The sequence below is a fragment of the Apium graveolens genome, chromosome 10 (assembly GCF_009905375.1).
Source record: "Apium graveolens cultivar Ventura chromosome 10, ASM990537v1, whole genome shotgun sequence".
Taxonomy (NCBI): Eukaryota; Viridiplantae; Streptophyta; class Magnoliopsida; order Apiales; family Apiaceae; genus Apium; species Apium graveolens.
In genome coordinates this window covers 155,679,557-155,751,645 of record NC_133656.1, presented here as the reverse complement: position 1 = coordinate 155,751,645, position 72,089 = coordinate 155,679,557, and the positions used below count along the sequence as shown (strand labels likewise).

The 72,089-nt window shown below is 36.5% G+C and overlaps 2 protein-coding genes and 1 non-coding gene across 4 annotated transcripts; 1 reads left to right on the top strand and 2 right to left on the bottom strand.

Annotated features, from left to right (window-relative positions):
* The first annotated feature begins 43,809 nt into the window (after nucleotides 1-43,809).
* Nucleotides 43,810-46,872, top strand: LOC141693397 (uncharacterized). The gene is made up of 6 exons (XM_074498491.1): nucleotides 43,810-44,193; nucleotides 44,666-44,836; nucleotides 45,046-45,171; nucleotides 45,339-45,539; nucleotides 45,931-46,095; nucleotides 46,265-46,872. Exons 1-6 carry the CDS (start codon nucleotides 44,032-44,034, stop codon nucleotides 46,640-46,642), a joined length of 1,203 nt encoding a protein of 400 aa, XP_074354592.1. The 5' UTR covers nucleotides 43,810-44,031; the 3' UTR covers nucleotides 46,643-46,872.
* Nucleotides 46,873-47,394: 522 nt separating this feature from the next.
* On the bottom strand, nucleotides 47,395-53,190 carry LOC141693007 (uncharacterized). Of its 2 annotated transcripts, none has more exons than XM_074497988.1 (9): nucleotides 53,063-53,190; nucleotides 51,637-52,546; nucleotides 50,557-50,633; nucleotides 50,299-50,464; nucleotides 49,260-49,348; nucleotides 48,949-49,113; nucleotides 48,739-48,816; nucleotides 47,906-48,009; nucleotides 47,395-47,772 (listed from the first exon to the last, which is right to left on the bottom strand). In XM_074497988.1, the coding sequence occupies exons 2-9, from the start codon at nucleotides 52,289-52,291 to the stop codon at nucleotides 47,667-47,669; spliced, it is 1,440 nt and encodes a 479-aa protein (XP_074354089.1). In that variant the 5' UTR covers nucleotides 52,292-52,546; nucleotides 53,063-53,190; the 3' UTR covers nucleotides 47,395-47,666. The 2 variants fall into 2 exon arrangements, with proteins under 2 accessions (XP_074354089.1, XP_074354090.1); XM_074497989.1 differs by having other exon boundaries at nucleotides 53,114-53,181.
* An 8,531-nt stretch (nucleotides 53,191-61,721) lies between these two features.
* Nucleotides 61,722-61,828, bottom strand: LOC141694612 (small nucleolar RNA R71). The gene has a single exon (XR_012563901.1). It is a non-coding gene; the product is annotated as a small nucleolar RNA R71 (small nucleolar RNA).
* Nucleotides 61,829-72,089: the final 10,261 nt, after the last annotated feature.

The window sequence follows — 72,089 nt, the reverse complement described above, 5'->3', positions numbered from 1 at the left end:
CAGAGTTACTCTTCTGATTTAAATCATAAGAGTTCTTCCTTACTTGTTTTGGCTTCCTATATTCTGTGGCAAAGTGTCCCAACTCATTGCAGTTATAGCATCTAATGGTGCTCCGATCAACCATCCCTGTTTTGTATCCACCACTGCTGGTGTTAGAGGATGAAGATCCACCTGTCTGGAATCTGTTGTAGTTGGACTTGTACTTGAACTTGGGATTTCTCTTGAATCTGACATTGAAGAATCTCTTGACAATTTGGGCCATTGACTCATCTTCCAATTGCTCCAGCTCTTCCAAGGAATAAAAATCATCACTGGATTGATTTGTAGTAGGAGGATCATATTCTGCTACTAACACATTTTCCTCAGCCTTGGAAAACTGTACCTTCTTTCTAACAATTGAGATTGTTGTTGTTGTTGACCTTCAGCTACAAGAGCAGTAGATGTGCTGACCATTCTATCTTTCCCGTAGACTTCCTTTTGCTGAATCTGCTCCAACTCATAGGTTTTTAACACACCATAGAGTCTATCCAAAGAAATCTCACTCAGATCTCTAGCTTCTCTAATGGCAGTGATTCTATGTTCAAGATGAGTTGGCAGTGTTAAAATGAACTTTTTGTTGACCTCCCTGATTGAATAATATTTTCCATTTATGTTCAGGTTGTTGATCAACGCATTGTACCTCTCAAACACTTCAGTAATTCCTTCTCCTGGATTGGATTTAAAATGTTCATACTCAGAGGTTAGGATCTCCAACATGTTCTCCCTAACTTCCTCTGTGCCTTCATTAATCACCTCAATAGTTTCCCACATGTGTTTGGAATTTTTACAGTTCATCACATGTCTGTTCATCAAGGGAATCAATTAATATTAATTGAAGGTTGGCATCCAAGGAGGCTTCTTCTTTTTCAACAGGAGAAAAATGCTCAGGCTCTTTTGGATAGGTTCTAGCTTTGGTAATCACAACATCATCTACTATCACCTCTGGTTCAATAACCATTGGAGTTGTTGGACCCTTCTTTAACAAGTTCAGATATTTGGGATTTGCAACTTGTAAAAACAAGAGCATCTTCTTCTTCCACATGATATAATTTTCTTTATCAAATAGTGGAATTTTAACGGTTCCAACTTTTTGTGAAGTCATTATGAATTTTTGAATAAATAAAAATTCAAGGAGTTGAAAAATCACAAAAGTCTAGGATCTTGATTTTTTCATTAATCAGAAGGCTCTGATACCAATTGTTAGGTCCCAATGTGTTTATAGAAGGGGGTTGAATACAAACTATACCGAATAATCAAATTAAGTGCGGAATAAAAATATGAAACAAAATTCAAGTTAAATAAAAATATTATTAAACTTGAAAGGTGTTACAACAACGGTATCGATTACAAGGGATTAATCTCAAATTAATTGTCACAAATCTAGAATAAATTCGACATGAACTTTTTCTATTTTTACAATAAAAAGATTCAAATGCTAAACGCAATTTGAGATTAAGTTCTAGGGATTTTGATCCGCTAGATAGTTACACAAGAACAAGAGAATGATTTCTAGTTGTTTGGATTTAACTTGGAAACTAGAAATTGTGATCTTGAATTTAGCAGATGAAAATGAAATATTGTGGGGCTGCTTTTCTTTCTGTTCTTGAGTTGTTTTCTGGATAATGAAGAATGACTTGTGCTGCTCCTTTCTTTATAATTCAATTAACAGACCTACTTGAATTGGCAAGACAATCCATTAAGCTAGCAAGACAATCCATTGAGCTAGCAAGACTTTCGGTGAGACAATTGAATGAACTAGCAAGACTATCAGAATGAACTGGCAAGACAATCCTCCTCCCAGTGTAACTTTCGGTGAGACTATTGAAAATGGCCTGGCATGACAATTGGTATGACAATCCAGATTGTCATGCTAGTTCATTTTCAATTGTCTTGCTGATTTAAAACATATTTTAATCCAATTAAAATTCTGAAAATCCTTAATATTATTTCAGAATTAATTAATCAATTAATTCAATTAATCAATAAATTAATCTTTGCAGATATAATTTATTTTCTTAATTAAATTATATGACTTAATTAATTAATAGAGAATTAATACTAATCTTGAGCAGCAACCATTCTTCTGAAAATCTTCTGAAAATCACTGAGAATTATGAATCAATTCCACCACTTCAATGTTGACACTCAATGTACTGTCTGGTTCATGAGTGACTAACTTCCATGATGTTTCTTCATGTCTTGACTTTGATACTTGATTTTCTTCAGATTAAATCCTTGTAATTCTCTGATACTCTGACGAGATCTCTGTCAATCCACAATCTTGATTTGTATCACTGAGGCTTGATCAATTTCTTGAGCTTCTTCCATTGAATTAATTCCTCAAGTCTGTAGATGAGCATTGTTTCTGAATCCTTTGACAGATGTTATTTTGTGAGATCTCTTTGACGATAGATCCACTATTTACTTATTACATTCTTATTTGAGTTGAGTTAAATCCTCGAATAGACAAATAGGCTATGACAAATACCTTTCAATCTCCCCCTATTTGTTTGTTAGACAATAACAACAAATACCTAGAGGATAACTCAATTAACAAATAAGAAAAAGATATAAACAGAAATGCAAAGTAAATAGCAGAAAAGTTCCGGATAATATTTAACATTTTCCAGATTCCAAATAGATGTTCCTCTAGACTGAACATATCTTCAAGTAGTTTCATCTTCTTTTATACAACCACATTTCCTGTTGAGAAGCACATATCTCTCTTGCCTCTCCCCCTATGAGAATCAACTAATTAAAGAAGATCACCTTCGTTTACCACATCTCCCGTACAATAGGATCCGCAGATAAAAACCAATGGTACTCCCCTTTTGGACAACAGCTTCTTCCCTTACTAGAAAATCACCTTGTGTTTACCACATCTCCCGTACAATAGGATCTATAGTTACAAACAACAATGGTGTGGTGTAGTGTACATATATAGGATCTTTTTCTTTCTCCCTGCTATTTCTCCCCCTTAGTTAAGGAATCCTCCAAACTATTACTTAAGCTTTTATCTCCCCCTTAGAGAAGGAATGTATGCCGTTGTCTGAAGGAGTTCTCATATTTCACTTGGTTGGAAAAGAAATAACAAGTGGTTTCATCTTCCTTCCTCACTATGAGTGTGTGATTCTGTTTAGTGTACCTCACATGTGTTTCACTCTTCTATCCACTTGTGTTTACACTCATTCTCACAAGTGTATCACTCCTCTCATAGCTCCAACATTCAGCTGTACCTGCAAGGAAAATCACCTTAGCCATCCTTAAGGAGGTCACAGGTGGTGCAATGGGAGTTCGCAAATCCCCATCCTTGTTAAACTCGTCAAATGAATCTGAGTCATAATCTACAAGTTGCTAGTTTCCCTTTTAGGGTTCCAGATTTGAATTCTGGGAAGGTAAACAATGATCCAATGCATTTAGCATAAAGATCAAAGTTCCCTTCTAATGTCTGTGAAGACATTTCCTTGTGACTCATCAGGTAATATCTGAATCATTGTCAATATGTTGCCGATCTGCGCCTATGTCAGATCCATTATCCGCAGATGTATCCAGGGGATTTAAGCCTGGGGAGGTAGACACTGACCACTGATATATGGCTTTTGAACAATCGAATCTGACCTTAAAATGGTCGAAACTCTTGTTTCCGTCAACTCATCCTTTGTGTGTGTAACCTTTCCTTGTGCACCAAGAATTGTTTATGTTTGAGGTGGTGACAATACATCGGATGCCCTGACCTACAGACAAATTTCAATAGACGCACCCTATTGAGAGAATGAATCTAGTAACTATTTTGAGCCTTTTCAGCCATTACATCTTTTTGAGAAGATGTATGGGGGCTAGCAGTTGTCTCGGTTTAAATACTACTCATCTATGTAGGAAACAGAGCTACTGGGTTGACTACAGAACCTTCCTTATGTGGTGCACTAAGGCACTATCTCCCTCACGCTCATTCATACTTCATTTAGTGGTAAGAGAGTGTCGGTTGGTTCTGTTTCTGTGTTTGTCTTTACAATCTGGGATAAAAGTTGCGGGTTTTCAACCTCATGATTGTCAATGAAAGAAAGTCATTTGTAACACCCCCAGATCCGGGGTCGGGGATCCGGGTCGTCACGGTCTTTCTTTCCACAATATCACTTCACTTAATTAATAATAATAACCTTATGCTGTGACCCCACACTAACACACACCACAACCCGTTATAGTCTCAGAGATGAAATTGAAATAAGTACAAGTCTTTGAATCCACAATTTAAAAGTTATTACAACCCAAAATGATTACTTGATAAATTTACAATTAATTGCCATTATCTGCCACAAGTTATAATTATACATAATTGATTCTCAAAAGTAGATGGTCTGATCTACAATAGATCTACCTCTGCAGCTATAGCAGCTACAACATCATCGGGAAGACGCGGGACGCTTCCCACGCGCTTGCGCTGGGTCTGCTGGAGTCTGGCCATCTTTCCTAACTGTTGTTGTGTGATGAAGAAATAAAGCAAGAGTGAGCCTTACAGCTCGCAAGATAATATATAGTGATAACAATAATATAAGTATCTAAATGGATACTTACTAGAATCTTTTATCATGCGTAAGATAATTACTTACTAGATATAAGTAAAAATAAGGGATGAAGTTACCAAATACTTCACTATACTTATATCATTTAAAAAGTTGCTTGAACTACCACTGTTCAAAGTATAATGAGCTTTCAACAGTTCATCAGATAGATGAGACTACAAGACAAGATTTGAATAGATTAAATCTTTGAAATATTATTAAAGGAAATGAAGTTATAATATACTTCATTAAGTTCTGATATATATATATATATCCACATATACATCTTCTTTATACAATTTCCTGAAAACCTCTGTCATGTAAAGTACGAACAGAATTGCAATATCCAATAAATTTGGAAAGGAAAAGAATTTGGCATAAACCAGATATCTTGCTTGTTAGGTCACACTTTCACTGTAGAGGGGGTGAATACAGTGTTTATTACAATCAAATCAAACTTCAAGAACTTATGTAACAGAAAACAAACTTTATTGAAATAATAAACTCTGTTACAATCTGGAACTGTTATCTCTCAGTGATGAACAAAATATCACGAGAGCTGCTAGGGTTACAGTAAATAATATTCTCGATAATGATAACACTTATAGTGTAAACCCTATGTCTGTGTTTATATACTACACAGTTACAAGATAATCGCTAATTGATATTGAATATAATTCTGCTTCCTAATATATATCAATCAGATATCTTCTATTCCAAGTATTCCATTCTTCACGGAATTCCTTCTTCATGCATATCTCTTCTTAAGTTTATCTTGATCTTCTTAACTTTAATCAGCTACCGTCCTCATCTGATCGTTCTTCAGCACTTAAGTTATGATATCTATCTCCTGATACTTATCTCCTGATATCCCTTAAGTCCTGACTTCCAGTATAAGTACTGATCAACAGTTAAGTACTGATTTGTCCTGTTCAAATAAGATCTGAAATCTAAACATAAAACATATGAGCCATGACATTATCAAATATATCTAACAATCTCCCCCAACTTGTAAATTAGCAAAATATACAAGTTTAACAAATATTTGATGATGTCAAAAACATTAAGTACAAATGCATAAGAAATAGACAAGATAACTACAACTTACAGTCCTTAAAGCTTTTACCAATTCAACTTCTGATAACAACTTTGGTCTGTATACACATCAGAATTTAAGTAGTTGTAGATCTTTGACTTGGCTTCATCATTTTCTGATCTCTCTGATGTCAGGAGTTGTTCTGAGATAATTCTTCAACAAACATTTCTCAGCATATCTGAGTTCATCAATCATTCTCCATTTGACATCTTTAAGCTCTGCAGTATCTTCACCAGTTTGAAATATTGCAGCTCTGAGATCATTAATCTTTGCTTTTCTCAACTCCCGATCTAGTCTTATGACATAAGCTTTGTTAGACTCTAGATTGAATTCAAGCCCCTTAATACCAAGATATGTTCTGATCTGTGCAGTATTAGGCTTCATATCAACAATATCACCATTGTGATTTCTGTACTTTGGAACATATCTGCTGTCAGACTTAACAGAATAAAGCCTTTTCTGTCTCTGAATCTGTTCTTTTAAGTAGTTTGCAGCAGTCTCTGTTATTCTGTTATCCACTTGAAGTAAGAAAAGTACATGCTCCAATTCTTCAAAATACTTCAAAGGAATGGCATTTTGTCTTATATGATAAACCCTACCATCTGTCATGAAATACAACATGATGTATTCTTTCAAGTAGGTATGGTAAACCATCTGTACAGATTCTAGTTGATTCAATCTCTCAGGAGTTGCTCCAATACCTGGTTCACTCAAGGAAGTTGGATCATCGGTAGTGTTGTGTACTCTTCTTTCATCAGCACTTCCCAATCCAGTTTTATCTCTAGCTTCCTTTCCAGTAACTACTCTTGCTTCAAAACCACTTGGAGTAGTCTTCAAAGATTGAGTCTGTTTTGCTTTAGTGAATCCTGGTAGGAGTGTTTTAGATTTATTTTCTGATATCAAGTTAACTTGAGCACTGTCAGAGGTTACTTGCTTCTTCTGAATATCAGAACTTACAATTTCTTGACTCTGAACAACTTGAGCCATGTCAGAGGTTATTTTAAGAACTTTTCTTGAAGTCAGAGCAAGATCATCTTTTCCATCAGTAATTTCTTCTTCCTCAGGAGGTACATAAGGCTTGATAGGTTCACCAACCTTTTCTTTACCCTTGGATCTTGGATCTATATGTGGTTGTGATCTAGCCAAAGTTTCTTCAGTATGTATCCTTTCTTTGATCACAATGCCTTTAGGTTTTGGAAGTAACTTTTTACCAGAAGCTTCAGATTTAGATGTGACTTTCTCTGATTTAAGTCTGGCTTCTTCTTCCTTTAAACTTTCCAAGTCCATCCCTGGATTTTCTTGAAGAAATAACTGTCTTGACATTTCCTCATCAAGATCTAGAAGTTCATCAGAACTTATCCTTTTACCAGCAACAGAACTTATTCTTTTCCCAGTATCAGAACTTGTTCTGTGACTAGCTTGTCTTGATGTAAACCTTCTACCTTGACTATGACCACTACCCATTCCAGAGTTTCCTTGGTCATCTTTTCCATCATCCTTTCCTTGCAGTGACTTGTTGGTTTTGCATTTGGACTTAATTACCTTCTCCCCCTTTTTGGCATCAGCAGGTAATAAAAGAGAGATAAGTAGTTCCACTGAGGTCTGGATTTCAGTAAGTTGCGATTGCTGAGAAGCTTGATTTGTCAGAATTTGATCAATCTGAGCTTGTTGCTTCTCTTGAGTTTTCTCAATATAAGCAACCCTGTCAATGGTAGGTTGGAAGAACTTTTTCTTATCAATTTTCCAAACTTGTTCCTGTTTGATAAAGTTCTCATGAATCTTGTGTAGCTCTGCATGAGTGTTGGAATGAAGACCTTGTAGATGTTTAGTACTCAATGCAGTGACTCTAAGCTGGGTTTTAAAATCATCAGAATGTAACATTTCATCAGCTTTAGTCAAGTGCTCAGCAAGATGTAAAGCATTTGGAACACATGAAACTGAGTTCCATTCCTTAGTCCACTCCTGACCTGCAGGAGTTTCACTCCAAGGTACTGGTGCATCCCTGATAACAAACTCCTTTACCAGTTCAGACTTAGGAAGAGTCAGTGGAGGAGTATGTCCTGAAGGACCTGCTTCATCAGCATCTACAGTTGTAGCAGCCTCACCAGTATCTTCAACATTTGCAGCATCAGAACTTAGAGAATCAGTATCTTCTGATAAGACAACTGTGTGAGTAGCAATGGAGGCTTCAACATCCTCTAATTGCTGATCTGATACTAAGTTCTGATCAACAGCCATATCCTGATGCTCACCTAAAATCTGATCATCAGTATCTTGATGCAGAGAAGGTGTTAGTGATAACTCAGGAGTTTGAACAGCATCAGTAACAGGTGTTGTGGAAGGATTATTTGCTGTTGGAGCTTCTAAGAAAAGTATTTCAGGCACAACCAGGTTCTGAATATCAATTTCAGCACTTGTGCCTGGATCAACAAGAGACATAGAAGGTGAATTAGCCTTGTCAGATACAGGTTCCTGAGATGGAGTTGATGGAGAAGAAGTGACTGGAGCAAATTCCTTGTCTTGTGAGATCAGAGATTCCTGATCCCCTTCCTTAGCTGCTTCCTCCTCATCATCTGAAACTGGCCTTTGTGCCCTCTGTTTCTTGTACTTCCTTGTTGATTTGGATTCCTTGGGAGTTTCAGGAACCGTCATACGTCTAAGCCTCTTGAGAAGCCTAGAACCCCCAATTGCAGAATCCGTCTGAGAAGTTGCCTTCTCAGCTTCATTTACTACAGGTTCTGAAGAAGGAATCTGATCCTCAGAATCTGATTCATCTCTCAAAGTAATTCTCCTCCTCTTTTGAGGTGTTTGAGGAACAGTCTTTGTTCTCTTTGGCTTAGAGGATGTAGGCTTCACAGTAGGTGCTGAAGAAGGTTGAGCAGTCCGATATGCTGACTCAGAATTGGGATGGCATCAAAATTTGAACACTTGTTGCCAAAAGCCTTGGTGATGCAATCGAAGAAGAAACTCCATTCTCTTCTGATATTAGCCCGTTTCAACTGTCCAAGTTTCGTCAGACTCTTTTCATATCCCAAATCAGTCATTAACCCCCGAAGTTCTGATTCCTCTGGTATAGAGAAGGTACAATCTTCTGGAAGATGTAATGCTCTTCGTACTGTACCAGGAGTGACTACATAGGATGAATCACCCACTTGGAAGATAATACTGGGAGTTCCTCGTTTACCACCATCATCAAAAACTCCAGTCCTCCAGAACCGCAAAACTTGTTGACTTGAAAATAATTCAGGCTGAGTTAAGGCGTACCCAACCTCACTATGTGCAAGAAGATCTTGCACAAAATGCAATTCAGATGGAGCTTCAGCATGATCAAGAATTGCAACATAGTTGTTTGGAACAAACTTTGCTCCATCAATGATTAAATTCTTTGGTGCCATGTGAAAAAATATTGAAATTCAAGTATGCCTGTTAGGTGTTTGAGATAATGTCTGTATGAAAAACCAACGTAAGAAAGAATGAGAATTAGAGTAAAAGTAAGAAGAGAGATAAAGTATAAAGAAAATAAAAGATTAAAGAAATCTTCTCTCTGTTGTTCTTATACTCTGAAAAAAAATGTTACCGTTGGACACCTGTCAGACATGCAGTAATAACGGATAGTTACTGGGCTCGAGAAAACAGGAATGATTACTTACCCAGTTGCCTTGTTTCAAGGAAAAACCGTTCCATTTATCAAGAGACACAGTTTTAATTCAAAATTTAAACCGTTATCACTGATTGAATTATTTTTCACTGCAACATTAATATTCTGAAAATGAATCATGTTAAAAATGACCGAGATAATTTTGATGAATAAGTGCTGACAAAGAATCAGAACTTAAATAAAGACAAAATTTAAATGGTCATCAGAATATCAAGCAGGATTTAACAACACAAGATAAAATAACTCAGAGACAAAATCTTGAAGTAAAAACAGTTTTCATTAATATATCAAGTCAATACATATATGAAATAGAAATTACATCAATACAAGATTTTCCCTAAGCTTCTAATCCTAACGTCAACAGCTTTAGTCCTAGCTAAGAAGCCTGACAAAGCTGAGGATGAAGAAGAACAGGAAGAAGACGAGATTAAGTCATCTTCCTCTTCCTATCTTCGACAAACAAGATAGCGAGTCGAATGATTCGCTCTTGCTGACGGATACGACGAAGGTGAAGGTCTCTTCGAACGGCCACCAGATCACGTTTGATAACCTCTGGAAATTGAATCCAGAGATTGTGAGGAATGTTGGTGATAGGGTAGGGAGTTGGAATTCCATTCAAAAAGACATGCACAGTCTCATCACCGTAATTGTAGAACCAGCCAAATTCAGCCATTTGTGATAGTAAATGAAAAACAAGACTGAATTTGTGATACAAGTGTGATGAGAAGACTAATGTGAAGTGGCTGTGTATATAGGCAAGAGAATGCCAGGAGACACGAAGATATTTAATGCTGACAGGTAGAATTAATTCTACCTCGTCTCCCTAGACTTTGAAAAAGAATAACAGTCATTGGAAAGAGGAATCATGGTCTAGACCATACAAGACACAAGAAACAGTGGACTGTTCAAGTACAAAACCATTAATCCTAATCATAGTGACTATTAATCTTCCACTTCAACATATGCGAGTACAAACTGAGACTGTTATTAAATTTCATTCAAAGATAAGCCAAGTAAAGGATTAGACTGAGAAATCAGAACTTAGACCTATACCAGAACTTAACAGTCATCAGAACATAATTTCTTAACTCGAAAAAGGAATGCTCATCTTAGTAAATACTCATACAAGTTCTTAGTTATGAACGTCAGAACTTAATCATCAGAACGTGTAACTAGAACTTATCCTCAGAATTTGTGCAAAAATGACACAATGACTATTTATCTAAAATAACATAGATCACCACAGAAATTTTCATCATTCAGATGGAGTGATTAGTGTGTGCATTAAGCTAAATAACAGACAAAGAGTAAAGTCTGATCTACTTCAGTACATCTCAGAAATAAGTCATAATTAAAATTTTGCTAAAGAGCTGTCATTATCCTGAAACCTACTGAAAAATGAGTTCATGCATGAGTCCACCTCAACTGTTTTTGTGCTAATTTTATGCATCTTTAAAATTCTCTTTTACAGTGGCTTCTCAGTGTAAGTGAGTCACGACTGCTTATCAGAATTTATGCTTTTATCAGAGTATTTCTTCAGTAATCATAGAGTGTGAAAAGTCACCAAGAAAATATTTTGCTTTTCTAATGCATATTTACTTAATACCAGCAATGCACTTGGGTCGTCCCATTCACATTTTTTTTTTTTTTACTCTAGATCTCAAAGGAGTACCTGATATTATTCTTTGATTCTTGTTCTTCTTCTTTTGATAAGTGAGGTTTATCAGCACTTAGTACATTCAGCAGTTTTACTAGTATCAGAACTTAACAGATGAGTAGCATTATTCTAATTTGTGACTTAGTAATAAGATATACAAAGTAAACTTAACTAAGCTCAGTTATCAGAATTTGCTAGTGTCATAAGATTTCCACTGAAATAATTACTTCTTCCATGGAATCATTTGTTTATTGAAGATTACTAGATCAGTATCTAGCACAGTTATCCTCATAGGATTGAATAGTTACTGAAACAGACATATCACTTATCAGAGTTTAGAAACATATATCAGACAACAGTCAGTACTTAAAGACATTTATCAATTAATGCACAGAATATACAAAGAGATTAATTCTGTAAATACTGATCATAAAGTCTGATAACATAGAACAAGTTTAAGCAGATTTAGAGAAAGAACCTGAAATCATTCCAAGTTCATTTACCAATTTTGAAAAGGTAGCTTCGCACAGTGGTTTTGTGAAGATATCTGCTACTTGTTTATCTGTGGGAACAAAATGCAATTCCACTGTACCTTCATCCACATGTTCCCTGATGAAATGGTACCTGATGCTGATGTGCTTTGTCATAGAGTGTTGAACTGGATTACCTGTCATAGCAATAACACTTTGATTATCACAGTAAATAGGGATTTTGAAATATGTTAACCCATAATCCAGTAACTGATTCTTCATCCAGAGAATCTGTGCACAGCAGCTTCCTGCAGCAATATACTCTGCTTCTGCAGTTGATGTGGAAATTGACTTTTGTTTCTTGCTATACCAAGAAACCAACCTGCCTCCAAGAAATTGGCAGCTTCCACTTGTGCTTTTCCTGTCAATTTTGCAACCTGCAAAATCTGCATCTGAGTAACCTATTAATTTAAAATCTGATTCTCTAGGATACCATAATCCTAGATCAGCTGTTCCTTTAAGATACTTAAAGATTCTTTTTACAGCTGTTAAGTGAGGTTCTCTTGGATCTGCTTGAAATCTTGCACAAAGACAGGTAGCAAACATGATATCTGGTCTACTAGTAGTTAGATAGAGAAGTGAGCCAATCATACCTCTGTAATCAGTAATATCTACTGAATTACCAGTATCCTTATCCAGTTTTGTTGCAGTGGCCATGGGAGTGGATGCACTTGAACAGTCTTGCATTCCAAATTTCTTCAGCAAGTTTCTGGTGTACTTAGATTGACAAATAAAAGTTCCTTCTTCACTCTGTTTGACTTGAAGGCCCAGAAAATAACTGAGTTCTCCCATCATACTCATCTGATATCTTGACTGCATTAGTTTGGCAAACTTTGTGCAAAGTTTGTCATTTGGAGACCCAAAAATAATATCATCAACATAAATCTGAATCAAAAGTAAGTCCTTGCCATGATTGAGATAGAACAGTGTTTTGTCAATAGTTCCTCTTTTGAATCCACTTTCCAGAAGAAACTGAGCTAATGTCTCATACCATGCTCTAGGAGCTTGCTTAAGTCCATAAAGTGCTTTATCAAGCCTGTAGACATAATCTGGATGTTTGGAATCTACAAAGCCTGGAGGTTGTTCAACATATACTTCCTCTTCCAATTCTCCATTGAGAAAAGCACTTTTCACATCCATTTGAAAGACAGTAAACTTTTTGTGAGCAGCATAAGCCATGAATATCCTTATGGCTTCTAACCTAGCAACTGGAGCAAATGTTTCATCATAGTCAATTCCCTCCTGTTGAGAATATCCTTTTGCAACCAGCCTTGCCTTGTTCCTTACAATTATGCCATCACTGTCAGTTTTGTTTCTGAATACCCACTTTGTACCAACAACCGATCTATTCTTGGGTCTTGGCACTAAGGTCCAGACTTTGTTTCTTTCAAATTCATTCAACTCTTCCTGCATTGCTTGCACCCAATCAGCATCTTGAAGAGCTTCTTCCACTTTCTTTGGCTCAGACTGAGAGAGAAAAGAATTGTAAAGACATTCATTCGAAGTACCTGTTCTAGTTCTGACACCTGCCTCAGGATTTCCAATTATCAAATCAGATGTATGTGATTTTGTCCACTTCCTTGCAGATGGAAGATTTTCTCTAGAACTGGATGCTCCCCCATGATTCATGCTGTCTTCGGTTTCATTTTCTGATGCTCCCCCTGAAACTATGCTCTCTGAGTTGGATCCTTCAGTATTTAGATTTTCAGTACTGTCAGTACTTGGCTTATCAGAACTTGACGAATCAGAATTTGAAGAGCCAGATGTATGTTCTGATGCTTCTTGAGATGTGATAATATCTTGAGTATGCTCCCCCTGCATTGGTGCATCTTCCTTTGACGTAGTCACCACAGTTTCAATAACATCAGAGTTTAATCCATCAGAATTTACAGTATCAGGACTTAGACTGTCAGGACTTGAGGTATCAGAATATGAATCTTCATTTTCAAATCTCAGCTGATCATGATCAATGCAATCTTCAAGTCCAGTGATCTTCTTGTCATCAAAAGAGACATTGATAGATTCCATGACCACTTTTGTTCTCAAATTATAGACTCTGAAGGCTTTTGTAGAAAGTGGATATCCAACAAAGATTCCCTCATCAGCTTTTAGATCAAACTTGGATAGCTGTTCAGGATGAGTCTTGAGAACAAAACACTTACATCCAAATACATGAAAGTATTTGAGATTTGGCTTCTTGTTCTTCACCATCTCATATGATGTTTTTCCATGCTTGTTAATGAGTTTTGCATTTTGAGTAAAACAAGCAGTCTGCACAGCTTTAGCCCAGAAATAGGTTGGAAGCTTTGCTTCTTCAAGCATTGTTCGTGCAGCTTCAATGAGAGTTCTATTCTTCCTTTCAACAACTCCATTTTGCTGTGGAGTTCCAGGAGCAGAAAATTCCTGCTTTATTCCATGATTTTTGCAGAACTCTTCCATTATCAGATTCTTGAATTCAGTGCCATTATCACTCCTCAAAATTTTCACAGAATCTTTGATCAATTTATCCAGATGTTTGACATGATCAATCAGGATAGATGCAGTTTCACTTTTTGTGTGCAAGAAATACACCCATGTGTATCTGGTGAACTCATCTACTATGACCAACGCATATTTCTTCTTTGCAATAGACATGACATTCACTGGACCAAATAGATCAACATGAAGTAGATAATAAGGCTCAAGAATTGATGATTCAGTCTTGCTCTTGAACGAAGATTTTCTTTGTTTAGCCTTCTGACATGAGTCACAAGGACCATCAGGAACAAACACTGATTTTGGCAGTCCTCTCACAAGATCTTTCTTGATTAGTTCATTTATCTTGTTGAAGTTTAAATGAGAGAGTTTCTTGTGCCAATTCCAGCTTTCTTCAGTTGAGGCTCTACTCACTAAACAGATTGCAGAACCATCAGAACTTGTTGAAAGCTTAGCTTCATAAATGTTACCACGCCTGAATCCCTTCAGAACAATTTTTTCTTTAGATTTACTAACTATTTCACAATGTTCTGCAAAGAAATCAACATGATAACCTCTGTCACAGATTTGACTTATACTCAGTAAGTTGTGTTTAAGTCCTGAGACCAGAGCTACATTTTTAATGATGACATTCCCAAGATTGATATTGCCATATCCCAAAGTTTTTCCAATGTTGCCATCTCCATAAGAAACACTTGGGCCAGCTTTCTCCACAAAGTCTGATAGCAGGGCCTTATTTCCAGTCATATGTCCTGAACATCCACTGTCCAGAACTAAAATATTTTTCCTGTTGCCCTGCAATCAAAAAGACCACTAATTATTAGTTTTAAGGACCCAGACTTGCTTGGATCTTTTGGCCTTTTTAGGTTTGTTAACATTTGCAGCGGATTTAGCATCAGATTTTATGTTAACAGTTTTCTTATCAGAACTTATACTACCAGACTTTGAATCAGAACTTACACTAGAAGGAACAACAGAAACTTTCTTTAAAGAAGGTTTTATTTGATAATAATCATAGTACAAACTATGATATTCCTTACAAGTATAAATGGAATGCCATAAACTACCACAATGAAAACAAGGATTTTGTGGTTTGTATCTAACAGACTGACTCTTAACTCCTGATTTTGAAGATAAGGAGTTAATATTCTTATTTTTCCTGCAAAAAGAAGCCAGATGGTTAGAACTTCCACAATTATGACACGCTTTCCTAGGAGCATCAGGAACAGATTTATAGTTATTGCTTTTATTCACACCTTCCTTTCCATTCCTGTTTTTCCTAGGTGATTTTACCTTGTTTGCATTCTTAACATCTTTCAGCTTATGCTTAAGCTGCTTCTTTGTCATTAAGCCTATGTTAACTTCAGCTGTCTTTTCCTGTTTTAGTTTGTCAGAAGCTAATTCCTTTTTAACTTCTGATTTCTCATTTTCAGATTTTTCAGTTACAAACTTAACAGGTTTTAACTTCAGCTTTTGCTTATCAACAGGCTTAATTTCTACAGTTCCTTTTTCATTTTTATTTTCTCCATAACCTAAGCCCTCTTTCCAGTTTCCACTGCTTAGCAAATTTTGAGTTGTTTTGCCAGAGTTAGTCCAAGTTCTGATAATCTCTCTCTCCTTTTCTAACTCAGTTTTTAGAGATTCATTCATTTTTAGCACTTCATCCCTAACATAAAAAGCATCATCTCTATCCTGCTGAGTTTGATGGAACATGACTAACTCTTTTTCTAAGAAATCATTTCTTTTCCTAAAAGCAAGATTTTCAGAAGTTAATCTTTCACATGTTAAAGTTTGATCTCTATAACTAACAAACATGGTTTTAAGATATCTTCTCAACTCATTAATATCATCAGTATGAAAAGCATAAGTAGTCTGAGGTACCTTTGTTTCAGCAGCTTCAGAACTGCTCTCAGAACTTGATTTATCAGCATTTGCCATCAGTGCATAGTTCTCCTCACTTTCAGAGTCTGAGGTGTCTGTCCAGCTTTTCTGCTTTGTGACAAGAGCTTTGCCTTTGTCACTCTTGGTCTTCTTGCAATCAGGAGATATGTGGCCTTTCTCACCACAATTATAACATTTAACATTAGCGTAATCTCCTCTGTCAGACTTTCCTCCTCTTCCTTCAGATCTTCTGAAATTCTTCTTATCAGAACTTATGCCTTTCCTGGAAAACTTCTTTCCCTTCCTGAACTTCCTGTATGCAATCTTTGTGATTCCTTTTACCATAAGAGCACACAGCTTCATCATCTCCTCATCAGCATCAGTTTCAGGCAAGCTTTCAGAATCTGAGTCATCATCACTCTCAGAACTTGATGACTCAGTATCAGACTTCATGATAAGAGCTTTACCCTTGTCTTTCTTTGAGGAAGGTGGTTTAGGGGATTCCTCTTCAGCCTTGAGAGCAACTGTCCTTGACTTTCCTCCTTTCCTCTTGCTTCTTTGTTCCATCTCAAGTTCATGAGTCTTGAGCATTCCATAGATTTCATCAAGAGTTGTCTCATCAAGATTGTAGTTGTCTCTTATTGTTGTTGCCTTCAAATCCCAACATTCAGGAAGAGCTAACAGGAATTTAAGGTTTGTATCTTCAAGATCATACTCCTTATTAACCAACGACAAGTCATTCAAGAGTTTGACAAATCTATCATATACATCAGTCAATGACTCATTAGTCCTAGAGTCAAAGTGTTCATACTCTTGAGTGAGTATTGTCTTCCTGTTCTTCTTAACTGTTTCAGTTCCTTGACACCTTGTCTCCAGTGCATCCCATATCTCCTTAGCAGTCTTGCAGTTGATTACCCTGTTTGACATTACATTATCAATGGCACTATGCAATAAGTGTCGTACCTTGGCATCCTTAGCAATAGATGCTATATCTTCAGCAGTGTAATCACTCTTTTCCTTTGGTACGGTCATTGCTGCTTCACCTGCAACTACAACAGCGAGCTTGGTAGGTTTGTGAGGCCCTTCCTTGATTCTATCAAGGTATTCTGGATCTGTTGCTTCCAGAAACATGGTCATCCTTACCTTCCATATGGGATATTCAGATGGTCTCAATATGGGAACTCTGATAGTCTCATATCGACTCTGAGTTGATGTCTTTGATGATTCCTCAGTTTTGGTAGGCTTAGTTGGAGTTTCTGTGTCAGACATGATTGTGTTTGGATCTTTAACTGTATGTGTGTTAACAGAAGGCTCTGATACCACTTGTTAGGTCACACTTTCACTGTAGAGGGGGTGAATACAGTGTTTATTACAATCAAATCAAACTTCAAGAACTTATGTAACAGAAAAAAAACTTTATTGAAATAATAAACTCTGTTACAATCTGGAACTGTTATCTCTCAGTGATGAACAAAATATCACGAGAGCTGCTAGGGTTACAGTAAATAATATTCTCGATAATGATAACACTTATAGTGTAAACCCTATGTCTGTGTTTATATACTACACAGTTATAAGATAATCGCTAATTGATATTGAATATAATTCTGCTTCCTAATATATATCAATCAGATATCTTGTATTCCAAGTATTCTATTCTTCACGGAATTCCTTCTTCATGCATATCTCTTCTTATGTTTATCTTGATCTTCTTAACTTTAATCAGCTACCGTCCTCATCTGATCGTTCTTCAGCACTTAAGTTCTGATATCTATCTCCTGATACTTATCTCCTGATATCCCTTAAGTCCTGACTTCCAGTATAAGTACTGATCAACAGTTAAGTACTGATTTGTCCTGTTCAAATAAGATCTGAAATCTAAACATAAAACATATGAGCCATGACATTATCAAATATATCTAACATTGCTGATCAGGCAAAGATACCCATAAGTAACCTTTTCTACTAGTAGATGGACGAATTCCCCACTGGTCATCACCCTGGTCGTAATAGGACCTTATGCTGGACTGCCACTCAGCCACTTATGCATTTGATGGACTCCCACTGAACCACTTACACTATCATGGATGCCCACTGAGCCCATGTTGCTTATGCCGACTCAATAGATGGACTTACTTCCCGAACGTTGGGTAAGTAATCAATTCATTTACCAAAACTGCAACCGTGTTGCAAATATAAAATACACCACAGAGCCGGATCCCTCAGGTTTTGAGCGAGTATTTAAATCCCCTTAAAAAAGGAAGATCTTAAATATAAAAATGAGTTTTGGGATCCGCTCTAACTTTTAAAAATCATTTTGAAGACTCGAAAACACTTTAAAGAGTGTTTGGAGTAAAGCTGATTTAATGAAGTAAATCAGTCCCCAGAATATTTAGAAAATGTCTGAATATTATTATTTAAATAATATTCCCATAAAGAATAATCTTTATAAAAATAATTGAAGTAGAAGTATTAAAACTTATACTTGAAACGAGTATTAAATAACCAAAGATATACTTATATGAAAGTACTATCTTTATTTGAATAATCGAAAATAAGTTTGATTATTGACACCTTATTCTTTAATAAAATAAAGAATATATCTCAGCAAATAATCGGAGTCATAGATCCTCAAATGAATATTCAAATGATATTCATTAAATAATATAAACTGAGTCATAAGCCCTCGAATGAATATTCAAATAATATTCAATAAATAATATAAAAGAGTCATAAGCCCTCGAATGAATATTCAAAATAATATTCATTTAATATAAAGGAGTCATAAGCCTTCGAATAATATTCGAAATAATATTCAATAATAAAATAAAGTTAAAGTTATCGAATAAACCTTATTCGATTAATAGTTTTGAAAACTATGACCATATATATATATAAGTATATATATATATATTTATATCCATATATACAAAATCTACTCGGGATCCTCGACTCCCGGTTTTAGAAAATATTTTCACCTTTGGGTCCCTATACTAAGGGTATATGCAAATTACCGCTATCCTCTAGCATATGTATTATCAACTGAATCAACATGTATATATGGAAAGAATACGAAACAGGCATGCATATATATATACCATAGCAGCATGCTTCAATATATTGCAACATTTGCTAATTAACCAACATGCATCTATCGCAAGATAATGCAAATACATATATACATCACAACAACAGTTATAACGGTTAGAAAACTTGCCTGAGCAACTTGGGGTGATAAAAGGCTCGGGACGAGTCTGGTAACCTATAAACAACAAGTAAGTTGGAATTAAACCAAAGTCACTTGTAAATCTATACTTTAACTAACTTAGACTCTAACGCTTGTTTTGCGCTTACTGACTCGCTTAAGTCACTCGGGTACCCTCGGCTCCACCATTTTTAATAATTTAACCTTTACGAGTTTTAAGGCGATTCCTTCGCGAGTGTCTTACCAACTGCCTAACACACTTACCATAAATGTTTCATACATTAATTAACCCTTTTTGGTCTTTAACCTATGTTTCAAAGTAAGGCGAGGGGAAAAGTTTCGTTCGCGAAACGCCGTTACTTGAAACGGTCGTTTCTCCTAAACCGTGCATCGGAATCGAACGAACTACATATCAAAACGAAGCTCGTAACATGAGCTATTTAAAAATGGAAATCGTCATAATATAGCAGGGGGTTCTCGGGTCCTAATGTTATGCACAAAAACAGTCTAAAGAAAATCGGACGTTACGACGGCTATGTTTACGCGATTTCCCAATTTTAAACCATTCAAAACCAACCCAATTCAACCTCAAATCCAACATACAACCCACCTCCATCCATATCACATCATAACAACCCCAACCAATTCAATTTTAGCATTCATACTTATGCCTAAGCTTAACTTTAACCATACTTAAGTTCTTTTAATCAAAACAACAACATTTACCATTCCATTTCAATACCATTTCAATCCCAAACTCTAAATCACCAACATCAAACTACAATATCACCCTACTAATCAAAATCATCTTATAATACATAGGAATCTAGGGTTTGGAGATGATATACCTTCCTTGAAGTGGTGGGAGTAGCTAGGAAGCCTTAAGAAGCTTTGAGAAGTCTTAGGAATGCTTGGATCTTCAAGGAAAACAAGAAAAATTTCAAGTTAAAAACTTGAAAACACTATTCATTGTCTTCTTCTTTGATTAAATGAAGAATATTGAGAAGGAATTGATGGCTTAAACTCATGATATAGCCCTAACTAAGCATGAAGATGATTAGGGAATTAACTCACCAATTTAGGAAACTTGGATCTTTGATTTTGAATTTTCTTGCCTTTTGCAATAGTAAAAAGCCGAGAGCTCTCAAGAACAATGCCTTGGTTTCTTTTTGATTTTGATGAAGAATGAATTTGCTTGGCTTGGTTGATTTGTTTTTGTGTTTGATTTAGTCAATTACCTATTTGCCCTTGATTTTGTGTGGTTAAAAAGCCACCACATCTCCTTCCTTCCCATGTCATGCCTATGTCATATTGTGATGTCATCCTTCCCTCTTTGTCCTCCTCTCATTGGTTGGGTGACATCACTCACTCTAATCCCTTTGATTAACTTCCTAATTGTTTGCCTAATGACCGCTGATCTGTTATACGGTTCGCTTAACTTTCGTTTTCGTTTATCGTTTGAAGGATCATACCCGGGATCTTATTACTTAGGTTCCCTTAACCTTTCTCAATACATTATATTCCTTTTTATGATCCTCTATTATAATCCTTTAATTTAAATCCTTTTTATCTTGTTACCTTATACTCAATTCTCTCCGTATCTAGTGGATTTCCAGGAAAAACCAAAGTGTTCGGAATTGGATTCTGACGATCTTTACATACACTCATATACCGTATAGAGTACTAATAAAATCTCAGAATATCCATAACAGAACCCCTACATAGTGTGGCATGAAAAGTTTTCTCATTCAGCTAAAACACTATTCACAAGGGTTACAAAAAGTTGAAAATTTTGGGGGTTATTACATCATTGGAGACTGAACCTGTATCACAGAACATATGGCAATAGAGAGATAAAATGTACTAAGGATCTATAATGAATGAAAATTATACATTTAATCTTTTGAGAGAGATGATGTACAATAGTGGTTTCAAAGGATTTTACATGAAATAAGAAATCACTAATGTAGAAAGAAGTTTGATTTTCTCCTAAAACTCACTGCACATATAAAACAATATGTTTGAGCCTGGTGATAAGAGAGTTATTAATATGATGACTCTACTAGTTCATATTAAACTATAACTTCAGTTAGAGTGTCATACCATGTCCTTGACGATTGCTTGAGTAGTACACTAGTTCATACCAACCTGAAGTGAGACTGTGAAGAAGAGATTGCATAGTCACATAGATCTGCAGCTGCAAAGTCCTTGAACTGTGGTGCATTGACTTCCTCTTTTGACTCAACAACCAGGAGTACACTTGTACACATCTTACTAGAGTCCAATTCCAAGTGTAATGTGCAGCAGGTGCCTGATATGTCGTAATATTCTCAAGTCTCGTCACTGGTGCTATATGTTAGATACTACTTCCTGATAATAACCTAGCACAATATACAAATTTTCAATGATAACATTCCCAGCTTGCAAGCAGCCATATCCCTCAGATAAACCTTTGCTGTTATCTCCAAAGGTAACCAGTGGGCCAGCTTTCTCAACCACATTTGATAGCAAAGCTCTATCTCCGGTCATATGTCTTTGACGATCCACTGTCAAGAATCCACACTACCGGTTCCACCTGTTCAATGCCCTACACTACAAATGGATTAGACCTTCTTCGGAACCCAAACTTGGTTGGGCCCGACATACTTGTAGAATTGTCCTTTGTCAGGCAAAACAACATTTTTAATTTTAATGGTCTCAACTTTCTTAATGACTGAACATTTGACCTTGTAAATAGCCTTAACAAATTTCTGTTTAGGCCTAGGCACAAATGTCTCCTTTCTAGCCTTAGAAGGACTAGCAGTCTTAGACCTATCATGCTTCTTATTATTCACATGCTGACGAGGAGTAGTCTTATCACTAGAAACATGCTTACCATTAAAATAAGCATACATCAAATTAAAAGCACAAGACATACAATTAGCAACACCACATGCTTTATGAGAGTGATTAACAGCAGGCAATTTATGCATGGTAGACATGGCATTTTTGTTATCCAACTCATGTATGTCTGAGTTAGTCTCAGTTAGTTTCACAACTTTGACTGGAACTTTCGACACACTTGACTCAGAAACAACCTTCTCATTAGCATGATCTTCAACACGTATATCTTCTCGAATAACAGAAGAGGTCGCATCAAATGGTTCAGCAATTGATGCTTTATAGAGGGGTTTATCAACAACCTTAAGCACATGTGGTACTTCCCTACCTTTAGCATAGACATGAGGAGGGGAGTTTATGCCTAATTCTCCAATAGCAGCATTATAATCATAACTTATTCCAGATGTTTGATTAACAGCTTGCTTACTATAGAACTCTTTAGCCTTCGAACAAGAATTGAAGTAGGCTCTAACCTTAGTCTCAAGACCGGTGATCTTGCCTTTGAGAATAGTTTCGAGTTGTCTATGTCACACCCCCAACTTAAACAGCAATATAAATATAGCTATTACATCATTTTAATGAAGAATACACAACCAAATCCAAGATCTTACAGTTTAGGGTTTGGAACAGCCCAACACTACCAACTAATACATCTGATTACAAATACCGAGTCCTCACACAACTATTATTACTTATTCTACCTGAGCTCGAACATAAGCATCAACATCACAGGTCTTACGGGCAGTCTGCTTGAATCTAACCATAGCTGCTAGCTGTAATATCAGGGTAAAGCAAGAAGTGAGCCAAATGCTCAACAAGTGCTAACAGTACGACACAAAACATAAATTGAGATATACTTTTAAGAATGACAATGGAAAGTCATAACCAAAAGTAACGAGAGATAAAAACTATGTGAGATGGCATCATTTTGCTTGCATAAAAACAATTTTAAAATCATGTCTTAATCAAAATCATTTTATGACGCTACGGATTACAGCCGGTGATCAGCCGTGAAGTAATCCCGAACCTCGCTGGGTTCTAAAATATTATTGGGAATCCCTAGGCAACTTTTAAGCCTAATATAAGTGCGGAAAGGACTCGCGTCTCAGTCCAGATCCACCATTCAAAGAAAACATTTATCCCCCTTTGGGACTGAAAACCCATATTTTATTTATTTCAAAAGCTGATGCCGAATTGTAACAAAATCTCTTTTAACAGTAAACATTTTTATTAAGGAATTATAGATCAACTCGAAACACGGGAAACAAGGTACTGAATATCAGAGCCATGATTCACAAAACTATTCTCTATTCAAGTAATTGAATGGTTTTCATATATCAAATATTGGACAAGAGGATTTAGTGAGGCTAATGGATAATATGAAGGGTAATGCCAATTTGGGCTCAAAGCAATGGTTTCTCATCAAGGTTCAAGTGCTGGATCATCAAGAAGGTAAGCTTCATGAATACTAAAGGTGTTAAGGTATGAAGAATGATCTTTAACTCAGGACATATCAGAATTTGTCAAGCTTTAGGATAAGAAAGAGGGTATCAATCAATGAGGAATCAAGCTGGTAAGTATCTGACTATCAGAATTCAAAGTAAGGTTCTATAGGGGTTCAAGTATCAGAATGAGATATCAATACATAGGAAACATCAACATGTTAATCAAGAGGATCAATCACTTCTAAGATAAACAAAAGATACGCTTGATTTAAATATATCAAAATGACTCAGGATAATTGCATCGATATATATGAACTATTTGTAGTAAATACGAAGGTCAAGTTGAATCACTTGCCTTGAGATAGGCTGGTCTGGTCTGACTGGTAAGAGCAACTGGAGCTTCACTCGACTTTTATGGCAAGTTTTCCCTCGCCTCGAGATCCTACATAAATAATAATAATCCTCATTATAATATATTCTCACCAACTTAACCTATTTACAACTCGAAATTAAACACGGATGGCACTTAGGCCTATATGCACTTAATTTATATTCTCCTTTAAATTATAATTGCACATACATAGCCACATATTCACATATCACATATTAACACCAAATAACACCATATATACCATAATGCAACACTAGGCTTGGATGATCTCGACTCACAACTTAAGTCACTTGGTCGCTAAACTAGACAAGGTCTTCTAATTTCGGCTTCCTAACTCGATGCGCCTTTCCTAAATTATCCAAAAACTATTGACCCTCACTTGTGCCTTTTGCTCTACTGACCTTATACTATCTTAAAACTATGGTGGTCGATCTAATACTCACTTCTAAGTGTTCTAAAACTATGTGATAAGTGATAGTGCTCACTGGTGCAAATTTCAGAATGATAACTATGGTTTCTTGAGTACATTAGACACTCTTAAACTACAAGTTTTCCTTCAAACCTTTTACACAAGACTCTCCTGACCTAAGGACATCTCACAAACTTGATGTGGCTCAAGGGCCTGGCTTGGGCCTTCTTGGTCCTAAGCTAAAAGTCCAAGGTTCCCCTGTTTTTCTGGGCAGAAAATGCCCTGACTTGAATTAACTTGTGACACATGGTTCTAGCTCATATCCTATGAACTATGGTTGGAAAAACTTCTATGACATACCCTCTAACTAAGGCCCAATTGGGCCTAATGAGGGCCTACCCATGACATGGTCAAATCTCCCTATTTCTAAGTTGCAACAAAACTGTCCCCTGCTGGACAGATTTTGTGATTCTACTTGTGCACCTAACCAAATGACATGCAAACCTCCAACCAACTCCTAAAACCTATTATATACTCCCAATACTAACTTCTGGTAGCTTGGGCCTCAAAGTGCACACCAATGACATGGTCAAAACTCACTCTAAACCTCAGGGTGCTATACTGATTTTTTCTGCAGAAACTATAACTCTCATTTTCCAAGGTTTTGACTTGACAAACTCAACTAACAACAACTCAATACTTAAACCAAGACTTATACATGGTGATCTACTGAAATAACTCCCTTATTCTCAAAATAAACTTGGGTGAGATCATCCATGCCCCAAAACAACAATATGCAACTAAATATATAACATGCAACTCATGGAAAGCACATAACAAGATTTCGGCTAGGCATAAAGTTGTAAATGCTTGTAAAATCGACTTGCACCTAATATTCATCCTTAATAATCATGAAATATAACTTCTTTTAAGTATTAATAAGAAATTTATCATGGAAACAATCTATTTTAAGCACACATATTTCGAATTTATAGATTTTTAAACATAACTACATGATTTCGAAAAGAGTAGCGTGCAAAACATGGTTGATCATCATTTTAATTTCTTAAAACTAACATACATGGATAAACATAAATATATAATAAAATTTTAGTAGCATGCAAAGGATTTTAAAGCATGATATCTCCATAAAACACTTAGTTAGCACATATACATAATATATCTCATAGAGAGCTCTTGAATTCACAAGAATCAAGAGTTTCTCTTTGAAGATCACATAAGAACTACACATGCATCCATGGAACTTCAACTTCCAAGTCACAAAACACTTGGAAAGTATATAAGATGAATGTAGGTAAAAGATTTATACTTGGGAAGATGAAGAATGAATTGAAAAATGGAAGGGGGGGTGGGGAATTGGCCTTCGGCCGAGAGCAATATGGGAGGGGGAGGAGAGAAAATTTGTGGGATGTTGGAGTGTGGAATGAGAATGACTTCTCCCACTTTGATTTTTTTGTTTTATGCTATTTAGTTTACAAATGATGAGTGGAAGTGAGAACTTACAAAAATGTCCCTTGGTTAAAGTTAGGCCATTTTGCATGCAAGGCTAAGGTAGTAATTTGGTAATAATCAAATGAGTTAGTGGGGTTGGAAAAGTCTTGTTTGCCCTTTGAGAGAATAGAAGGGTGATTTATATGCATGGTCTCTTATGTAATTTGATAAATATGACAACTAAAATTTATAATGATTTATTTTTATAAAATAAAATACAAGTTCAAAAATTATAAAATTTATATCATAAAATAACTTGGATTTTTAGAGACTTTATAAAATCATTTTCAAAATTTGTGAACAAAATACCTTTTAAAAGAAAATTTTTCCAAAGCTTAGAATATTCCTTATAAATCAAAAATAAAGAAATTAAATATACTCTTGCTTTGTAAAATCATATACTACACAAAGCAAATTTATAATGCAGAAACTTTCACTCACACTAGCGTACAATCATTGAATATATTTTCATTTGACTTTAATATTATACCAATCCACAAATAATATTACATAAAATGCCGGTTGTAACATCCTCTCCCCCTTAAGGGATTCTGTCCCCAGAATCTAAGAGAAAAGATGAGGATGCCAGGAACGCATATCAGACTCTAACTCCCAAGTCGACTCTTCGACCTTAGGGTTCCTCCAAAGTACTTTTACTAACTTTACTGACTTATTTCTAAGACTCTTTACTTGCCAGTCGAGTATTTTAACCGGTTGCTCCACAAATGACAGGTCTGCCTGAATTTCTACAGGTTCATATTCTATCACATGGCTAGCGTCAGGATTGTACTTCTTAAGCAACGACACATGGAACACATTATGCACATGCCGATACTGAGGTGGTAAGGCCAACTCGTAGGCCACCTTTCCCACTTGACTCAAAATCTCAAAAGGACCTATGTATCTAGGTGCTAACTTCCCTTTCTTGCCAAATCTTATCAACCCTTTTCTAGGTGACACCTTCAGCAACACAGCTTCGCCAATTTGGAATTGAACGTCCTTACGCGCTGGATCCGCATACTTCCTCTGTCTATCTTGAGCAGCAAGCAACCTTTTCTGAATTAACTTGACCGAGTCATGCAACTGTTGTACCAAATCCGAACCGAGAATTCTTTCTTCTCCTACTTCATCCCAACTTGTTGGTGATCTACATTTTCGCCCGTACAAAGCTTCGTATGGTGGCATGTCGATACTGGAATGATAGCTGTTGTTGTAAGAGAATTCAATCAACGGCAAATGGTCGTCCCAACTTCCTGCAAAATCGATTGCACAACTGCGCAACATGTCTTCAATTGTTTGAATTGTCCTTTCACTCTGGCCATCAGTCTGCGGGTGGTACGCCGTGCTCATATTCAACTTCGTGCCAAGACATTCCTGAAATTGCTTCCAGAATCTCGAGTTAAATTGGGGATCTCTGTCTGAAACTATTGATACGGGTACTATATGCCTTAGTACGATTTCGCGCATATACAAATGAACCAACTTGTCCAATGACGACTTCTTGTTTATTGGAAGGAAATGCGCCGACTTCGTAAGACGATCAACTATAACCCATATTGCGTCATGTCCAGATTTCGTTCGTGGTAGTCCTACTATAAAGTCCATAGCGATATTTTCCCATTTCCATTCTGGAATCTTCAGGGGCTGAATTAATCCGCTTGGTCGTTGATGTTCTGCCTTTACTTTCTGACAAGTATAGCACTTTGCAACCCATTCTGCCACGTCTCACTTCATATTTGGCCACCAAAAGTTCTTCTTTAAGTCTCGATACATCTTGGTGCTTCCCGGGTGTATTGAAAATTTCGAATTGTGGGCTTCATGGAGGATCTCATTCTTTAATTCAGGTACATGGGGAATCCATATTCTGGATGAAAACCTTAGTATCCCTTGCTCATCCCTTTGAGTATTAATCTCCTCTCCAGATAACTGTTTCTTCTCTTTCTCCATTACTTCTTCTTGATACTTCTTTATCTTTTCCACTAGTGTTGGCTGAAAGGTCATTGCACGATAAACTTCTTCGACTTTTCCATAAGCACAAAGTTCCAATTCCAATTTTTCGATTTCTCCAGTTAACTCTTTTGATGTTATCATCATATTCAATCTCTCCTTCCTACTCAGAGCATCGGCCACTACGTTCCCCTTTCCAGGATGGTAATTTATCGAGCAGTCATAGTCCTTGATCAGTTCCAGCCATCTCCTCTGCCTCATATTGAGCTCTTTCTGAGTAAAAATGTACTTTAAACTCTTGTGATCCGTGTAGATTTCACACTTCTCTCCATAGAGGTAATGTCTCCAAATCTTAAGTGCGAATACTATGGCGGCTAGTTCCAAGTCATGCGTCGGGTACTTTAACTCATGCGGCTTCAACTGTCTTGACGCATACGCAATCACTTTACTGTGTTGCATCAACACACAACCCAAACCCTTATGTGAAGCGTCGCTGAATATTACAAAATTCCCTTGATCATCTGGAAGTACCAACACCGGAGCTGTTACCAACTTCCGCTTTAACTCTTGAAAGCTATCTTCACATTCTGCACTCCATTCAAACTTTTGATTCTTTCTGGTTAACTTGGTCAATGGCGTGGCAATCTTCGAGAAATCCTTGACGAATCTTCTATAGTATCCGGCCAATCCTAGAAAACTTCACACTTCCGTAGGAATCTTTGGCCTCTCCCAACTCATAACTGCCTCAATCTTTGTCGGATCCACTTTAACTCCCTCATTTCCAATAACATGCCCCAAAAATTGAACTTCCTTTAACCAAAACTCACATTTGGTGAACTTGGCATACAACTTCTCTTGTCGGAGTATCTCCAATGCTATCCAGAGGTGCTGCTTATGTTCTTCTTCCGACTTAGAATAAATAAGGATGTCATCAATGAATACCACGACAAATTTGTCCAAATACTTCTTAAATACCCGATTCATCAGATCCATAAATGCGGCTGGAGCGTTGGTCAATCCAAACGGCATTACTAGGAATTCATAATGCTCATATCTGGTCCTGAATGCGGTCTTAGGAATATCTTCTTCTTTGATCTTTAATTGATGGTATCCCGATCTCAAATCAATCTTCGAAAAGCATTTTGCTCCCTTCAACTGATCAAAAAGGTCATCTATCCTTGGTAGCGGGTAACGGTTCTTGATCGTCACCTTATTCAGCTCCCGGTAATCTATGCATAGACGCATACTCCCATCTTTCTTCTTTACAAACAGAACAGGTGCTCCCCATGGCGACGTACTTGGTCGTATCACTCCTTTATCCAATAATTCTTATAGCTGGCTCGCCAACTCTTTCATTTCTGCTGGTGCCATCCTATATGGGGCCTTTGAAACTGGTTCCGTGCCTGGAGCAAGGTTGATCTCAAACTCAATTTGTCGATCTGGTGGTAAGCCTGGTAGTTCGTCGGGAAACACATCGGGGAACTCACTAACTACAGGAATATCTTCCATGCTGAGGCTGCCTCTCTCTGAATCCACTACATAAGCTAGGAACGACTCACAACCTCTTCTAAGCAACTTCTTAGCCTGAACGATTGTAAGAAATAGTTGCTCTTGCCTCTGCCCCTTAAATACTACATTCTCTCCACTCTTCGTCTTTAAATACACTCTCTTAGTCTTACAATTAATCTGAGCTCTATTCTCTCCTAACCAATCCATTCCTAAAATTATGCCAAACTCTCCCAACTTGAAGAGTATCAAGTCGGCTGAAAACTTATATCCCGAAATATCGATCTCACACTTTGGATAAAATTGATTCACAGGAATCTTCTCTTGGTTTGTAATTACCACATTTACTACCTCACTCATAACCATTTTCTCACATTGAAGCTTATCAACAATAGATTCTGATATGAAAGATCTTGTTGCTCCCGAATCAATCAATACTTTATCTTTGACATTATTGAGTAAAAGTGTACCTGCTATCACCTCAGAATTCTGAACAGCATCTTTCATCTTCAAATCAAATGTCCTTGCTGTTGCTTGCGGGGTTGGTGCGGGTGGTGGAGGTAATGCCAATACCTCAGCTGGCACGCTTGCACTGGTACTTGCCACGTTCATCAGAGCTTTGACTGGTCCTGTTGCCTTACACTCCCTAGCCATGTGTCCAGTCTTCCCACACTTGTAGCACGTAACTCCTGGCTTCGGCATCTTGCACTCATTTGCCAAATATCCCTTCTGATTGCACCTATAACAGGTCATGCTCAGCTTATTGCATACTCCGGGGTGCCTTCTTCCACAGTGCTTGCATTCCGGTCTCTGGAACCTGTTTTCTCTAACTTGCCCTTGGCTTGCCTGGTTGTTCCGTTTTGATTCTTGCCTTTTGCCCAAATTTCCTTTCTTTTGAAAATTTCCGCCCTTCTGGAAACCAATCCTCTTTACATTCCGATCTTGCAAACTTCCAGCTTCAGACTTTTCTCCATAAAATGGAACCTTCCTCTTCTTGTTATCCCTCTCTTTTCTTGACTGCATCCCATTATTCTCAATCAGAGCAGCTTTCTGTACTACTCCCGCATAAGTTTCAAGCTCAAACATAGCCACCCTATCTCTGATCCAAGGCTCCAATCCTTGCTGAAATTTCTTTTCTTTTTCCTCCTCAGTGCTGGTATACTTTGTCACAAACCTTGACAACTCAGTGAACTTCTTCTCATACTCCAATACAATCATGTTCCCTTGCTTCAACTCAAGAAATTTTAGCTCCATCTGATTCTGCATGTACTTAGGGTAATACTTGTCCAGAAATAACTTCTTAAATCTCTCCCAAGAAACCTGCTGAGTGACTTCCATAGCCTTTACTGATTCCCACCAATAGATAACTTCTCCCTTCAAGAAGTATGTAGCATACGGCGTCTTCTGATCGTCTCCTAACTGTACCAACTCAAAAGCCCTTTCCATCTCCTTGATCCATATGTTAGCTATCACTGGATCAGTGGTATCATGAAATACAGGTGGATTCACATTCTGAAAAGCCTTGAAAGTGACAATTTGTCTAGGTGGTACTGGTGGTTCAGGTGGTTGGTGTGGCTCACGGTTATCTTGGTTTTCAATTCGTTGTTGAAGAGTTAGTTGTTGTTGAGCTATAGCATTGGTTTGCTGTTGCAAGGTTTCCAGTAGTCGAAGAATATTTGGGTCTGTGGTGAAGGTAGTTGTTGGGTTCTTCTTTTTGGGAGGCATGATCCTGAAATAAGAGTTGTGTCAAAATAGATATGAATGATAAAATGATTCGAGGGTATCGCATGGCATTCTCATTTTCATATGGGGTCAAGTTTCCAAATTAAGCAGATATGATGATAAAAACATAAAATAACAGTTGAGAGCAAATGGAACAATAGCACATAATTATTGAAATTTTAAAGGTCACAGTACATAGGATTGGGACATAGTCTGTTTCTAGGAATAACAGGCTTATTTAAAGGAAAAACGGAAACAACTGGGGATTCCATAGAGTCTGATAGTACAACAACATGAAAGGTAAATGGAAAGAACTAAGGCTCCACTCCATCTGAACGGGGCTTGGTAGTCTTTTCCTCTCGAAGCGTCTTCACAATGCTCTGGAGCTCATCCGCCACCATCTGAATGACATACTGGCTGGTGCGGTCCCGGTGCGCTGGCATCTCCTCAAGCTTAGTGTTGACGTACTGAACCAAGGTCTCAAGTCTCGCAGTCATCTGCTCCTTGGGCTTCCCTTCGTAGTTTCGGCTGTCCGGATACACGTTCTTCAGTCGGTCTAGCAGTCGGTCGTACTTGCCCTGAAGTATGTCGAACTCGCGCCTCAACTCAGCATACACGGAGAAAGCAATAGTGTCATCCGACCCAGAGGATGACGAGGAATGCGCCCTTTGCTGACAACGAATAAGAGGAGTATTAATAATAATTTACTTAACCTACTCTCTCGCATAATATCTATAACCTACACACAAATCCTATAACCTATTTGGGCTGTCCAGGGACTCTAAACCGTAGCTCTGATACCAAAACCTGTCACACCCCCAACTTAAACAACAAAATAAATATAGCTATTACATCATTTTAATGAAGAATACACAACCAAATCCAAGATCTTATAGTTTAGGGTTTGGAACAGCCCAACACTACCAACTAATACATCTGATTACAAATACCGAGTCCTCACACAACTATTATTACTTATTCTACCTGAGCTCGAACATAAGCATCAGCATCACAGGTCTTCGGGCAGTCTGCTTGAATCTAACCATAGCTGATAGCTGTAATATCAGGGTAAAGCAAGAAGTGAGCCAAATGCTCAACAAGTGCTAACAGTACGACACAAAACATTAATTGAGATATACTTTTAAGAATGACAATGGAAAGTCATAACCAAAAGTAACGAGAGATAAAAACTATGTGAGATGGCATCATTTTGCTTGCATCAAAACAATTTTAAAATCATGTCTTAATCAAAATCATTTTATGACGCTACGGATTACAGCCGGTGATCAGCCGCGAAGTAATCCCGAACCTCGCTGGGTTCTAAAACATTATTGGGAATCCCTAGGCAACTTTTAAGCCTAATATAAGTACGGAAAGGACTCGCGTCTCAGTCCAGATCCACCATTCAAAGAAAACATTTATCCCCCTTTGGGACTGAAAACCCATATTTTATTTATTTCAAAAGCTGATGCCAAATTGTAACAAAATCTCTTTTAACAGTAAACATTTTTATTAAGGAATTATAGATCAACTCGAAACACGGGAAACAAGGTACTGAATATCAGAGCCATGATTCACAAAACTATTCTCTATTCAAGTAATTGAATGGTTTTCATATATCAAAGATTGGACAAGAGGATTTAGTGAGACTAATGGATAATATGAAGGGTAATGCCAATTTGGGCTCAAAGCAATGGTTTCTCATCAAGGTTCAAGTGCTGGATCATCAAGAAGGTAAGCTTCATGAATACTAAAGGTGTTAAGGTATGAAGAATGATCTTTAACTCAGGACATATCAGAATTTGTCAAGCTTTAGGATAAGAAAGAGGGTATCAATCAATGAGGAATCAAGCTGGTAAGTATCTGACTATCAGAATTCAAAGTAAGGTTCTATAGGGGTTCAAGTATCAGAATGAGATATCAATACATAGGAAACATCAACATGTTAATCAAGAGGATCAATCAAGTATTATATCAACTCTTCATTTTATCATGGCATTAAACTATCATGAAAGACTTTTGAACTACTTGCAATACGTACTCGAGGGTTCATGGCATCTCTATGTAACTCAAAGATAAACAAAAGATACGCTTGATTTAAATATATCAAAATGACTCAGGATAATTGCATCGATATATATGAACTGTTTGTAGTAAATACGAAGGTCAAGTTGAATCACTTGCCTTGAGATAGGCTGGTCTGGTCTGACTGGTAAGAGCAACTGGAGCTTCACTCGACTTTTATGGCAAGTTTTCCCTCGCCTCGAGATCCTACATAAATAATAATAATCCTCATTATAATATATTCTCACCAACTTAACCTATTTACAACTCGAAATTAAACACGGATGGCACTTAGGCCTATATGCACTTAATTTATATTCTCCTTTAAATTATAATTGCACACACATAGCCACATATTCACATATCACATATTAACACCAAATAACACCATATATACCATATATACCATAATGCAACACTAGGCTTGGATGATCTCGACTCACAACTTAAGTCACTTGGTCGCTAAACTAGACAAGGTCTTCTAATTTCGGCTTCCTAACTCGATGTGTCTTTCCTAAATTATCCAAAACCTATTGACCCTCACTTGTGCCTTTTGCTCTACTGACCTTATACTATCTTAAAACTATGGTGGTCGACCTAATACTCACTTCTAAGTGTTCTAAAACTATGTGATAAGTGATAGTGCTCACTGGTGCAAATTTCAGAATGACAACTATGGTTTCTTGAGTACATTAGACACTCTTAAACTACAAGTTTTCCTTCAAAACTTTTACACAAGACTCTGCTGCCCTAAGGACATCTCACAAACTTGATGTGGCTCAAGGGCCTGGCTTGGGCCTTCTTGGGCCTAAGCTAAAAGTCCAAGGTTCCCCTGTTTTTCTGGGCAGAAAATGCCCTGACTTGAATTAACTTGTGACACATGGTTCTAGCTCATATCCTATGAACTATGGTTGGAAAAACTTCTCTGACATACCCTCTAACTAAGGCCCAATTGGGTCTAATGAGGTCCTACCCATGACATGGTCAAATCTCCCTATTTCTAAGTTACAACAAAACTGTCCCTGCTGAACAGATTTTGTGATTCTACTTGTGCACCTAACCAAATGACATGCAAACCTCCAACCAACTCCTAAAACCTATTATATACTCCCAATACTAACTTCTGGTAGCTTGGGTCTCAAAGTGCACACCAATGACATGGTCAAAACTCACTCTAAACCTCAGGGTGCTATACTGATTTTTTCTGCAGAAACTATAACTCTCATTTTCCAAGGTTTTGACTTGACAAACTCAACTAACAACAACTCAATACTTAAACCAAGACTTATACATGGTGATCTACTGAAATAACTCCCTTATTCTCAAAATAAACTTGGGTGAGATCATCCATGCCCAAAAACAACAACATGCAACTAAATATATAACATGCAACTCATGGAAAGCACATAACAAGATTTCGGCTAGGCATAAAGTTGTAAATGCTTGCAAAATTGACTTGCACCTAATATTCATCCTTAATAATCATGAAATATAACTTCTTTTAAGTATTAATAAGAAATTTATCATGGAAACAATCTATTTTAAGCACACATATTTCGAATTTATAGATTTTTAAACATAACTACATGATTTCGAAAAGAGTAGCATGCAAAACATGGTTGATCATCATTTTAATGTCTTAAAACTAACATGCATGGCTAAAAATAAATATATAATAAAATTTCAGTAGCATGCAAAGGATTTTAAAGCATGATATCTCCATAAAACACTTAGTTAGCACATATACATAATATATCTCATAGAGAGCTCTTGAATTCACAAGAATCAAGAGTTTCTCTTTGGAGATCACATAAGAACTACACATGCATCCATGGAACTTCAACTTCCAAGTCACAAAACACTTCGAAAGTATATAAGATGAATGTAGGTAAAAGATTTATACTTGGGAATATGAAGAATGAATTGAAAAATAGAAGGGGGGTGGGGAATTGGCCTTCGGCCGAGAGCAATGTGGGAGGGGGAGGAGAGAAAATTTATGGGGTGTTGGAGTGTGGAATGAGAATGACTTCTCCCACTTTGATTTCTTTGTTTTATGCTATTTAGTTTACAAATGATGAGTGGAAGTGAGAACTTACAAAAATGTCCCTTGGTTAAAGTTAGGCCATTTTGCATGCAAGGCTAAGGTAGTAATTTGGTAATAATCAAATGAGTTAGTGGGGTTGGAAAAGTCTTGTTTGCCCTTTGAGAGAATAGAAGGGTGATTTGCATGCATGGTCTCTTATGTAATTTGATAAATATGACAACTAAAATTTATAATGATTTATTTTTATAAAATAAAATACAAGTTCAAAAATTATAAAATTTATATCATAAAATAACTTGGATTTTTAGAGACTTTATAAAATCATTTTCAAAATTTGTGAACAAAATACCTTTTAAAAGAAAATTTTTCCAAAGCTTAGAATATTCCTTATAAATCAAAAATAAAGAAATTAAATAAACTCTTGCTTTAAAAAATCATATATTACACAAAGCAAATTTATAATGCAGAAACTTTCACTCACACTAGCGTACAATCATTGAATATATTTTCATTTGACTTTAATATTATACCAATCCACAAATAATATTACATAAAATGCCGGTCGTAACAGTCTATAACAGTTAACTCTATTCTCTAGAAAAGTTCCTTGTTCTTTTAACTTGTCTTGATTAATGTGCACAAGTCTTAATTCATTGACCTCTTTCTCAAGGTCTTTGATCTGTTGACTTAACAGTTCATTATCACGACGAGCATAATCTAAGTTACCTCCTAGATGATAAACTAATTCAGCATCAGTATATTTTACCTATTTTCTTAACGATGAAGCTTTTCCATCAATAGCCATAAGAGCAAGATTCCCTTCTTCTTCATCTTCACTATCAGTATCATCCCAGCTTCTTCCCTTTGCCAGATAAGCCCTTTCAGAGTTACTCTTCTGATTTGAATCATAAGAGTTCTTCCTTACTTGTTTTGGCTTCCTACATTTTGTGGTAAAGTATCCCAACTCATTGCAGTTATATCATCTAATGGTGCTCCGATCAACCATCCCTGTTTTGTATCCACCACTGCTGGTGTTAGAGGATGAAGATCCATCTGTCTGGAATCTGTTGTAGTTGGACTTGTACTTGAACTTGGGATTTCTCTTGAATCTGACATTGGAGAATCTCTTGACAATTTGGGCCATTGACTCATCTTCCAATTGCTCCAGCTCTTCCAAGGAATAAAAATCATCACTGGATTGATTTGTAGTAGGAGGATCATATTCTGCTACTAACACATTTTCCTCAGCCTTGGAAAATTCTACCATTCTCTCTAACTGTTGAGATTGTTGTTGTTGTTGACCTTCAGCTACAAGAGCAGTAGATGTGCTGACCATTCTATCTTTCCCGTAGACTTCCTTTTGCTAAATTCGCTCCAACTCATAGGTGTTTAACACACCATAGAGTCTATCCAAAGAAATCTCACTCAGATCTCTAGCTTCTCTAATGTCAGTGATTCTATGTTCAAAGTGAGTTGGCAGTGTTAAAAGGAACTTTTTGTTGACCTCCCTGATTGAATAATATTTTCCATTTATGTTCAGGTTGTTGATCAACGCATTGTACCTCTCAAACACTTCAGTAATTCCTTTTCCTGGATTGGATTTAAAATGTTCATACTCAGAGGTTAGGATCTCCAACATGTTCTCCCTAACTTCCTCTGTGCCTTCATTAATTACCTCAATAGTTTCCCACATGTGTTTGGAATTTTTACAGTTCATCACATGTCTGTTCATCAAGGGATCAAGGGAATCAATTAATATTAATTGAAGGCTGGCATCCAAGGAGGCTTCTTCTTTTTCAGCAGGAGAAAAATCCTCAGGCTCTTTTGGATAGGTTCTAGATTTGGTAATCACAACATCATCTACTATCACCTCTGGTTCAATAACCATTGGAGTTGTTGGACCCTTCTTTAACAAGTTCAGATATTTGGGATTTGCAACTTGTAAAAACAAGAGCATCTTCTTCTTCCACATGATATAAATTTCTTTATCAAATAGTGGAATTTTTACGGTTCCAACTTTTTGTGAAGTCATTATGAATTTTTGAATAAATAAAAATTCAAGGAGTTGAAAAATCACAAAAGTCTAGGATCTTGATTTGTTCGTTAATCAGAAGGCTCTGATACCAATTGTTAGGCCCCAATGTGTTTGTAGAAGGTGGGGTTGAATACAAACTATACCGAATAATCGAATTAAGTGCGGAATAAAAATGTGAAACAAAATTCAAGTTAAATAAAAATATTATTAAACTTGAAAGGTGTTACAACAACGGTATCGATTACAAGGGATTAATCTCAAATTAATTGTCACAAATCTAAAATAAATTCGACATGAACTTTTTCTATTTTTGCAATAAAAAGATTCAAATGCTAAACGCAATTTGAGATTAAGTTCTAGGGATTTTGATCCGCTAGATAGTTACACAAGAACAAGAGAATGATTTCTAGTTGTTTGGATTTAACTTGGAAACTAGAAATTGTGATCTTGAATTTAGCAGATGAAAATGAAATATTGTGTGGCTGCTTTTCTTTCTATTCTTGAGTTGTTTTCTGGATAATGAAGAATGACTTGTGCTGCTCCTTTCTTTATAATTCAATTAACAGACCTACTTGAATTGGCAAGACAATCCATTAAGTTAGCAAGACAATCCATTGAGCTAGCAAGACTTTCGGTGAGACAATTGAATGAACTAGCAAGACTATCAGAATGAACTGGCAAGACAATCCTCCTCCCAGTGTAACTTTCGGTGAGACTATTGAAAATGGTCTGGCATGACAATCGCTATGACAATCTAGATTGTCATGCTAGTTCATTTTCAATTGTCTTGCTAATTTAAAACAGATTTTAATCCAATTAAAATTCTGAAAATCCTTAATATTAATTCAGAATTAATTAATCAATTAATTCAATTAATCAATAAATTAATCTTTGTAGATATAATTTATTTTCTTAATTAAATTATATGACTTAATTAATTAATAGAGAATTAATACTAATCTTGAGCAGCAACCATTCTTTTGAAAATCTTCTGAAAATCATTGAGAATTATGAATCAATTCCACCACTTCAATGTTGACACTCGATGTACTGTCTGGTTCATGAGTGACTAACTTCCGTGATGTTTCTTCATGTCTTCACTTTGATACTTGTTTTTCTTCAGATTAAATCCTTGTAATTCTCTGATACTCTGACGAGATCTCTGTCAATCCACAATCTTGATTTGTATCACTGAGGCTTGATCAATTTCTTGAGCTTCTTCCAGTGAATTAATTCCTCAAGTCTGTAGATGAGCATTGTTTCTGAATCCTTTGACAGATGTTAATTTGTGAGATCTCTTTGATGATATATCCACTATTTACTTATTACATTCTTATTTGAGTTGAGTTAAATCCTCGAATAGACAAATAGGCTATGCCATATGCCTTTCAGTTAGGTCACACATACTGTAGAAGGGGAGTTGAATACAATGTATAGCACAATCAAATCGAATTCAAAGAACACAAGTAACAGAAAACAAACTTTATTAAACTCTGTTACAATGTAGAACTGTCCTCTCTTAGTGATGAACAAAATATCACGAGAGCTGCTAGGGTTACAATGAATATTATTCTCGATAATGATAATATTTATAGTGTAAACCCTATGTCTGTGTTTATATACTACATAGTTACAAGATAATCACTAATTGATATGGAATATAATTTTGCTTCCTAAAATATATCAATCAGATATCTTTTCTTCCAAGTATTCTATTCTTCATAGAATTCCTTCTTCATGCATATCTCTTCTTTCGTTTGTCTTGATCTTCTTTCCTTTCAATCAGCCACCTTTCTTATCTGAAAGTCTCCTTAAGTCCTGATATTATCTCCTGATAAATATCTCCTGATAACTTAAGTTCTGACAACCTAAGTTCTGACTTCAGTATAAGTGCTGATTTCCCGTTAAGTACTGATTTGTCCTGTTTAAGTAAGATCTGAAAACTAAACACAAATCATATTAGACATGACATTATCAAATATATCTAACATATGTTAACAGCAAATATAATAAACCCCGATAATAATAATAACAGGATCTAAGCAAGATAAAGTATGAGACAAGATTATAACTACCGATCATAATAAATATATTACAACCCAAAATATACTTAAATATAAATTTATACGATTCCGACTTGGAATCGACAGATAACCCAAAGTATCTAAACTAGCTTATACAAGTCCTCCAACTAACACGCTTGCTCACACACACAACAACTATCTGCTCTGGCATCTGGAAACCTACTACTCGATAGGGACCTCCAGGAATGCTCTTGTGAGCGGTGCGCCCAAGTCTGACCATCTTCTTGCTTAACTGTCATGGTTAGATCAAAGCAAATAAATGAGCAAAAAAGCTCAGCAAGTAACTATATAGACAGTTCTATAATGCAACATAAATATCAATATCTGAGGCATTCTACTTTCATTCCTAGGTGGCAGTTTATTGGCTAAGTAAAGGTCATGAAGAAGGTTTCGGGCTTTCAGGATTCAAGGCTCAAGATTGGGAGAAAGCCGACATTCATCACAAATCATTAGCAGGACTCTGAAAGAGTTTTTCAATTGAAAGAAGTAATTATTCAAGCTTTGAAATTCAACAACTAATTAAAGTGACAGGGTTCACAAGTTCATATCTTTCACGAAGATACAAATCATCTCCTTTTATTTAAAAGAAGCAAACTGCTTTAAAGATTATATTCATTTTCTATTTTATAAAATATAAAGGAACCCTTGATTGGAATATTCATCTATTAAATATAATATGAGTGATCAGCCCGTACCGACCTCCATCTGGTCATTATGGTACCTATGGCATTATTTCAGCCTTATATTGGACTAGCCCCGCTAGCCTTTTATGTGACTGGACTAGTCCCACTAGTCTCTTACGTCTCTATCCAATCCATCAAGAATTCATTTGGAAAACCTTAATGTTGGAAGTAGGAAAAGTTGACTAAGTTCATTTTTATCGTTACCAAGAATATGAAATCATTTGGACTCATTCAGGTCGAAGATCATTCTTAAGTTCAATTCAAGAATTCAAGGAAAGTGAACGAATCAAAAGTAAACAGGGATCAATACTAAAGATCTTGATCAAATGATAAACATGGTATACTAGTTCGGGATCAGAATAGTTTGAAAGATCAATACAAAAGAAAGTATACGGGTTATCGAAGAATCTAGGTTAATCAAAACATTACGTAAGGAGGTTCATAAAGGTTCTCTTGGGTTCACGAGATCAAAAGATAAGGTACTAGAGTAAGGTAATAAATGTCAGGATCAATAGGGTTATTATAAAGGATCAACAAGGATTGATAACAAGTTGTTACAAAGAACAATATCAGGGTTTTTAAGAAATCAATAACAGGTTTATCACAAGTGTTATAAGGAATCGCTACTTTATCATGGCATTGACAATATCCTCTCTGTAATCAAATCATAAGAGAAGGCAGAGTTACTTGCCTCAAATAGCTTTTCTGCTTTATGGTTATCGAGCTATTGCCACCTAATATATCCTTTTCTTTATGCTATCCAAATCTACAGTACAAAAAAGAACTCTAATTAGGTACTTGATCGATTCCCGACGTTTCTCAGAACGTCTAACGTTTACCCCAATCGCAATAAACATTTAGCTTATAAGCTCAAGTATATTTATATAGCATATAATATGATATACTTTTATAACCTTAACATCGCAACTAGTTTAATACTTTACATTTAGCAAATAACCACTGATTCGCATAACTCGACATCAAAATAACTTATCCCTTTCCTTTTTAATTCAAAAATTCGAACCTAAATAACATGATAAAATCAAATAAATCCTTTATAAATCAACATGCAACCACTTAACGTTACATGCATATTTCTAGATTGAACCCAAACCTTATTTCGATTTAATACCAATGAACAAAATCATACCAATCATATATATATCACAAAATTTCGAATCAAATCCTTATGCCTAGAACTCCATTCGGTTTTACACATCAAAATCGACATGCAAAACAATTTTTTACTAATTGATTACTCAAACTGAAGCAAAATACCAATTTGAATCTCTCTTAGTAATTTAGACTCTAGAATTCTAGAAAAATCTATGAACAAGCACATGCATGCAACACTAGTCTAGAATCATCCAATCAAGTTAACAACAATCACGAAATCGAATTTACAAACACCATCTAAATCAAACTTGTGAATCATATCAAATTAACCAAATAACTCAAACTATTTTCTTTTAAAAAACTAAGTATCATTTGGTTTTTCCAACCAAAACAACATGCAACTAGCAAAAATTAATACGTAAGTTTAAAAACATGAACCGGGTTTGATTTAAACTAAAAACGAATGATCAACAACGATTCGAACCATTTACTTTACAAAAACGAAACTAAACTCGGTTTTCGAACTAAACATCAACATGCATGAAAGAAAACAAGTTTAAAAACAAAAGTATATATATATATATATATATATTGTCAGACTCATGTACATCATCGTCCCCGTCGGCTCACCGAAGGTTCACCGCCGACGGTGGCCAAGCACGGTGGTGCCCTGCTTCGGGGTTTCCAACCTAAACTCTACCATAAATCGATTTTATCTCTACAACCAAGCATACAATCACAGAATCATCATCAAAGACTATAAGAAATTAAATCCCCCTTTTGTTTTCACTAAAACCGAACCAAAGAACCAAATAACCCAATTTGGGGTTGTCCAAAAACTCAAATATAGCAACATACATCCACATATATGTATAAAGGAAGCAAAACCCTTCATAACTATGGGTTCGAAATTAAAAATGGTTGAGAGATGAGAGAGAGATCGAAGAGAGAGAGTATACCGAAAGAGAGAGAGAGAGAGAGAGAGAGAGAGAGAGAGAGAGAGAGAGAGAGAGAGAGAGAGAGAGATAAGCTCGACAGTGAGAGAGAAGAGAAAGAAGAGAGAGGCCGGGTGAAGAAGAGAGAAAAAGAAAAGAGAGGGGTGTGTTTATATAGCCAAAATGGCAGGGGCATTTTGGTAAAATGCAATCAATTTCTGAATTTTTGTTTTTCTTTTCTTTTGTTTAACACATACATCATTTTGTAAAATATAAATCATTTCTATAAGATTAGGAAATATCAGAAATTCTATTTTTAAAATAAAGAGCATGAAATTAGCTCTTCTCCCATATTTTGATATAAAATTTCGGGCGAATAGATCATTTATTATAGATTTTTACAAATAAATCCCAAATATTAAAAACAAACTCCATAAAATCATTAAAAATATCAGAACATTAAAATAATTCTGATTATCACTTTTAAAAAGTCCCTTGGACTATTATAGAGATAATAAAATAAATCTTGCACCTCGATCACACTCCTATAATTTTATAAAAATGTTTAAAGATCAATAAAATCCTTATAAATCCTTTTAAAAACATTTAAAAATTCCACAAATCTCATATTTGAACACGCATACATCAAATAACATGCAAACACACAAGATCATCAAATACATTTCACATTCGCACTCTTAAACACTTTAATCCCTTCTTAATACGGGTTCCGTTCAACTTGACGACCCGACGACACAACTTAATCCCTTAGCTGACTCATCAAACCGGAACAAGTTATTTTACGTTTCTAGTTACTATTATACAATGACAATTAACCACAAAATCATTTATCCTTTTATTAATTCACATAAACCATAATTATAGCACAAAACTATACTTCGTTCATTTAATTACATCATAAAATTCTCAGTCGCTACACAATTTATGAACCTATTTATTTTAAAATATAATTAAAAGTAGGATTCAAACCTATAAAAATAATAAAAAAGTATGTCTTATAAAATTTAAAAAACGGGTTAAAATAGTACATATAGAAATCAAAAGGGATAAATTAATACACTTAGAGTTATAACATGAATCATTAAAAGTGAAATCAAAAGATGATGGAACCAAAAAATAAGTGAAAACAAAGTACCACTTTTCGCTTATTAATAAAGGTTATTAAAGACTAAGTATTCATTCATGTATATCTATGCATTGCAATTAAATTTTATGATTTTAATCTTATATTATAGTTATAAGACTAAATATAGGTATGAATTGGACTTGCTCTTAGCATTTAGCACGGTAAATAAATAACTATAATATGGAGTCAAGTTCTATGGAGACCACGTTTTTGTTGGAGATCACGGAGACCACTTATGTTGTGCAACTAAAATCTTGCATAAAAACATTGCAAAACGTATTATTTTGCGAATTATGTTCTACAAAGATCATTATTTTATTAAAAATCTTGAAAATCATACATGTACTGCATGTTAAATATCACAAAATGTTTTATTTTACGAAACATGTTTAGTTTGTAGAACATACACATTATACTTATTAAACTTAAATGATATTCAATAATTTTAATAAATTAGTGATATTCGTAAAATATAGTTCAGAAAATAATATATTTGATAGTATTTTGATTGCAGAATATAGGAGATCTCCCATAAAAATGTGGTATTCGTATAACTTTTTTCTTATGGTATAATATTAGTTTCAAAAGATAAAACTATGATAAAATGTTTTTTTTTTACGTAATGATAAAATGTTGTTAGTGACAAAGAAACATGGAAACAATACTAGCGATGTATGCGGGAAGAGAGGCAGGGGAGGGACAGTTATTTCCCTGGCATTTTACGTGCGTGTGCATGTGATGTTTCTCCATTCATCATAACATAAAAAAGGGGGAATAATATTGGGCAAAAAATATAATTCATTCACAAACATCAAATAATTCATTCACAAACATCAATCTCCATCTCTGTTATTCATTCTTCTTTTCTACCCCCTTTTTGTTTGCTACATTCCCGTGGTGATACTTTGCGGCCAACTGCTGTTGTTATTCTTGATGGTGGTGGGGGTGGTGCTGGTGGTCGTCAACGTAATATTTATCGGATAATTATATTAATAGTAGGGAAATATTTTAATGGCTTTTAGAAGAAGGCAAATAATTACGAGGAGGTCATATAAGGAAGATGATGATGATGATGATGATCCCACCTCGGCTTCTTCTTCGTCTTCGTCTCTCGCTGCTCAGGCCATCAGAGCTGCTCGTTGTGACTCTTCTTTTTCTCCTCGATCGCCTCAAGTACTATTCTTCTGTCCTCAATTATTTTGCATGTATCTGATTGGCATAAATTTTTTAATATTACAATTTTAAAAGAAAGTAATTCGACAATCAAGCACGTAGAATCTCATGCTCGGTCCGGTTAGAATGAATGAAATGTTTAAGGAAATAGATGAAGAAATGCAGGAACTGGCAAAAAGGATGCCAGACACATAGAATCTCATGCTTCCTGTGGTTAGAATGAATGGCATGTTAAAGGAAATAAATAAAAAAGGATTCCTGAGAGGCATCCGCGTGAGTATTTATATTTCTGTAATTGATTTCTATCAAGAAAACAGCAAAGAATACATGTTTATGGATAGAATGAGCAGAGACAAGAGTGTTAATTATGATCACTCGCTTCCAAAGCATATAAACTTTCAACCAGTTAAACTTTTTCTTAGTTGAGAAGATGTTTTAATCACTTGTTTGTCTTCTGATTTGTACATGATAGGGGCCTACGTATGATTACAGATCATTAAAAACAACAAATGATCAAGCAGGAGGGTTCTGGAATGTTCTAGCAAGAACAGCTAAATCAGTTATTGATGAAGATAGCAGTCCTAAACAATATACGAGGACTAGTCCGCTGGCATATAACTCCACTTACTTTACAAATGACCAGGTGAATGCTTTTGTCCAGTGTTTCTCAGCGTGGATTGAATTTTTTTTTTCGCTAAAAATGTTGAAAATCATTTGTGTATTCTGGAGTACTGTTTTGTCTGTCCACGCAATCTGTATGTAGTGGCCATGCTCGTTAGATTCATTCATTATTGTGTATAGTTTTTTTGTTAGTGTCTTTCTCTTTTCTAAATGCCCCTTTCTGGATATCAGCATTATCACTCACGTCAATCAAATGAGAGGTCGAGGCCAGTGGACAGTCCTAGTCTCCGGAAAGGCTTAGATGCCCTCTCATCTTCTTTTAATCAGATTAGCGGCACCACTGGAAATGCCCTGGAGGTAAACATTTGAACTAAGAATTTAGACTGAGCAATTATCTAGTTAGGCTGTTAGTTATCAGTGTCTCTGTCATATTTTTTTTGTTCTTTCAATGATGTGGAAGCAACCTACAAATAGTTTCTGGAGTCGAGAAACATAAACAATCTTGAACATGTCTTTCTTTCCAGGAAGGCCGAAGTATGGTGAACAACAAGACTTCAGATATTCTTCAAGAATCACGGAGTATGCAAATTATAAGAAAAGGAACAAGTCCAGTGGAACATAGTCAGGCGTCTGGCGTACGTATTTCAGGGCAGGAACCACTAATAAACTCCGCACAACCACGGTTGCAGTCAAACCAACAAACTCAACTCAAGGCATCTCGCGATGTAAGACTATTTACTGTAAAATGATGCTTTTTACCTTAATAATTTAGAGCTCAACATTATTGTAACCAAAGTTAAAGGAACAAATTCCTGACAAAAAAAGTAAAAGGATCACATCAGCAGTATAATTTGTGATGTCTTGCAGTAGCAATTTCACCTAAATGTACTGGCCGGATTTATATATAATACTAGTGCTTAGATTCTGAGGGAAGCCATTAGATGGATTGTTAGTTTTTTTTTTCCTTGTAGTGATAAGAATTGAGAGCATGACAAGAATCCGTACTTTAGGATAGATCACGTCCTTATGTCAACTCAACTGGTAGTCATCTTGCGCATCACCTGATTATTTCTCCTTGCTAGGAGAAAGCAATAATACAATTTTTTTGGTTAATAGGTGGCGATGGCGACAGCTGCAAAGGCAAAACTACTTCTTCGGGAGCTGAAAACTACCAAAGAAGATCTAGCTTTCTCAAAGCAACGGTGTGCTCAACTAGAAGAAGAAAATAAAATGCTAAGAGAGGCTTATGACAAGGGTGATCATCCTGCAGATGATGACATGGTATGTACGTTTATGAATGTTATTTATAGTACAAGACAGGGTACCTCACTGTCACTGCAACATACAACATGAATCTTGCATGATTAGACTTGCTTGTCATACGAGCTTTTAGATGATATCTTATAGGCTTATAAACAATATTGAAAATGGTTTACGTTGTGAACCCCAGATTCGGCTTCAACTTGAGACACTTTTGGCAGAAAAGGCTCGTTTGGCCCATGAGAATTCAGTTTTTGCGCGTGAGAATCGCTTCTTGAAGGAAGTTGTTGAATATCACCAACTCACAATGCAGGATTTTGTGTATCTGGATGAAGGAATCGAAGAGGATACAGAGGTTTACCCCATACCTAGCATATCCAGGAGGCCTTCAGTTTCCCCAACACGGTTTCGATCCCCAACACCTGAGAAGCCACCATCTAGAAGCTCTTCAGTTTCAAATAAAAGCTCTTATGGTCCTTTTCAGTTGCAAGCATTAGCAGACATTGTAGAGAATGAAGCCCCACCAGATTCCACTAGTCCGGTTTCCTCCCCGGAAACTGCAAAATAACCACCAAATTCTCTGTCTGCCTCATTTTAGTTATCTTTCATTTTTCCTTTCTTTGTAGCATAACAAGTTATATATAGTTTAGTTTTTCTTTTGGGGATGACGTGTGCTATTGTGAGCATGTTTTTTTGTTAACCTTGTGTGTCAATTATATGAGAAAAAAAGAGGTCCAGTTCCATGCCACTTGAATTACAGTATTCAAACACTTCACATCAACCTACACTGATTTGTCACTTGGAGACATCTGTTTCAAAACACACTCTCAATCAGGGACGTAAACCAACAGTATCTTGTCGAGCTCGAATTAGTATTTCTTTATCAAATTGAGAGGAACTGAGTTTTTCTAGCAAACCATTACTTTTAATGAGCTCCTATTTATTGAAAAACGACTCAGTTAAATATTTCGAGGCTAATCAAATTATTAACGTACATACATCTCGCTATGGTACGACTACAAACTCAGCCCGTGTAACCCCATCTATAGTTGAGTTGTAAATTTACAATGAGCTTAATCAGCCGAGAGTGGTGAATGAGCTTATCACCATCTCTGTGTAGTCTAATTCAGATGTGCATTCTTTTCTTATCTTTTTTTGAAGTATGTTCATTTTCACCCAGAGAGCGATGTTATAGCCTAGTGATAAAGATTTATCACTTGTCGTCCTAGGTTCTGGCTTCGATTCTCATTTAGCTCGAGAAATTTCAGTGTCTTAATCAGAAGATAATGAAGTAAATCTCAAGCACAAGGCACCCAATGGTGAAGTCAAAATGAACATAATTTTTTTATAGAAACGAATGAATTTTTGTATAGTTATATACACACACTTAACCTTTTCATCATAAGAGATACAAGGAAGAACATTTACATATAGCACAATTATACTGCATCATACGAAGCATCTACAGTTTGCTATTTTTTAAACTAAACAAAATCTGTGCATCACTTCAAGCTACTACATAATGAGATGCTCAAGAGAAGTTAGATTCAGAGGCAGTCCTTATATGGAAATTGTTTCTCAGTTTTGGAATTTCAGGATAGTTGAAAGAATAGACTCGTGGATCCATCAGCAAACGATCTAAGTTCTGAAGATTTCACTAAAGCCCTGCATAGCGGGCACGTTCTTTCTCTCTCAAACCTGGAACAGGAAACAATCCGTCATTAGGGGATCTGGCCATTACAGCAGTTTACAATTTTTATTTAGACCACTTCAACTAATTAAGGTGCACATAATAGAGATCTAAACACAGGTAAAAAGCTTTAAAACTAACCACTCGGACACACAGTCTTCGCAAAAGATGTGGTTACAACGTAGCAAGACTGGGGCATTCATCTTTTCCTGGCAAATAGCACACAAATCTCCAGCTGCACTGACCTGTGTTTAGTGATGGCATATAGGCTTCAATTAGTCATAATAATCCCATTAAAGGTACCTCAACAATGTACACAAGTTAGGATCAATAGACATTGTCGTCAAGAAACACATTACTACTTTTTTTTTCTCCACTTATCTGAATACCATATTTTATACTCCAAGTTCTGTTAATATACACTACAATAAGTGCACGACGTGCAAGTAAAAAAACTTTTAGCTATTAAACGTTTATTAATGGCAATGGTGCAACCTAAGTTCAAGAAACTTAATTCATACACAAAGCTTTATAAAAACTTCATTAACCTGTTTGCAGGAAAAACATCCATAGCAGTATATCTAATTGGGGCAAATGAGATGGATAAAAGTCATGGTTTAAAACACACAGGAACAACCTCATGAAAAGGAGGAAGTAGCCTGATGGCCAAGACCTAGCCCCTGTGACCCATTCGTTTGATTCTCGCCTTTGAATACTTGCTAGGATTAGGAAAACACTACAGGGCCAATGAGAATAATGTAATAGGGTTCTAAACTTGGTCCGAAGTCATGTGTACTAATCTTGTAAGAATTGAAATGAAAAACTGCTTTGTAGTATGGTGTTTTTGGCTCTAATTATCAACCACCAGCACATTGAAACTCTATAGAGGCTTTCTGTATCATTAATAGTGAATTAAAAACTGATTTTTGGAACATAACATAAGTGGTCTTATATGACAAAAGACAGTAGTGCACCTGCTCCGATGTAGCATAAGTTCCATACTGAATCTCTGTGCGAAGCATAGCCTTTAAAGAAGCAAAGAGATATTGAACCTGAGGGAAACCCAAAGAACTTAACATTAGTTTCCCAGTTTGTTACTTTTACATACTAGATATAATTAAACCAGGAACAATATATAAGAAAACAAAGATCACTTAATACATCAAACACATAGAGAATCATACCTTCTCAACGATAGATATGAGCTTAAAAGTCAAGTACAGCCCCGCAATTAGAGATGAAAAGAGGCTTCCATATTCATTGTTCGAAAAGAAACGATACCAAACTGGAGCCGGAAGGAAAGCACGGTATAGCAGTACAACATACTCGACTAAAGTTAACATTTGCCCCTTGAAAAACATTTACAATTAGAAAAGAAATATAATCTGCAAAGAGTTAATATCTTGTATGAAGTTCTTTCACAATTTTTTTTATTATGTGGTGATACTAACATAAATATTTTTAGGTCCTTTGTTTTTAGTGTACATTGGCTCACCTGCTTACGGTACATTCTACCCCTGCTATTTTTGTAGTACATCAATATACTACACTTAAGAATCATTGATGCCTGACGAACCAATGCATCTGAAACAAAACAGATTATCATAATACATGGAGTGGCAAATAATAAGGTTACTCATATCAACATACACAACGCGTTCTTTCTCCTGTCAGTTGGAGAAAACAGAAGAAATTAAAAAGAATGTGTAGTAAGCATAATATAGTTCTACTTCTATACACTGTGTAAGAGATACTAAGAAATTTCCATGATTTTGTTAACATGTCTCAGATGTGTAAATTCAGTAGACAAAAACGCAAACAATAGAAATACAAGTTTTATACATTTCAAACAGCTCAGATTACTCTATTTTGATTAGATAGCACAATATGCAGTATAAAATTAGGTTTTCTTCAAATGTAATATATACTTCAGAAAAGATACCAACTGCTTGCGGAAAATGGAATGGAAAAAGGCTAAAAACATATGAAGGGGAAGAGAAGTATGGATAAGGTAGGTTGAAGGGTATAATGGATTGCAAAATTCTGTGATAACTACAAGTTCTCTGAAAAATATGAATGGGAGAACATTTAAAAATTGAATTCAGATAGATGGAATGGAAAGAACATTGAACGAATATCCTGAGCTACAATCGAGAAAAATAGTTTAAGCTTCATTCCATTCCTCCATTTCATCTATCTAGCCGAAAGGAACCTACTTATTTCTACAATTTCATTTCATGTACAGATGCTGAGTGTAGCGAAATCTAATAAAAGAAAGTTTACCTTTCAGAAAATCTTGGAAATAACTGTTCAAACTTTATTGTTTCACAAAGATAACATGGATAAGGAGACAATGAAAACATGTTCTACGTGTAGAAAACAAATGCCTCTTAGTTGACACAGCAAACATTGCATCCATTCTATTTGGATCATATGAACGAATTTTCTACTTATAGACTTATATATACTTCTTTACTACAAAATGATCACAAATCCAGATCCCTATGGTGATATATATAATAACAAGAACTTACCATTCACCATGATGATAAAAATAGCATGCCAAAAGGGCGGTATAGCTTTGGGGGGAATCATGACTAACGAATACGAAAGGTCAGTCCAATACCACCAATATACGAGTATCACATGTAGAGCGAACAGAAAAGAGATGCCAGATAAAGTTGAATATTTCCTCTCTCCCTGCAGACAGTAGTTAAATCTAAGATTGTTCACATTAAGGTTATCTAAACAAACTTGCTCTACATGTGAAGAAACACAGAAAAGAATCAGACCTTTAGAGCTGTTTGCTTTCGTAGAATATCATTGGACTTGAACATAAAGGCCGCGACCCAGATTGTAAGAAGGAAGCCTGCGAGAAATTTTAATAATACTGAAACCAATAGATTATTAAAACAATTATGTATATATGCAACAAATAAATTTTTAGTTGTGAAGACTTATTGGTGGAGGAAACATGTGAAACTCAATGGTGTAATTCTGAGAATATATATGGCAACAAAATGGCATTGACATTATGAATTGGTTTAAACAGGAACTACGAAGCCAAATCACAAGACTAGCTATAGCAGGTCAAGGAACCACCATCTTAAAGAAAGAAATGATTCAATATCAACATTAGGCATTGATGTAATCACTTAATGACACTAGTAACTGTAGCATTTCCTGCAGCAAGCAGAGCCTTTAAGGGTGTCGGGCAGGGAGGAAATGAGTAAGTCAAAATCTACGAAGCACTTCAACATAACAGGAAACAAGCCCACATAAGTGTAAGCTCTGTGTTTAAAATATAAATAAGAAAACAGAACAAAGAGCAGTACTAATAGCTTTCTGTAATCAACTCAACTACTCAAGCACTACAGGTTCTACCTAAATACCTTTGAAGAAAAGGGAGTCAAACTTTTTTTTTTGAAAGTTAATTCATTGATTAAAGCCTCCATTTGTAGTAGAAGGGACTGTAAACAAGACAAAGAAACAAACCTAGCCATAACTAAAACATGGGAACTGAGCAAAAGAACTTAATAACAGCAACAACCACCATTGCAAAAGAGAGTGAAAATTGAACAAAGAACTAACAAAAAAGTTGGATAAAAAGTGAAGGTAGGATCTAAAAAAACACTACACTCAGACATAACGACTCGTATCAAATTCAAACTACTCTAAGGTTATAGTTTATGATTCGACAAAAATACAGATCAAAGCTATTCTTGGATCTTATCTCTTTGAATACGTGTCTCTCTGTCTATGGGGTATCTTTAACATAATGCAAGTTTAAATAAGACAGGCGTGAGCAAAATTAAAAAATTGTAAGGAAATTCTGGGAAATTTGGAATAGCATGTCTTTAAGAAAACAATACCTTCCAAATGCTGGCGAATGAAAACAAGTAACAAAAGCAAAGAGAACGGAAGGACTTGCTCAATCAACCTTGCAGCTTGATGTATATCATATCTCTGGTAAGAAGAATCTGTGTTCTGATTATTGCCTGTAGCATCAGTGGGTTGTGCATTAGGACTTGCGTTCACAGGATCACCCTCAGTTGTTAACAAATCAGTCGTAGAATTTGTATGAATATTTAAAGCAGCTGATGGCAAAGAAACAACAGAAGCTGTTCTTGGAATTGAATGCTCTGGTTCTTGATCAATGGTACTGGATGCTGTTGTAGACGCGACATGGTGATTGATAGGAGAAGGCAAAGCACTTTGAAGCGTGTAGTTCTCCTCTTGCTGATCACCTGCACTAATAATCCTAATAGAAACTTCCCCATTGCTACTGTTGTTTGCATTGTTTTGTGGTGTAGACACCCCCGAAATTGAATCATCTAGGCGAGGAGAGGGTGCATTAATCGAATTATAATGTGGGTAATTGTGCAGCACACCGGAGTATTCCAAAAACGAGGACATAGGGGAACGAAAAAAACTGGAAGCAGTAAATAGAAAAGCGTTTCCTGGGCTAGAATTACCAGTGTAAGTTTCAGAAGGAGGTGAGTCTGAACTATAACCAGAGTTTTCCATCCTTAAACAATGTTTAAAATCTTAAACTTTTTAGCTAAACACCTCATGCGAGTCAAACTAGCTCAAAGAAGAGAGTAACAAACTGTTTCACCGCAAGAGATTCCAGCTCATTACAGTTGTCAAAGAACGATGATTAGCTACAACAAAATGTCTATGTGTAATTGAGCATTGTTAGAGAAATGGAGATGCTTATTACACCAACCCTTAATTCTCAATAAGAGACATACGGTATCTACTTATCTTTTTCTTCAAAATCTGCAAGAATTCATGTTTGTAACATAAACTAGTGATCAGTAGGTATATCAAAGGAAACAAAATAATGCAAAAAGATCAAATTTCCTCATTATTACAACAAAATACATTATTCTGTAATCATTACCATATTCGAGCATACGTAAAACATTGTTAAAACATTTCTTACATCGTCATCCCCGACATTGTAACATAGTGGATATCCCAATTGGGTTGAAGGTTCGAGCGGGGAACAAGAAAAATATTTATTCAGGATGAACATACACATAAACATTTTTAAAATATTTGGCAGCACACATTTGCTCATTATTACAAAATGTTAGCCCCTACATAGCTAAAGAATTGCATTGCATTATCACAAAATATTCAAAAAGACAACACAAACATGTACCATCATTTGTATTTTAATTCATGATATTCGAACTACAACATATATAGCATTGTATCAACATTGAACATGTTTATAAAGAAAGAAAGATGCATGTATAAGAAATGAACATAAACAAGAAAGTAGAATACGTTGGGCGACGGAGGGGAAGAGAGGCGGGGAAGAGATTTAGGATGAACGACCTTAATCGTCAGCACCCCCTTTCTGGCCTCAAAGGTAGACACAGAGCGGGAGACGAGAGAAATTTTTTATGTTCGTTTCTTTGTTTTTACAATTAATTCATCATACTATATATTTATATTTATATTATTTATTAACCAATCAAATAAATTATCTTATATGGAGTATAAATATATTTATTGGATTGGTTAATTTATTTATATTCTAAATAAATTTTACGATGCAGATTGAATACCAGATTTAAAAGGATTTTTTACCATCTAAGTTGAATACTCATAATTTTTTTGAAAATCCCAAAAAAAATCTTAAAAATCCTAATGGAGTACACCCCTAATAATCTACATTGTTTAGAATTATTAATAACTTCGGATCCGTGCGAAACAAGGAATATTTTGAAATTATTGTTATTTTATTATTTATAATTGATTACTTATTAGTAGAATTTGCTGACAAAATAAGTAAATTTAGAGATGCATTTTTATTATAACATTTATTTGTGATAATAAGTATTGTTATGAATAAAAAATATGGATTTAGTTATTATGCGTATTTAATGTTGGGGTTTGATAAACTTAGAATTTTAATGGTCGCGCTTGTGTTTCGTGCCTTGAATCTGCCCTTACAAGATGCCTACGTACCTTGGCGTATGCCAAGGATCAAGCCAAAACGTAGTTCTTGCCTCGGTGATGCTTGCCCTCAGGCTATGGCAGCGAGAGCTCACCAAGGACGTAGTGACTTTCATGTCCTTCAAGGACTAAGTCTAAAACGTCATGTAATGGCCTTGTGGCTTGTAGGATGCCTTCGCGGCTTTGTGATGTGTGGAGCTCTTGTCCCAAAACGTTCTGCTGAAGTTGAAGGGGTAGGACCCTTTATATAGACGTTGAAAGTCTAGGAATTATGGTAAAATTGGGTGACTTGATGGGCAAAACTCCACCTCTGATTGGACTTTGGAGTCCTAGAAAGTAGGAATTATTTTCCTTCTGAATTTAGGTTGCTTGGAGGTTACTTCTTGTAGAAGTAGTTACTTATTTGAACACATTTATTGGGCTGTTTAATTAGTACCCTTAATAATTACGAAATTAATAAATAATTAGGATTTTAGTTCTCATTAATTGGGTTTCTCCCATTGACCAAATCAAGTCTAATTAAATGCGACATTAATTTCGCAATTAGGTTTATTTTTATTCCTTATCATTTGCCCCCAACTTCTGGGAAACACACTCGATGTTTCGTAGAAGTTAAGTTACCCCTTACCCTATCAGGGATATCATTTTTAGCATAAAGTGTGGAGTGACCTACACATTTACAACGATTTGCCTTATCCGAGGTTTCAGGATATTTTCTGAAATTTGCATAATTTTCCAAACTCATTCTCTTACCTATTCCCATTTTTAGAAATTTTCTGGTATTTTCCCTTAATTTTCGGGGATTATCTAATACTCCCATCTATTTTTCCTATTTTTTAGAAATTTTCAGTACTCATAGATATGTTTCCTAAATTTCTAGAATCTTCTCTGTACTCACGGGTATTTTTCTTGAATTTTTAGAAATTTTTCCTTACCTTCAGGTATTTTTGTAATTTTTTCTAATATTTTAGAATTTTTTTCGCAACTTCTAGTATTTTTCATGATTTTTTCTAATATTTTAGGAATTTTTCCGTACCTCCGGGTATTTTTTGTGTTTTTCATAATATTTTAGAAATTTTTCCGTACCTACGGGTATTTTTCACATTTTTTTCTAATATTTTAGAAATTATTTTATACCTCCGGGTATTTATCATAATTTTCCTAATATTTCAGGAATTTTTTCGTACCTCCGGATATTTTTTGTAATTTTTCCTAATATTTTAAAAAAATTCTGTACCTCCGGGTATTTTTTTAAATTTTTCCTAATATTTTAGGAATATTTTTATTCCTTTGGGTATTTTTTTCATCTTTTTTTTTAAATATTATTTATAAATAATAATATTTAATTATTCAATTTTTTTGAATAATATTGCCCCCAAAATCAGGAGTGTCCAACCCAGATAAAATTTTAATTTGATAAAATTAGACCCGAATTTTGATATTATTATCTCTAATAATATTTTTCTTCCTTATATTTATTACTTAAATAATAAATATATTTTTTGTAGAGGGGTCTTATGGAACATGATTGAGGTATTCTAACCCGTATAGACCAGGAATTCGCACCATCTAGACCAGGAATCTGTACACTTTTTTGACGTGAATTCTTGGTAGAATTTCGACCAGAATTCGATGAGGATTCTCGTCAGATTATGGGTGATTTCAACACTTTAGTCGATTTGATTTTCGATCAGGATACAACCCTCTTTCGACGAGAACTCTCGTCGAATTATGGGTGATTTTAACACTCTGTTCGAATTGAGTTTCGACCAGGAATCCTGACCCCGTATACCAGGAATCCTAGCCCTTTAGATTAAGAATCCTGAATTACGGGCTACAAGCCTTTTAACAGCCATAACATTTTGCTCATTATTCTGATTTAAGCATATAATATACCGAATCAAAGCTTATTACGAGCTCTAACTCATGATGGCATCTTCATTTTTTTCTTACGTTCCTTGATCCCTCAATTTGGACGGAAAGTGGCCTATACGAGCCTTCAATTAACGTGGCCTCTACGAGCCTTATTTTTAGTTAGTCCAACCAGGTGAGTTGTCCGACTTAGGTTCTCAACTAGATTAGACCTTGAGGTTTAAGGTATGTCGAGTCTGAGTAACTTATTTTCTCAAAGTGTTTCTAAGTTTGTGTGATCCTTGTCCCAAATATGTTTATGTCTAGGGATAATTCTTCGAAAATAGGTATTGCCTTTCCTTTCTGCCCAACTCATGACGCCTTGTTCTTTCCGAGGACTAAGTCTCTCTATCGAAGAAATCTTTCTTGTATTCTTACATTATAGTTATCAAAACTTGTTTTAGATGCTCAACAAGGTGTTAGCTTCAGCAAATATAAAGTATGTGGTCATGCCTTCCTCGTTCTTCTCGGGCTCACAGACCTCAACCCTTGAAGTTGTTTGAGTGATTCATAATGGCATCATAACTTCAGCTTTATCAGCCAGTAAGAATGGAATAACTCCTATCTTTTCTTTGCAAGCGGCATGATACACCCTTTATATGTGTAGTAGATCGTCTTCCTAATCATTTCTCGAGTATTCGTCCCTCTTTCAGTCCATCTAGGAATACTCGACTTCTTACCTCGGCTTGACCTTTTGTTTAGGGGTGAGAAATAGTTGTGGAGCAGGATATACTATCGCTCTTCTCACATCATTGATGTTGTACTGTCTTCTATCACCTATCACTGGATTCGTGGGAGTTCATACTTTTATATCACACTATTCTATGGGAATTATGTCACTTGAATGTTGGTTATATAACTAAGGGTTTTAGCCTCAATCCTCTTCGTGTCAGGGTCTACCTTTGGGCACTAGCTATGGGAATGTATCAATAGTATCAATCTAATACATTGTAAATGAGACATGGGAATTGGTTAAAATCAATATCTTATAAGTTGTCCTTACAACATGTGCGTGCTTCCGACATCAAGTATACTTTCTTTTTATAATATTTGGCATCAACCATCATCTTTAGCCAATAGAATTCCAACAGGTAATTTTTTTTAGTGCCAGTTCTGCCCCCGGGTGCTGCTCATGGATGAACTTCCTTTGAGGTTAGTTCCGCTTCTTGGGGTCCCAGGTATTCCAAGTATGGAACCACAAAAAATTTTCTATGTAACATCCCCTTAATCAGAGTGTACCTCGGCATTTTTCCAATGATCTTAATGCATCCAATGCCTTGGGCAACCACTAGTTTCTAGGCGAGTCTTCATAAAATTTACTCAACAGTTTACAACTAGGACATCATCCTTCATGCTTTCCTCCATTAGGATGTAATTTATGTATCATTCATTGAACCGAGTCACGACTTCACATGCCTCTCATATTTTTTGTTATCTCATACTTTATTTCGAATTTCCACTTTCTTGAGAAATCAACACTAAGTCTCCATAGATTTTGAGGTTCTTGACCTCTGAGTTCTAGCTAAGCCAAGTCTGGCCATAGAGGGCTCGTATTCATCTTCTTCGTTCTTCGTTTGAGAAATTTAATGTGAAGGCATACTTTATCATTAATCCGCCAGGACTTTGCACCTACTTCCTTTTGTTTTGAATGAAGATCCAAATAGTACTTGAGTATCCTCTCTCTTCCTTGTTTACAATCAGGACTTTGCACCTACTTCCTTTTGTTTTGAATGAAGATCCAAATAGTACTTGAGTATCCTCTCTCTTCCTTGTTTACATGTTTCTTTGAAATCATGGGTATCTCTTCCTGCCCCCCGACTTCTTGGTTGTTAATGATACATTCAACCACGAAGTCAACCAAGGCTTGAATCTTAGTCATTGTACAGGGTTTATACCAAATTCACCAGGCTCATGTATCCACTTAATCAATCTTCCACTAGACTCATTATGCCTCTCGAGGGCTAGTTTTTCAATATCTAATCCGGGACACCCAATATTACATGGATAATTTCCTCGTGTCGTAGTCTTGACTAACGCGAACTTCTCAATACTAGATTTTGTCACACAAAACTTCGCTTCTCATAGTAAATAGGTTTCTAAACCTTTATATCTTTCCTCAAAGGGACAACTCCTATATGCGTACCAAGATTACGATGCATAGATTCATACTTCTCTAGGTTTTGGCATTACCAGTTGTGGTGTTGCGTTCTTTTGCTTCCTCAATTTCTCAAATACTGATTGTCTTCTATCAGTCCATATTAAGTCCTTTACCTTTTTCAATATCACGTAGGAAGATAAACACTTGTCACTGCATTCAGAGTTCAACCTTCCCAAGGTCATACTTTTCCGTTAATTTCTACATATCCTTTATGAAACATGGGGGTTCCATGTCATGCGTAGCTTGAATCTTATCAAGATTGGCCTTGATTTCCCTTACTAAGATTATGAGACCCGAAAGTTTTTCAGGTCTTACCTCAAAGGCACACCTTGTAGGATTTAACATCATCTTGTGGTGCCTCAACACTTCAAATGCCTCTCAGAGGTGTTCTACATATTCTGCCTTGTGAAGGCTCTTAATTATACTATATCATAAACTCTCATGGTCTTTCAATAGTTTTTTAACTTTTGTTATCTACATTCTCAAGACAAAATCAATAAAAAGATACATTATATCATGAAGTTAGTGAAGAGTGGTACCTTAAGAATGTCTTCCTTATTACCAACTTTTCGTTTTATGGTTGTTTACCTATCAAGGGTAAAGTTCCACTTCTCTTGCTTCACCGTCTTCCCATTCGGATCGATGTTGGGTATGCGTGTAATCAACTCAGGACCAATCCCGGGCATATCAGCCGCTGTCCATGCAAATACAACGATATTCTTTTGTCAGAGAATAATTAATCTACCCCTCAAAGGGTTCTTGGATCGAAGCTCCACCGTAGTGATCCTATCTAGTTTTTCAGGTTACAAAGTGATAAAAATCAAATTCTATGTTGGCCTTCCTTATGACTCATTGGTATCTCGAACTTTCATGCATTCTATTGAGAGGACTTGCCCCCTATTTTTTTGGCCCTTAACGCGACTACATAACATCTTTTAGCCATTCTACGGTCTCCTTTTTCTTTTACAACTTTATTTCATGTAGAAAAATTTGATCTTGACGTGATAATTAAAGGCTATGGTCTTAAAGGCATGTAGTCCAGTCTGTCCAAGAATATCATTCTATGTGGAATTTCGGCATTTGTGTGGCCTCTCAGGGGTCTTCTATCATAATCATGGGCAATTGAATCGGCCCTTCCACCTTGAATTTGACTTCATTGAATTTGTGAATCTTCTTGTCAGAAGGTGTGAATTGGGAATCGGCATTACCCCACCTTCAAGAACACATCGTGGAATAAGATATCCACATAGGCACCAATATTTACCCAGAATCTTTTAACTTCAAAAACAATCTATCATAGGTATTATGACCTGCGGGCCGTCTAGGAGGGACACCACCAATTCAATATCTAAATTATTAAAGGCTACATCAACTTCAACCTTGCATGTTTTGGTTCTTTGCCAATTATATGTATGACTCCTCGAGCATAAAACTTCCTTGAATTTCTTGTAGTCCAAGCGGCTATTAATTCTTCAAAGACCATATCAATAACCGGCCCTCGGGGCTGCGTGTTTCCCTGGAGTATCTTAATCTCCCTTCTTATTCTTTATAATCTTTTATTCTATTACTTTCTTCACCATCTTGGTGAACATGTTCAGTATCCCTCCTTGGATTCATAACTCAATTGTATTCCTTAACTGACGGCAATCATCGACGTCATCTTCATGAAATCTTGGATATAAATTCTTGTTCCTCTTTTAAGGGTTGGTGCGCAATGGCATCGGCCATTGACAATCTTCATCTTTCTTAATTTTCATCAATTTGCGGCTTCTTGGAGCATTAAAACTTGCACACTAGGTTAACTTCGGTTCTCTACTGTTCTTTCTCGTGGGAGAATCAGGGTCTCCATCGGGGATACTTATCATTATCATCACACTCTTGATCCTCCTTTGGATCCTAGTTGTAATCTTCATCGCCTGATATTATGGGTCAAATTCTTCTTCATGTTGTTTATTTTTACATTGACATACTTGCCTTCCCACTATTATAACTTGTGTATACTTTTCAGATGGGTGTCGGCCAATGAAAACTTAAAGTTGGCATCTAAAGCTCCTTGTTGGGTGTTAAGTGACATTTATGACACTTTATAATGCTCCATTAAGCTCTGAATTGGTGAATTTGTACTCAAGTTGTTGGTGTTTTAATGTATTTTCCAGTATTTTTGCTTTCAGGCATTAATCCAGAATTCAGGTGAATTAGCATTGATTTGATGCTAACGTGGTGTTAGGATGGTGTCCAAGGAATAAAGGCTCGTGAAGACCAACTCATTGCAGCAAGAAAATAAGGCAATTTCAGTTTTTCCAGAAGACCGGCGCGCCCGCGCTGTGTTAGCGCGCGGCCGCGCCAGAGAAGCAGAATGTCAGCGCGCCCGCGCTGATGAAGTGCGCGGTTTATTAATTGTTTTATAAATACTACGTTTATTATACCATGCTTTTATCGGAACCTACGTTGATGATGAGTCTGATTATGGGCTAATCGTTATCGTAGAGTTCTAACGGATTTATTTATGGATTTCTTTAGTTAATTCGTTTCGATACTTTAGTGTGTGGTGATTGTATGATAACCTAGTATTGGTCGTTCTTAATCGTCTTCTGAGCATCGTGAACTTATAAGATAATGTGTTATCTTTAATGAAGCGAAAGTGAATTTAAGGTATTGAACTTGCCATGCTAGCATAGGTTCATGTATGAGATATGCATGATTCGTAGGTAATTTTAACCATCTTACTTGCCCTATGTAATTGCAAAAGATAACTTGTGCATTAAACCGTTATGTTGTCAAATTCTATAGACATATAGGGTCTCAATATAATTAGCGTCTATTCAGCGTCTATCTCTTTTGTGGATGTCTAGTAATATGGTATGCGTACAACGAAAGTTGGCATTTATCAGTTTCGTGTTATCTGATTAGTGTCATCACCATTACATGCTAAGGTTAAGAAGGAAAAGGCTATTGAATGAAGTATTTAATGAAGTTAAAATCCCATGTTGGTGTTATATATTATTCAAACCTTTTTAATCTCTTAGTTAAGTTCTTTAGTATAATATTTTAGTTAATTTAGTATAAATCACCTCAAATTGTTATTCGTCTTAGCATTGGATAATAACCATACTAGTGTTGCATAGATACATTGATTGAAATTAACCAAAACCAGTCCCTGTGGGAACAAACTAGAATTTATTCTATATTACTTGAATCACATATACTTGCGTGAATTATTAGCGCGTGCTTAGCGAATAACAAGTTTTTGGCGCCGCTGCCCGGGACATCGATGTTAATTTTTAGTTTATGTGTTTGTCATCATTAGTCGTTAAAGTTCAATGACTCAGACATTGTTACTTATTTATTCCTTGATTTGTTTCAGGTACTCTAGCGAGCGTGTATGCATACGCGTTCTCGGTCTCGTAAGAGAACACTGGATAAAGCTGAGGAAGAAGTAGTAGTGGCTAAGGAATTTTTCGAAGAAGTTCTTATAGAGGAGAAAGTTGAAGGAGAAATCTTAGTTGAAAAAGAAGATAAAGTTCTTGTTGTAATGGGTGAACTAGAAGCGAATCCAAAGGCTTTGATGGACTATTCTCAACCAAAGATCGATGATATTCAGTCTAGCATTGTCAGCCATCGCGGCTAACACTTTTGAAATCAAGGCTAGTACAATTCAGATGATACATAATTCAGTTCAGTTTGGGGGTTCTCCTATTGAAGATCCCAACATCACATCAGAGATTTCATCGAGATCTGCGACACCTTCAAGTTCAATGGAGTATATGAAGATGCAGTAAAACTAAGGCTCTTCCCATTCTCTTTGAGGGATAAAGCTAAGAGTTGGTTACATTCTTTACCATCAGGCTCTATCACTAAATGGGAAGATTTGGCTCGAAGTTTCTTACTAAATTCTTTTTGATGGCAAAGACTGCTACAATCAGGAACGCTCTTACTCAATTTGCGCAGTAGTCTGGAGAGTCTTTATGTGAGGCTTGGGAGCGATACAAGGAGATGCTTAGGAAGTGTCCTCACCATGAGATGCCCGACTGGATGATCATTTACTTCTATAATGGATTGGGTGCTACTTCTAGACCCATGCTTGATGCAGCATCAGGAGGAGCCTTGTGGGCTAAAAGCTATGATGAAGCTTATGAATTGTTTGAACTGATGGCTGCTAATGAATACCAGAATCCTTCTTAGAGACTACCTCAGGACAAGGTAGCTGGAATTCTGGAGCTAGATGCAGCTACTATTATATCTGCTCAACTTAAGGCGTTGACGATGAAGGTGGATTCCTTGGCTAATTATGGAGTTAATCAGATCACTAGTGTCTGTGAGCTTTGTGCTGGTGCCCATGAGACTGATCAGTGTGCTATCTCTAGTGAATTAGCTCAGTTCGTGAGCAACTTTCAGAGGTCGCAGCAACCTGTGCCAGCCACCTATCATCCTAATAACCGCAATCATCCTAACTTTAGCTGGAGCAACACTCAGAATGCAGTTCAGCAGCATTATCAACAGTATCCAGCAAAGCAGTACAACCCCCCTGGTTTTCAACAGCCGTAATATGCGCCAAGGCAACAACTCCAGCTGCAACAGTCTAATGAAAAATCTGAATTGGAGGAGTTGAGGCTCATGTGCAAAAGCTAAGCGGTTTCTATCAAAACCTTGGAAAATCAAATTGGACAAATTTCCAATGCCTTGTTAAATTGTCAGCCTGGTACACTTCCTAGTGACACTGAAGTACCAGGAAAGAGGGAAGCTAAGGAACAGGTAAATACAATTACATTGAGGTCTAGGAAGGTTACAAATCCCAAACACTCTCAAGTGACGGATGAAGAAGCTGTAGCTGAGGAAGAAGTGTAGAAGGAAGCTAAAGTAGAGCTAAGGAAGACTACTGTTCAACACACTCCTCCTGAGGGTAATACAGGGGAGAAATAGATCTATCTTCCACCTCCCTTTCCTAAGAGGCTACAGAAGAAAAAACTGGATAAGCAGTTTGAGAAGTTTTTGGAGGTGTTCAAGAAACTTCACATCAACATACCTTTCGCTGAAGCTCTTGAACAAATTCCTAGTTATGCAAAGTTTATGAAAGGTATACTCTCTCGGAAAGTGAAGCTTGATGACTTAGAGACCGTTGCTCTCACGGAGGAATGCAGTGATGTGCTGCAACAGAAGTTGCCTCTGAAGCTTAAAGATCCCGAAAGCTTCACCATTCCTTGCACCATTGGAAATGTGTCATTCGACAAATGCTTGTGTGACTTGGGAGCTAGCATCAATCTGATGCCTTTGTCAATCTTCAAGAAGTTGGACTTACCTGATCCAAAGTTTACTATATGACGTTGCCGTTGGCCGATCGTTCTATTACTTATCCATGAGGTATTATTGATGATGTTTTGGTCAAGATGGATAAACTCATCTTTCCTGCTGATTTTGTAATTCTTGATTTTGAGGAGGATAAGAAGATTCCCATAATCTTGGGAAGACCTTTCTTGGCGACTGACCGAACCTTGATAGATGTGCAGAAGGGTGAGCTTACCATGAGAGTGTTGGATCAGGATATAACTTTTAATGTGTTTAATGCAATGAAATTCCCTACAGAAAATGAGGAGTGCTTAAAGGTGGAGTTGGTCGATTCTGTGGTTACTTCAGAACTTGATCAATCGCTAAGGTTTGACACCTTAGAAAAAGCCTTGTTAGGGAATTCAGATAACGAAGATGATGAAGGTGATGAGCAGTTACAATATCTGAATGCTTCTCCCTGGAAAAAGGAAGATGGATATGCCTTTTGAATCTCTTGAAATGGAGGAGCTGAACAAATCTCCCAAGCGCCTCAAGCCATCTATTGAGGAAGCTCCTACACTTGAGCTTAAACCATTACCTGAACACTTACGGTATGTTTTTTTGGGTAAGGAATCTACGTTACCTGTTATTATTGCATCTAACCTTTCAGGTAGTGATGAGGAAAAACTCTTAAGAATTCTGAGAGAGTTCAAATCGACAATTGGATGGACGATATAAAATATCAAGGGAATCAACCCTTCCTATTTCATGCATAAAATTCTGCTAGAGGAAGGTAGCAAGACTACCGTTGAGCAGCAAAGGAGGCTAAATCCTATCATGAAAGAAGTTGTGAAGAAGGAAATTCTTAAGTGGCTGGATGCAGGGATCATCTATCCCATTTCTGACAGTTCTTGGGTGAGCCAATTCAGTGTGTTCCAAAGAAAGGTGGTATCAACGTTGTTGCTAATGAGAAGAATGAGCTTATTCCTACTCGAACAGTCACGGGGTGGATAGTTTGCATGGACTACAGGAAGCTGAACAAGGCCATGAGAAAGGATCACTTTCCTCTTCCGTTTATTGATCAGATGCTTGACAGATTGGATGGGCATGAGTACTACTGTCTTCTGGATGGCTATTCAGGCTATAATCAGATTTGCATTGCTCCGGAAGATCAGGAGAAAAACCACCTTCACTTGTCAATTTGGTACATTCGCCTTCAGACGAGTTTCTTTTGGTCTGTGTGGTGCACTTGCCACATTTCAGAGATGCATGATGGTTATCTTTTCTGATATGATTGGTTAGAATGTGGAGGTGTTCATGGATGATTTCTCTGTGTTTGGCGATTCATTTGATGAGTGCTTGCAGAATCTTGGCGACGTTCTCAAAAGGTGTGTTGAGACCAATCTGGTTCTCAATTGGGAAATATGTCACTTTATGGTGGGATAGGGCATTATTCTTGGTCACAAGGTCTCTAGTAAGTGTCTTAAGGTGGAAAAAGCCAAGGTGGGGGTCATCGAAAATCTTCCTCCGTCGATTTCTGTTAAAGGAGTTCGCAGCTTTCTTGGTCATGCGGGCTTTTATAGGTGGTTCATCAAGGACTTCTCAAAAATTTCTAAACCTTTGTGCAATCTGCTAGAGAAAGATGTTCCGTTCAAGTTTGATGATGAGTGCCTAGCTACTTTTGAGTTCTTAAAGAAGATTTTAATCACGGCACCTATCATAACTGCACCTGACTGGAATGAACCTTTTGAAATGATGTGCGATGCAAGTGACTACACAGTTGGAGCAGTTCTTGGGCAGAGAAAGAACAACATATTTCATATGGTCTACTATACTGGTAAGACCCTAAATGGTGCTCAACTGAATTATATTACTACTGAGAAAGAACTTCTGGCTATTGTCTACGGTTTTGAGAAATTTCAATCTTATTTACTTGGGACGAAGGTGACAGTTTTCACTGATCACGCTACAATTCGATATCTCGTCTCGAAGGACTCGAAGCCTAGATTGATCATATGGGTTCTTTTGCTTCAGGAATTTGAATTGGAGATCAAGGACATGAAAGGTAATGAGAATCAAGTCGCTGATCATCTCTCTCGTTTAGAAGATCCAAGTGAAACTCCACTGGATAAGACATTGATAAATGAGTCTTTTCTTGATGAGCAGTTGTTTGGAGTGCAAGAGGAAGAACCGTGGTTTGCAGACATTGTGAACTACCTTGTGAGTAATATCATGCCTCCCGACTTGTCGTATGCTCAAATGAAGAAGTTTCTTCATGAGGTGAAGTGGTATATGTGGGATGAACCATATCTGTTTAGGCAAGGAGCTGACCAAATCATTAGGAGATGTATTCCGTACCACGAAACGGGAGGGATCTTGCGAGACTGCCATTCAACTATTTATGGAGGCCACTACGGTGGAGAGAAGACAGCAGCTCGTGTCCTTCAAGCGGGATTCTTCTAGCCTAAATTGTTTAAGAATGCACATCAATTTGTTTTGAAGTATGATCGATGCCAGCGTGTGGGTAATATGTCTAAGAGGGATGAGATGCCTCTTAATGTGCTTCTCGAGGTTGAAGTTTTTGATGTTTGGGGAATAGACTTCATGGGGCCATTTGTCTCATCTTGCAATAATCAGTATATCTTGCTGGCAGTCGATTATGTGTCGAAATAGATGGAAGTCAAGGCTCTACTGACAAATGATGCGAAGGTGGTGCTTAATTTTATGCATAAGCAGATATTCACAAGATTTGGGACTCCGAGAGTCATAATCAGTGATGAGGGATCGCATTTTTGTAATCGCAAATTCACTGCCATGATGCAAAGGTATAATGTGAATCATCGCATTGCAACAGCCTACCATCCGCAGACTAATGGTCAAGCAGAGGTGTCTAACAGAGAAATCATGCGTATTCTAGAGAAAGTTGTGTGTCCATCAAGGAAGGATTGGTCTTTGAAGCTTGATGAGGCTGTTTGGGCGTATAGAACAGCATACAAGACTCCACTGGGTATGTCGCCATTTCAGTTGGTTTATGGTAAGGGGTATCATTTGCCTGTGGAGCTCGAGCATAAGGCATATTGGGCTTTGAAGAAGTTGAACCTTGATTTGGATGCAGTTGGTAAAAAGATAATGCTTCAATTACATGAACTCAACGAATTTCGGCTTCAAGCGTATGAAAATAACAAAATGTACAAAGAGAAAGTCAAGAGGTGGCACAATAGAGGTCTAAGTCATTTATGCCTGATGTTTGAGGAATAGACTTCATGGGGCCATTTGTCTCATCTTGCAATAATCAGTATATCTTGTTGGAAGTCGATTATGTGTCGAAATGGGTGGAAGTCAAGGCTCTACCGACAAATGATGCAAAGATGGTGCTTAATTTTCTGCATAAGAAGATATTCACAAGATTTGGGACTCCGAGAGTCATAATCAGTGATGAGGGATCACATTTTTGTAATCGCAAATACACTGCCATGATGCAAAGGTATAATGTGAATCATCGCATTGTAACAGCCTACCATCCGCAGACTAATGGTCAAGCAGAGGTGCCTAACAGAGAAATCAAGCGTATCTTAGAGAAAGTTGTGTGTCCATCAAGGAAGGATTGGTTTTTGAAGCTTGATGAGGCTGTTTGGGCGTATAGAACAACATACAAGACTCCACTGGGTATGTCACCGTTTCAGTTGGTTTATGGTAAGGGGTGTCATTTACCTATGGAGCTCGAGCATAAGGCATATTGGGCTTTGAAGAAGTTGAACCTTGATTTGGATGCAGCTGGTAAAAAGAGAATGCTTCAATTGCATGAACTCGACGAATTTCGGCTCCAAGCGTATGAAAACAACAAAATGTACAAAGAGAAAGTCACGAGGTGGCACGATAGAGGTCTAGTGCTCAATTTATTTGTGTCGGGATAGCAAGTTCTATTGTTTAACTCTCGTCTCCGACTTTTTCCTGGAAAATTGAAGTTGAGATGGTCCGGGCCTTTCATAATCAAAACTGTGTTTCTGCATGGAGCTGTGGAGGTTTTTGAGAATGATCCAGGCCAAGCATTTAAAGTAAATGGTCAGAGGTTGAAGAACTACTATGGGGATACGACAAACCGTGAGGTGGTTAGTGCCATTTTATTGTCTACTTGATCTCAAGATTCTACGTCAAGCTAACGACGTTAAACAAGCGCTTCTTGGGAGGCAACCCAAGTTTATTGTACATTAGTAGGTAGAGGAAGCAGGAAGAAAAGAGAAAAATACAAAAAAATAAGAAAAACAAAAAAAATTCGGGGTCAACTTAAGAAGCACGGCGCGCCTACGCTGTTTTTCCAGTAACTGGGTGTGCGTGCGCTGTCCTAGCGCGCGGCCGCGCTGAAACTCCGGAAACTGGGCGTGCCCGCGCCAAGACAGCGCGCGGCCGCGCTGGGGTCCGGATTCAGAAAAAAAATAGAGCAGATTTTGAAGAGAAAATCGAGGCTTTTAATACAAAATCAATTCCCACCCGATTTTTACTCTTCCACATCCCAAATTTCCCTCTCCAAATCAAACCCATTATTCCCATTATTCTCATAATCAATTCCCACTCCTTTCCCATAACTAATTCTCTCCCAATCTCCTATATATACAAACACTTATACACAAACTTCTCCATCAATTCTCAAAACTCTCAAACACAAAAACTCTCTTGCAAACACATATTCTCTGAATCTCTTTCAATCTCAATGGCACCAAAAAGACAGCGAACTCAAGTTAGCAGCGGTACCACCGATTCTTTGAGTACGGGTGGTTTGAGGCCAAGGTTTTCGACTCCCGATGCGGAGGCGGATTATGTGAGGCTACTTTCGAAACCGATAGCCAATGAGCGTGGTTTTCTGCCATCAGGGAAAGATGGTAAGTTGTTGGAGATGATCTTGGAGATGGGCGGGGTGGTTTTCTGCGAGACACCCGCTGCTATGCCCATGAGTGTGGTGTGTGAGTTTTATGCTAATGCTAAGGCGAAGTAGAATAGTTTCACAGTGGTGAGGTGGATGACAGTTGTAACACCCCCAAATCCGGGGTCGGGGATCCGGGTTGTCAAGAGTTCCATTTCCCTTAATAACACCCAATCTTAATAAACAATCAACTACTCCGTATTGTGACCCCACAATAAACACACACACCACAAGTTATAGTCTCAGACATGAATACCAAAATAACACAAGTCATTTTAGTCCACAATTATAAACCATTTCACCTTAAAAAGGGTTTCTGAATAATTTATATATTCTTTGCCATTATTATAATTCATATAGATACATAAGTCTGGTACATCAAAAGTTGAAAGCCTAGCCTATTGGTAGTTTCTACCTCAGCTACAGCGACATCAACGCCTATAGGAAACTGCAGAACATTTCCTATCCGCTCGCGAATTGGGAGCTTGGTCCTGTTCATCTTGTCTATCTGATGTTGTATGATGAAAGAAGAAAGCAAGGGTGAGCAACAAGCCCACCGAAATAGTATGTATAATAATTTACAATATATGAGCATTCTCATAGTACTCAAGAAAGTCTTGGTTAAGAAGAAATGAACCAAGTTGATATCTTAATGCGACCAAGTCGCAAAATATTCAGTATATACATATATACTTTTCAAAATCTTTGAGATACTCTGCCTGACATAATATACACAGAGTTCCAGTTTATAACTGTATAAAAATATCGCTGCAAGGTGATCTCATATATCTAACCTTGTCTCAACATTTTAATGAAAATCTTTGTCGTGCATAAGATAATCATTAACTAGATATAAGTTGAAAATATGAAGTTACAAGATACTCCAATATACTTATATCTTTTCCGAATACTACTTGAACTACCACCATTCAAGTTATAATTAGTTCATCCCATAGATGAAGCTACACGACAAAACTTGTATAGAATTAATCTTTGAAATATCATCAAAATGAAATGAAGTTACGAGATACTTCAGTTGATGAAAACATCATTTTGAAAACTCGACCCTGCCATCACTTAACAATCGCCCAGCCGTAGCCTTTTTGATCGAAGTGCTCTGGGTAGTGTTGCAGGAATATCCAATTGGATGATGAACTCATTACGGGAGTTTACCGCGCCAGGAAGACCACTCACGATGATCAGTCGTAGTAGTGCAACCCCACCATTTTCTACATGTAGAGGAGAACAGTCGGATTTACTTGTCAACCGAACCCTGGACTCCTAAGGAATGGACCGTCTTAGCGGAACTTCCGGGCCATTTGGGCCAATATAATAAGGCTGGGCCGGCGCCACTCGACCACTTATGCCACTCCTAGTTCAGATGAAATCCATGACTCTGAAACGTAAAGCTCGTTCCCCCTTTCCCCAATTAGAAACTTGTTGATACGGCTCCACCAAGAAGTCGTATCTAGTTGGAAAGGAAAACTCACCGATATTTTCCCGGCGGTGCCTCTTAATGGATTAACTTGTTCCAAGAATTTTACTTCCCGAGTGTTGGGTAAGTAATCAAAAACTCTTTTATCCAAACAGCAACCTTGTTACGAATATAAAATACACCACAGAGCTGGATCCCTCAGGTTTTGAGCGAGTATTTAAATCCCCTTCGAAAGGAGGATCTTAAATATAAAAATGAGTTTTGGGATCCGCTCTAACTTTTAAAAATCATTTTGAATACTCGAAAATAATTTTAAGAATGTTTGGAGTAATGCTGATTTAATGAAATAAATCAGTCTCGATATATTAGAAAATATCTGAATATTATTATTTAAATAATATTCCCATAAGGATAATCCTTATTAAAATAATTGAAGTAGAAGTTTTAAAACTTATACTTGAAATGAATAATAAATAACCCAAGATATACTTATACGAAAGTACGATCTTTATTTGAATAATCGAAAATAAGTTTGATTATCGAAATATTATTCTTTAATAAAATAAAGAATATTATTTAATAAAATAAGCGGAGTCGTAGGTCCTCGAATGAATATTCAAAATAATATTCATTAAATAAAATAAGCGGAGTCATAAGTCCTCGAATGAATATTAAAATTAATATTCATTAAATAAAATAAAGTTATCGAATAAACCTTATTCGATTAATAGTTTTGAAAACTATATCTATATATATATAAATATATATTTTATACTCGGGAACATCGACTCCCGGTTTAGAAAATGTTCACCTTTGGGTCCCCTATACTAAGGGTATACGCAACTACTGCTTATCTCTAGCATAGGTATTATGCAACTTATAAGCAATTGAATCAACAATTAGATATCAAGATTACGAAAAAGGCATGCATATATATCATATCAACATGCTCCAATATATCGCAAGATTTGCTAATAACAATAATGCACTTATCACAAGATAATGCATATACATATATACATCACAACAACATTATAACAGGTAGAAAACTTGCCTGAGTGCTCCGGGGTAGACTTAAGCTTAGAGTGGGTCCGGTAACCTATGAACAACAACACAAGCCGGAATTAAACCACGGTCGCTTAAGAAACTAGACTTTAACCAATTGAACCCTAACGTTTGCTTATGGTCATTTCTACGCTTAACAAATCACATAAGTCGTTCGAGTACCCTCGGCTCCACCATTTTTAATAAATTAACCGTTATGAATTTTAAGGCGACGCTTTCGCGAATACCCTACCAACTGCCTAGTCCACTTTACATAATTGTTTCATACTCCAATTAGTCATTTAAGGGCCTTAACCATGGTTTCAAAGTAAGGCGAGGGGTAATGGTTCGTTCGTGAAATGCCGTTTTAAGACGGTCGTTTCTCCTAAACCGTACATCGGATTCAAGCGAACCACATATCAAAACGAAGCTCGTAACATGAACTATCTAAACATGGCAAAAGTTAGAATCTTTTAGTGAGTTCACGGGTCCTAAAGTTAAGAACAGAACAGTTAAGGAAATTCGGGCATTATGACGTTTATGTTTACGCGATTTCCAATTTAATTAACACTCTAAATTATCATCAATTCACTCACAACCACCAATACAATAATATTCAACCATCATACTACAAACTCAGTCCCCAACTCCAAGTTTTACCAATTTATCCAACCAATCAAAGACCCAATATTCAAAACTAATACAATTCTTTCGGTATCTGGTGGATTTTCGGGAAAAATCAAATTGTTCGGATTTGGATTCTGACGATCTTTACATACACTTATATACCATATAGAGTACTAATAAGACCTCAGAATATCAATAAAAGAACTGCTACATTGTGTGGCATGAAAAGTTTTCTTATTCAGCATAATCAGCAAAATAACTATTCATAAGGTTTACAAAAAGTCCAAAATTTTTGGGGTTATTACAGTCTCCCCTCCTTAAAAGGATTCCGTCCCGGAATCAGATAGATAATGAATAGGGATACTTTCTTAGCATTGCACTTTCTAACTCTCAAATCAATTTTCCCACATTATGGTTCTGCCACAAACCCTGACTAGCATGATAACCCTTCTTCTAAGAACTTGTCCAGTTTTGATCTATAACCCTTCCTGGTTGCTCCATATAGGTTACGTCTGGTTGCATGTCTATGCGCTCATATGCCCTTATTTGTCTGGCATCCGGATTACACTTCCTTAACATTGATACATGGAACACGTTATGAACTTGCTAAGGTTCGGGGTAAGGCTAGCTCATATGTTAACTTCCCAATACGACTTAATATATCCAAGGGTCCAACAATTCGTGGGCTTAGCTTTCCTTTCATTCCGAACCACATCCATCCTTTCCAAGGGAATACCTATAACAACACTAGGTCCCCTACTTCTTATTCTTTGTTCTTTCGTATCAAATCAACATACTTCTTATGTCCATCTTGGGCTACTACCAGCCATCCTCTGATTAGATCTATTATATCATTGGTCCTTTGGACTACTGTGGGTCCGAGCATCTTTCGCTCTACAACTTCATCCTAACATAAGGGAGATCGACATTGTCTTCTCTCAAGGATCTCATAAGGCGATACCTCGATACTGACATACGATCGATTATCGTAAGAAAA

Bases quoted from the DNA above. Each gene is read 5' to 3' on its own strand.
- LOC141693397 (XM_074498491.1), top strand. From the start codon at position 44,032: ATGGCTTTTAGAAGAAGGCAAATAATTACGAGGAGGTCATATAAGGAA. The intron at 45,172-45,338 runs GTAAACATTTGA...CTTTCTTTCCAG, and splicing joins CCACTGGAAATGCCCTGGAG to GAAGGCCGAAGTATGGTGAA. The intron at 45,540-45,930 runs GTAAGACTATTT...TTTGGTTAATAG, and splicing joins AACTCAAGGCATCTCGCGAT to GTGGCGATGGCGACAGCTGC.
- LOC141693007 (XM_074497988.1), bottom strand. From the start codon at position 52,291: ATGGAAAACTCTGGTTATAGTTCAGACTCACCTCCTTCTGAAACTTAC. The intron at 50,465-50,556 runs GTCTGATTCTTT...TACTGTCTGCAG, and splicing joins GAAAGCAAACAGCTCTAAAG to GGAGAGAGGAAATATTCAAC. The intron at 47,773-47,905 runs GTTAGTTTTAAA...TTCCTGTTCCAG, and splicing joins GAAGACTGTGTGTCCGAGTG to GTTTGAGAGAGAAAGAACGT.